A 72,089-nucleotide genomic window follows, 5' to 3' on the forward strand; every position below is an offset into this window, starting at 1 on the left:
AGGGGGGCTGGAGAAGTTAGAGCTTGCGGAGGTGCCTCCCCTTTGAACACGAGGCACCGACGCCAGCTCCAACAAGATAACCCCGCCGGGCGGGGGAGAGGTGTGAGCGGGCCTCGGCGGCAGGGCCGGCACTCAGTCGGAGCTCGGGGAGTCATACTCCGGCCTGACCCGCCGAGATCTTGACCTGCCAAGAGCGCCACTGCCGCTGTCCTCCTCGTCGCTATCGCTCGAGGAGGGACTTTCCTCGCCGCTCGAGCTCTCTTCGCAGCAGCCGAGACACACACCTGAGCGCCCATAAAACTTGCAGATAGCATATTATCCTCCGCTATCTTGAAGCGGAGGATATGCCTATCCTCGAGGATGTGGGCGCGGGCGAAGGCTTTCTAGTCCCGCTCGAGCAACATGGAGCGGTGTTCCGGGTACTCCACGTGAACTTGCATAGCGCCGTGGGAGCAACCGTACGCCCGCAACCACAAGACAGGGGGCTTGGCGGCCTCCATCACCCTAGCAAAAGGGCATGGGAGATGCAAATGGCCCCGAGGGACGCCATGCAGCTCCACGACGAACTCCAGCGCCGCCCCGTCCGAGTGCCCGTCCAGTGGAGGAGAAGACGGAGGAGATGGAGTAGCACTCCGCCTCTCCGGGCCATGGCCTCCGCGATGACCGCGGCACCTTGCCCCTCCGCCACCACGCGCGCTCGTGCCGCCCTCCGCAGGTGCGCCCCCTGAAGCTATGGCATGATCCGAGTTGGATCCCCTTGTGGCCCTGGCGGCCGACGGTGGCCTCCCTCGTCCCCTAGCCATGGTTAGGGGCGAGCGCCACCTAGAGCTAGAAAATATTCTGCAGATGCAAGCTGGGGGTGGTGAATGTTTTAGGAGTTGATGAATGAGAAAAACCCCCTCGCAAACTTCCTAATTTATAGGGCGAGGCGCGGGGGTCTAGCTCCCCTCACTCCAGAAACCGCCGCCCCTCTTGCCCAATCACCCATGATCACGGGCGAACAGGGAACCGCCCTGCTGAACCAATGCATACGGGGGTGGGTCCTGCCACGACTGCGACCTTTATGGCCAAGAACACCACTTGCCTGACCATTACTGCGCATGCTTCACACATGGCAGTAACGCGTCGGGAGGTGGGGAGGCTACTGTTCGCGCACTTGTCCACCTCGCGCGCTTGATGCGTGACGTGGGGAAGGGCCATCCACAACGACTCCAAAGCTAGAAACTCCCCTGCTAAGGAAGCCCGTGCACTACTTTGGGCATGGCCCAACAAGGCCCCGCGCACGTGCGTGGCCCAGGCCCGGAGGATCGTGTTGGTGCACTAGAGACCAGGGTCCCTTGTGCCCCAGACTTGAGCACGGGCATCGATGACGCCCCCGACAACAATGTACCGGGAAGAACAACAAGAAGGCAGTCCAAGACCCACCAAGGCCACGCCCTTCCCCCTCTCCAGGGGTGTGGAGTACAAAGGTTCCAGACGCAAGGCCCCGGTAAGCCCTCCTTGCCAGGAAGATTGCCAAGGCCCTGGCAAGCCCGCTTCCCCGGAAAGACTACCCAAAGAATAGCAAGACCCCGACAAGTTTTCCTTGCGGGGAAGGCTCGCACAGGCTGACGAGGCCCCCGACAAGCCCTCCTTGCCGGGAAAGTGTTCAAGCCCCCAACAAGCCCTCCTTACTGGGAAGGTGACCAAGTCACCCAACAGGGACCCCAGGCTAGCAAGTCCCTTTCGCTCGCCAGGTGTCTACCCTAATTTCTACCACAATGCAACCGCTCCAGCACATCCCTCGTGTGCCAGCACAAGGCCTAGGTGTCGATTCACCTGGGTACGTGTCGCAACCATCTTGCGACACGTCAGAGGTCAGACATGGCATTTACTGCCCCTGACACCACCGAAGAAGTAGAGCGGTGAACAATGTTCACTGTACACCCCGTGAGCACACTGTTGGTGACCCCTTTGCCTATAAAAGGAGGCCCAAGACTCATTCTTAAGGGTTGGACTTTTTGGGGATCAGAGACTCCCTAATCACCTACTAAGTTACTGTAGAAAAACCACCCTACAGTAAGCACACAATACAAACGAAGCAGGAGTAGGGTTTTACGCGCCAAGCGGCCCAAACCTGGGTAAAAAGGACCTTGCCGGTGTTGATCGCTAGTTCCGCTCTCGATGCCATACCTCTCTCTCCCCGCCAATGGATCAAGGGACTCCTCGAGTTTACCATAGGTGTCGGTTTCCCCGACATCTTGGTACTTGGCGTCCTCTTGATGTTCACAGCGAAGTGCTTCTTGTTCTTCGCGTGCTTGGCGATTGCATTCTTGCATAGTGTTGGTTGCTTCACGGAGAGCACGTTTCTTCATTTGCTTATTCTTCAGGACGACGTTCATCTTCGCGTGGTTTATATTCTCGGTCTTGCTCCAAAGCTTCTTGTTCTTGTTGGTGATGTCTATCACGCTCATGAAGTCGATCTTGCGATCCATTTCCATGGAAAGGATTGTCGGATTCTTTGTGATGGCGGCGGTCGTCACATTGGTGATGTTGAGCTGGGGGAGGACTTGTGCCGGAAGAGTACTTGGAGGGGTGGGGATCTGAATGGCGCCGCCTTTACAAAGTAGAGTTTGAGCATGCACAGTTCACCATCAAGGTGTGGATCTCGTCCATTTGGCTTGATAGCTTGTCATCGATGCAGTGCCTCGTGCGCACCTTGGATTCGCGCATGTCGGTGGCGAGTTGCTTGATCCGGTTATTCAAGGTATCTTGTGCTTGGCGCATACCTCTCTGGGCGCCGAAGAGTTGTAGCATTGTGACGTAGTTGTTCTCGTCGTCTTCGTGCTCCTCAATGGCCATGTTCAATATTGTGGTCCTATCCATAGCACTCAAGTAGATATAAGTGGAAGAATGACAAGACAATACCAATTACCATTCCAAAAGCTGAAAATGGATCAAGATCACCCAATGTGGAAATATGGAAATAATAGATTGGTATCAAAGATTGTCCTTCTCACACCTACACAAATAAGGCTTTTGGAGGAGTTTGGTTAGGATAGTGCCACAAAATTCAAGCAAATGTGAGTCAAGATATTGATAATGTTGAAGTGAGACACAAATTCACAAGTAAGACAAAATAGATCAATAGCAATGTGGATACATGTAAACAAACAAAGGATAGAAAATTGGGGTTGTGCAACCAAGAAATGAACACAAAATGTGGAATCCATGTAAAGCTCGTATCACACAACACTAGAGAGACGCTAACATGATTTCTCAAAATGGATGTGATACGAACTTGTGCACAACCTATATGAAACAAAACATGTCGTCTTTCTGTTCCCGACTTTTGCTATGTATGTACGAGGCACGATGTCTCTTGCTCAAGTGATCCAAGATGGTCAAGTATCATATGCAATTCGGCGATGCTATTGGTTTTGCTCTTTACACTTGCTTAAAAGCTGTGCTTCTCACCAAGATATCAATAATGTATGCGGGTACTTTGTAACTCAAAAGATGATACTATGATAGATGCATACAAATGAAGCTATGCGGAGTATGTATCACTAAAGTGCACAAGTAGCATAGCCCGACAATACTCAATGGCTAGTCTCGATAGGTAAGTGACGCAAATAGGCTCAGGGCAACAATGTAATGGCAAGGGTATAAACGAGAGTGTCGTCGCGATTACCACACTTGCTGACAGTGAGGTGTCAACGAACAGTTGGTCGGCGATGATTGAGGGCGATGATGAGCGGCTATGTTAGTGTAGAACCACTCCTATATAGCCAAAACACCTTAAGAAGTGGCAAGCTCGCGACTAAAAATCTCAAATACAAAAGGGTTGCAGAAGAAATGGTAGTGCGAAAAATTTCGGAAGAAAAAGGTGGCGGTAAATGGGAAAAACACAAGACAAAAAGTCTTTGACCAGCTCATGTGCACGGGGTCAAATGGTCCCGTGGGCGTGGGCTCTTTTGAGCCCGTGGGCACGGGGTCGCCCGACAGTGTGAATTTGGGGAGATTTTTGGATGGGAATATTTTTTTCTGTCAAAATTGGGGAGGTTGGTTGGATGGAAATGAAGGTAGTTGTCACATCAACTTGCCGAACAATAAATTTATGAATCAAATCAACAAAATCGCACAAGATCTAACAAATTGCAAACAAAATTGGTATGGCTATTTTTGTGGGGATTTTTGAAATTAGGTCAAAGCAAACAAAATTAAGGCTAGAAACAAAGAGGGAGTCTCCAATTTCGTGAGAAACCTTGTCTCTTGATTCCAATATGATACATGGCAAACCCGCGGGTGTCGATCTTCACGAATTGGAGGGGGATTCTACGAAGAACACAAAGAACACGAGAAAGAACAAGGGGAAAAGATACACAAACAATTGTAGGACAATCTCCAATTACACATCTACTAGATCCAAAATAACACAAGAGATTCAATGAAGCAAATTCAAGAACGGATACAAGTAACGATAGTCTTCTCACTCTGTAGGAGGAGGCCTTGATATCCCTTGGGATCTTCCGTTGATAGGGGCCTTGGCATCCACTAGGATCTTCTCACATAGAGGTGTTCCACTCCACGGGAGAAGGAAGTAGATGGAGATATGATCAACAATCTCAACTTGCTAACACATAAGATAACCCTAACAAATGACCCAATGTCCATATATATAGGTAGAAGAAGGTGGGGGCCAAAATGGGGCGAAATGACAATATTCCCGTCGGGTCTGCCTCTGAGGCCCGTGCACACGACCTAAGTCACCATCGTGCGCATGGTACACGCCCGTGCCCATGGGGTTCCCATCATCATCGGCTGAGGGCCCGTGCGCACGGGGTATTTTGGACCCGTGCACACGGGGTACTTAGGAAGTTTTGGGCACCCTCGTGCGCACGGGGTCATGTGGAGCTTGGCTTCTGGGCTGCATCTTGAGCTCCGTATTTCGTGCTTCCTTGTTGCTCCTTCTCTTGGCCTTGTGTCTCCTTGCTGGTTCCTTGGTGGATGTCATCCTCGTACCTAATGATGCATAGGGTCTTGTTTTGAGGTAGCACCCAAGTTTCACAGGTATTCATGTCTAACTTAAAGAGGAGGGAGTTCACGTTAGTTCCGGTGGCATGTGTCGTGATTTTGTCACGGCATATGTCCTCGTGTAAGGACTTAGGTGTGAGCCCATCGCAACCTAAGTAAACTCACGTCTCTCAATTCCGACCAACCCCTCTCAAGCCGCCACATGGTTGCGATGGCCTCACATCTAAATCCTTGCACGAGGACATATGCCATGACAAAACCACGATATTTGACGTCCATAGGACCATGTACGGGAGTATTGTGTTTTTGAATGGATCTCTTCAAGGATCAAGAAGGTCGCGATTGACAGGGCAAACAAGAGCTGGCTCAGCAAGATTTACATCGTTTCCTTGTTCATCAGTCTAGATATAAGAAGTTTGAAGAAAACGCCGGTCCAACAGCCTGCAGTTTTGCGATTTGCCAGGTCGGAGATTGTTTGGTTGGCAGTCGTAATCTGCCGAGGGAAAAGAAAGAGATTGGAGGCATATGCCGTTTAACAGATCGCCAGGTCGCCAATGACACTAACGCGCACGCGTAATCAGAGGGAAGTACGAGTCACAGAAGAAGTCATCCCCAAATCAGGGCACCACGACCCAGGATCGGACGCGGCCTCACACCAGCTCCCCGACTGAGCCGCCTCTGCTCTCCTCGGCCATCACGGAGTTTCCCTGAGTCGGGTCCCTGCTCGGGCCGCCCGCCGGCTCACCGCCCACGCCATAGCTAGCTGATGTGCGCCTCCGGGCCGCTCCACCGCTGGCCATTTCCACCGCGCTCCGCTTCCGAGCCGAGGTCCTCCATGAAGCAGCTGTTTCTGCTCGCCCTGCCCGCCGTGATCGTATGAGCTGCGTTCACCAGATGCTCGCCGCGTGAGCCGCCTCTCCTCCATCTCGCTCCGCCGGCTGCTTCACCGCGCTCCGCCGCACCGTTCGCTTCACCGTGCCGGCCCCAGCGCGAACCTCGCGTGCGTTGCTTTGAGCAAACACCCGCCTTCACCGACCCGTCGCAGAGAGTTTTCGACTCGGCACGCTCAGCTCACAATACCGTGAGCGACGGCTGCCCAGCAAGATCCTAAGTCAGACAGAATACAGGATGGAACCAACTTGAGAGGCTGAACACAGCGAAGAATGAGACAGATCTTGCTGGAACCATCCATCTGCAAATACGAACCATCCATCTGCAAATACAAGTATACGACCGGGATGGTGAGGTGGGCATCAGCCGACCCGTCGTTGCATCAAATACTCCATCCCTCTCAAATTTCTTTTTTTAGATTTGTTTAGATATGAATGTATCTAGTCAAGTTTTAATATTTAGATACATTCATTTCTCAAAATTCTTTTCTTAGATTTGTTTAGATATGAATGTATCTAGTCAAGTTTTAATATTTAGATACATTCATTTCTAGACAAAGTTAAGATAAGAATTTTAAAACGGAGGGAGACAGATACCCGAAAATACCAAGACAAGTTAGGAATTATAAAAAATGGTGTTATATTACATGCCGGAGCCCGGTCAAATATTAAAACGCGACGGCAACCTCGCGCGGCGACGCCGGTTTTTCAACGCGGCCGACTCGTCGTATGAGCCGGTTTACAACCCTGCGGTCGGTCTACATCGTCATGGCGGTGTCGCGTCTGCGTGCTCAAGTCGCCCAATGGGTGCGCGCGGGCCACCGCCGCGTGGTTCATATAAAATATGTTAGAAGATTTTTTGACGTTCATCCGTGAAAACATATCAAGTGTTATTCATCTTATCTGCTTTTTAGTACTTGTTATTTGGTCAAAAACAATTACTTTGGGCTGTAATATTTTTATGCAAGGAAATTCTTCATCACAAAAAGTGGTTTTATATCTTGGAGAGGTAGCGGGTACCAGCATCTTTTTCCACTGGCTTATGTCACAATCAAGTATGGAGATTCTCAAGCTGCCTCTGTGAGTCGACTTAAGACTCGGGGCTACATGGACATGGCTCGGCAGACTCAACTCTGATGAATAATTCAAGAACCCCGGGTCATTACAACAATAAAGACGGCACCCACGAAATTCGGGGTCTCTGTCGTTTGAGCTTCTTGAGAGCATGAGTCTTTATTGTTTCACAAGCCGTTCAAGCATGGACGCTACCAGTATCAAAGAGCATAAGTCGCCACGCTGCACTTATTTTAAAACTGGATACTGGTAAGCCAAAGAGGACCAAAGTTGCCACATTGCACGGTTCAAACATGGGCGCCTTATATGGTTCTGAGAATTAAGCCGGCTTACTTGGGGGCTACTAGTTCCCAAGTCTTTTTGCAGTAAGAGCGTAAACGCTTCTGCAATCCTATGTCCGACTTTTTCCTAATCGTAGGTCACTTGGGGGCTTCTACTCACCGAGTTCAGCCTGAATACCCTCTTGGCTAGCGAAAAATTAACGGATTACAATGGTTATACTGGACTGTGTGTTTGGCGATTCGCCCTATGGTCCCATGTACTCTTGGCGAGTTAATCCAGTTTGGACCCTGAACTAGCCTTGCCTAAAACATGAAGGGTGCTTGCGGGAGTCGGCATATGGAAAATAGACAAACCATGGGTTCACTGAACCTGCTTCACTGAATCTTGACTCACGCCTGATCAGCCGGTCTAAAAACCTAAGGCTGTTGCAAAAGCCTCTTTAGGGTAGCAGTAGAGCCTTGTAAGCTCGTCCTACCTTGCCGTGACTCACTGAGCTGGCCGCCGTGACTCACTGAGCCGGCCGCCGTGACTCACTGAGCCGGCTTAACCTTTTTGGGTACCACTAGAGCCTTGAGAGCTCGTCCTACCCGCCGTGACTCACTGAGCCGGTTGCCATGACTCAGTGAGTCGGCTTATTTAAAATAACTTGATGCCATAACATGGTGTTGCCAGCATTATTATATCATATGCATGCATCATATTCCATTGCATCATGCATCATACATACATATCATGCCGGTCTTCAAACCGGGTCAAAGCATAAATTTTTGCAGGAGCAAATAAATCTTTGATAGCCAATATGGCTGGATTTTCATCATGGCTTATCATAACGAGTGTTAAATGATTGGGGTTTTTAAGCCAACTCGGAAGAATTGACTATTGTTGAAGAGCTGCCCTATCACATATAATGCCGGGTCATCTAATTAACCGGCTCTTGGAATTATTCAACTTGTGCTCTGTAGTAAAACTACAACACTTATGGATTTATCAACCATATATTTGTCTGGTTACATTGCAACCACAACCAGGATTTCTTTCATCACAAAGGAATCATGAGAGTGGATATGATTTTATTCTACAATGGAAGAAATAGTCCCGAGTCGCTGCAACATACAACCCAACACTTGGGGGCTACATTATTCAAATCAAGATTACATCAAAGTATGAAAGTCCCATGTTGCTGCAAGCATGCACCATGACACTTGGGGGCTAATGCAATCCTATTTTTAAATCATCACATTATCAACAAACCCGGCTACCTCAAGGAGATAAGCCGGCCCTGGATGGCTACATGTCACTTTTTATTCAAGTATGGATTCAAGGAAGAACCGGTTCATCATTTTTATAATGACCCGGTCCTTGAGGGATACACATTGCTGCTCAAGGATACATCATCAGATTTACAAAGTCCCTCCTCATTATTGCATAATGACCCGACCCTTGGGGGCTACATCATATGATGTTTTATTTTCAAAGGAGAAGAACGTGGAAGTTCTGAGTTGCTGCACGCAAGACAACCCGACACTTGGGGGCTACACCACTCAGTTGTTTCATAGATCATGAGGGTCCAAATTGAAGACCCGGCCCATCACAAACTGATGAGCCGACCCTTGGGGCTACACCGGCTAAAGCTTTATAAGTATAAGATGATTACAAGTTCCGGGCTGCTACAGGCAAGACAACCCGACACTTGGGGGCTACATGGTCAAAGATATTATTGCAAATGTCCAAGTCATCACAAACTACTAAACTTGGAGGTTGGGGGCTATAGGTAATATGGATATATCAAAAAATTGAAGAGCACTTTCAAGATGTCAATTATGAGCGAGACCGGATCAACATATTTTTATCTAGTTGAACCATTGAAAGACCGGTTCAGCATGACATGGATTTCTTTATCCCCAATAATTTGATCAACTCAATTGGAGTTCAGTTGTTTTACGGGGTATTACAACCAATCATGACCCACCATTATCAATCATAACCCGCCGAAGCAAGAGAAGTCGGCTCATCATTGTGTGGATTTCTTATTCCCAAAGTTTTTATCAAGCCAAAGCATTGAAGGCCAACTCAATGGCATATGTATTTTTATTACAAAGGACACGTACGTGCAAGATGATTGTGAAAACGTCTCAAGTAAACCTGGATTTTTCGAGGAGCCACTTCGGTAAATCAAGCCGGCCTGTGGAGGAAGCTGGTCCCTTAAAATATTTATTATTCTTACTTCAGGAGCTTACCATGAATAAATTCAAGCTAACCCTGGGGGCTAATGTCGGGGATATACCCCGCGGTGTAACCCGACTTGAAGCATGACCCGGCCGGGACTTGGCGACTCACTAGGCAACTCATTAGTGACCTGGCGGGCGGCTCATACATGACCCGGCAGGCGACTCACACAAACGACAAAGGCCCAAGGCTCGGCGTGCACCCTGGCATAAGGCGGCTCATAGAGAGGCCAAGTGGGCCGGCTCACAAGAGAAGACCCAAGAAGAGGAAAGACTCCCACAAGAAGGAAACAAGACCCGGATTAGGATTCAAGAGAGACTAGTACTATTCCTACTCCTAGTAGGACTCTACATGTAAACCTACCCCTTCCACCTATGTGAGGAGGGGAAAGGCGCCCCAAGAGGGACAAGATTCACAACTTAGATCTAGACAAGACAAATCATGAGAGAGGCAGATTAGACACCCACAAGATTAGAGGTGGCGTGTCTGCACCCTGGTAATCAAGATCATCTTCATAAATGAAACACAAGCAGGACGTAGGCTTTTACCTCCATCGGAGGGGCCGAACCTGGGTAAACTCGCGCCTCTCGATTCCGACCAACCCCTCTCAAGCCGCCACATGGTTGCGATGGCCTCACACCTAAGTCCTTGCACGAGGACATATGCCGTGACAAAACCACGACACAGGACCACTTGGGACTCGATGTGATGGTGTAGAGTCCATGGGGATGATGTTGGGATGCTTCGCATCACAAGCCAAAAGAACGAGATACACGCCTTGATGGTGAACCTCACATCCTCAACCTCTACCTCGTCAAGAAGGTGCCACTAAAGACTCCAATCCTCCCAGTACTCTTCAGACGCAAGTCCATCTCGAGCTCGACATCACCAACGTGACGACCGTCTCCATCACCAAGAATCAGACAATCATTTCCATGGAAATGGATTGCAAGATCGACTCCACGAGCGTGACCAATGTCACGAACAAGAACAAGAAGCTTTGGAGAACGAACGCCTACAACAACTACCTGAAGAAGAAAGTCCCCGTGAAGAACAAACAAATGAAGCACTACATGCTCTACGGGATGCAACACATGCTTTGCAAGAACGCAACTGCCAAGCACGCGACGAACAAGAAGCACTACGGTGTGAATGTAAAGATGAAGCCGAGCGCCAAGAGTAGCACCAAGAACAATGAAACCGGGTGCGAGCACGTCGCCGATGCCCTCAAGCACATCATGTCAAGCTCAATGATGACAAAGCCCCAAGAAAACAACAACAACAACGTCAACTCAACAACAACAATGATGCGCATCCTCTAAGACAAGGGCATCACCAAAACAATCACAATGAAGAACACCGCTTTCGCAAGCTCAAGTTCACCGTGCCTAAGTTTTCTGGAAATAATGATCTCGGAGACTATCTTTCATGGTCACTCAAGGTTGACAAGATCTTCCATCACTTGAATTCCAAGATTACATTCTCATTTGGTGGGAACAAGTGTTGAGCGAAAAAGAGTGATACGGGGCTAACCCGAGGGTGTCAATCTTTTCACACTTGGAGGGGGAAAAGGGAGAAAACAAAGAAAAAACACAACTCTCAAGAATGATTCTCGATCACACATCCATTTGATCCACATAAACACATGAGATACATAGATCTACATAGATCCACATAAACACATGTAACCAACAGTCTTCCCTAAAGAGGGGCCTTCATATCCCGTGGAATGTTCCCTTAAAAGGGGCCTTGACATCCATAGGGATCTTTGATTGAGGCGAGGGTCCCGATCTTTCGATGAGATGATAACTATCGATATGGTGGATACGACTTTGATGATCCGACTACAAACGTGCATGATGTTGCACCTTAGCAATCGCTAGACCAACTCCAAGAGGTTATTGAGCACGCGAGAGCACGATCAACCTAACCACGAAGGTCTATTCCTGCAAGCAATGGAAGAACAAGCAAGAAAATTATAAAAAATCTGAATATTGTGAATATGGATGAATTATTGATACAGGCGGGGATCCCAAAGCGGCATTGGTCTGGTCGTTGGGCACAAAATAAATAAACAGAGTTGCAATGGCTCACTTTTAACTAAACAAATCCAAGCCAAAATGCTACCAGGCTAATCTACTTATATAGAAGCAAAGGGGGCGGCCAAGGAGGTGGGAGGACGTCCAAAGGCAGCCTAAACCTAACCCTAGGTTGTACAAGGCCTATGGGCCCTAGTGGAGGTGATGCAACACCTTTGGGACTTATAGTTTGACTCTGATTCTAGTGTAACATCAGATTGTTTCGTCAATGTATTCATGCTTGAGATGGATTTGAAGGTGATTCCAATTGGTTTGGAACATACATGAAATCAACTTTCCATCAAAAAACGAATCACCAAATTTGGAGCCCAGATGCAAAAATTATTGGCGTTTTGAGACATGTATATCTATGTAATACGAATCTGAGTCTAGGACGTGAGAGACTTGGACTCTATCTTCTCTTGGGCTAAAAGTGACATGAGGGAACTTATTGAACAACACCTAAATGTCTCTTTTTTCCTTACCTTTACTAGTAAATATGCCCGTGCGTTGCTATGGGTTGATTTAATTTATTTATTTCAACCATGAAGAATTTAGTTAAAGCCCGATCTTTATTTTGTTTCAACTATCCCATTTAGAATTTTCAATCTCAGAACCATGGGGCAAAAATGTGAAGAACCATACTCATTTGATCCGGCGGTACTCTATGTTCGAAGATGAGTTGTGCATATAAGATGTTTTAAGTGGAAGAAACAAATGGTAGAGGAGTTATGGTTGGAGAGGAAGGGGCACATGGAGGTCTTCAGTAGGATGGCTATTTTCTTGACTTTGAAGCATATTATTCAAGATTTTAATTACTAACTCAAAGGATTTTCATATATTATTTAAACTCTGGTAACTGGCATATACATGTTGTCTTTTGTTTGACTTAATAAGTACGATGATGTAGATTGGATCGTCGAAGCCTATTGACAAATCATATCATATCGGGAAATTAACCATCATATATACTCATAATAAAATTGTAGTGCACGTAGCATGTATATTGAGTTACAGATATTAGACAATAAAAATGTTGCATAATTTGCTAGGTGTCCATGCATATATGCTCATGGTGTGTGTGTGCGCTAACCGTGAAGTCGTCGTCGTATAGATGCACTAACTTCTTCTTGTGTTGGGATATATGTAGGGTTAACCATCACAATTGAATCTTTGCGTTGTGTGTTGCGCTTCAACTCACGATTAGTTGCAATTTGTTTTATTCTAGTTTTTTTGTTCTGGCTGCATATTTGCATATTTTCGCCTTTCATGTTCACATTGTTTTGCCTTTTGTGTTGGCTCCATATTTGCATATTTCTTCCTCCCTTGTGTGCATTTTTTCGCAACTGGGTTGGATCTATATTTTTTTGCTTTGCTGATAGGCTTCACGACGCTTTTGTAGTTTTTTTTTTATGTTTTTCTTCATTTGTCATCCGTGCATACCTCTCTCTGTCCTTTCTTCTGCTTTGTTCATTGGTATCCATGACTGGATATTGCGACCACAATTGCTTGTGTGCATGAGACATTTTGTATTTTATGAATATACCGTTCATCAAAAAAGTAAATTAGAATTTGCATTATAAATAGAACATATGAGCTATCTATAAGTTACATTAAGTACGCTGGATTTAGCATAAAAATAAATGTGCTTATATAGTGTCGTGTTATCCCTAGATCGAGTTTAAAAAATAGGGAATGAGATTGAAGTGAGAGCACTAATATACACATGATACTTTTTGTCTAACTTCAGTATGGCAATGTAGACCATACGTCTATAAATATTGACAAAAATATCACACTGGCATTAACCATCCTAATGAGTTATTAGCATTGGACAATAAAAATATGACGATGTAGAACAAATGTCTATAAATAAAAAATCATATCACATAACCTTCCAAATGAGTTACTAACACCGGACAATAACAACATCGCACACGCAACACTTTTGCTGAAGTTATTTTACGTGGACGCAGTTGTTCCTCCATACAACCTTCAACATGTCCAGCTTAAGAGAATTTAAGCATGTCAACTTCTTTCTTGTCCTATCGTCGTTTTCTCACGACATATGCCATAGGTAGGCTTATCGAGGGTGGTTAGGACCGAAAGGACACCGGCGGGCACCGGGAACGGGATTGGTAACAAGCGAGCAAGACGCACGATGTACCCAGGTTTGTGGCTCTCCGTGGGAGATAATACCCCTAGTCCTGCCGGAGTGGTTGATGAACTAGTGTGTTTACATGATGCTCCTTGAGCTGTTTGATGGAGGAGGAAGAAGGAGCAGCCGGCTCGAGGTCTACCTCTCTTGTGTGGTGTGTGTGGGGTGCAAGAATGGCCGACCCTCTGCATGGAGGGGAGCCGGGGGGTTTTATATTCGAATCCACCGACTTACAGAATGGATATAAGGTACTTTATGGGGGACCCGACTGGCAGCCTCTCAGGCCGGCCAAGGGGCCCGCTGAGGTTTGGTCTCGTCGCTGGAGGGGCCCGCCGGCTGCAAGGTCCCATCTGGCCATGTGACCCGCCGGCTAGCCTATGGGATTGGTGCGTGCTCCCCACGCAGGACGCGTGCGGTACGACGGACGTCATCTAGCGGGATCCATCGCCGGTCAGCGGTACGGCACGCCGGGCCAGGTAATGGAGTGGTTTGTGGCGCACGAGTAGTGTGCATGGTTGACGGATCTGAGTCGGCATCGGCCAGTGGTACGGCCACCACCACTATAGCCATGCGTGCGCTTCTCCATCGTACCCGTGCTGAGGTACCTTCACCTTTAATCGAGGACCGCCGTCACATCCTAGGGATTGATGCGACAAGAGCTCTTCAGCCGGCTTGCGGCTTGGCCAGCCGACCACAGAGTAGACGGCTACGCTCTTAGCCAGCAAGTACTTTGTAGCTGGCCAGGAGGAGCCGGCGGTTGAGGAGGCTGTAGCTCCTTTCTATACCAAAGTATAGAGGAGTAGTCTTGATGAGCCTATCCCGGGGTTATCCCCATGTCAGTAGTCTCTGAAGCAGGGGAGGTCCGCCGTCTCGAGGCGCAGGGCCTCACCGGCTTGAGTATACGGCTCGCAGGCCTTGAGAGCCGTTGTATGGGAGGCGATAGGGCTAGGAGCCTGCTGGCTTCCGGTGGACGCCTCGGCTTCTTCACTCGCAACACTAGTGCGCCAAGTGTCGGGCTTTGGGCACCACACCATGGCAAGCCACGTGCGTGACGGGACTGGGACTGCATCACGGGGCCCCCATGCCGCGCCCTCGGCTCGCACACAAGGATGCTCTATGGATGCGCCGCGACGGTTGATATTTCGGAGCGCATTAAAGCTCCCGCACAATCCGTAGGGGTTGGGATTGTGCGCACCGGATCCCATCCCTACGATATCCTTTGTGGTTTAAATGAGCAAGCGGGGGCGCCGAAGAGGACATTTGCCCCCGTTCTACTTCACTCCCGTGCCCCCTCCCTCCCAGATCAAGAGAGAGAGAGAGAGAGAGACTGTTCGTGTCTTCGCCTCCGTTCGCTGTCGGGGCTTCGCACATTCCTTGAAGCTTCTCGCGGCCGTTCTGCCATGTCCCAAGCTGCCGCCAAGAAGGCGAAATCCTGGGGCGCCTGGGAAGGCATCTACGGCACCGATCGGCATATTGAGGTGCTCCGCCACCACCGTATGCTGCCCTCGGAGAAAATAGTCCCCTTGCGCCTCCCCGACTCCGAAGGATTTCCAACCCCTCATGCAGGCGAAGTGGTGGTCTTCAAAGAGCACTTCTTCCGCGGGTTCGGGCTCCCCGCCAGCGACTTCTTCTCGCGCTTCTTGGTGCATTTCGCCTGCAGCCGCACCACCTTGCGCTGAATGTCATCCTCCAGTTGGCGGCCTTCGTTACCCTGCGCGAGTGGTTCATGGGGATTGAGCCACGATTGGACCTGTGGCGCTAGCTGTTTTTCTTCAAGAAACAATCGACGCGAACCGATGTTCCTGGCGCCATGAAGACGACCCCTTGCGGCGCCGCCCTCGTTCATGATCAGTACGCCTCCGGCTTCCCGAAGCTTCCTCTCCAGGATTCGGTGAAGAAGTGGTAGGGGGGATTCTTCTATGTGAAGAATGTGAATCCTCTGCTCGACTACATCAACCTGCCCCATTTTGCCATCGCTCTGCGAATGTGAAGCTGAACTGGAAGAGTACGCTTCCGAAGCCCGTCCCAGAGGTAAAGCAGATATGCGCCCACCTCAAGGTTTTGAAGGCTCGATGCCTTCTGGCCGAAGATTTGCTTGCTACCATGGTGGAACGCCGGATCCTTCCTCTGCAGCGCCGACCACACTTGATCTGTCAAATGGGCGGCCGACATGACCCATACCGGCTCTCGACGAAAAACCATCCTGCTTGTGATGCCGGACGCTGGCTACGTCCTCAGCTATCCCAGCGTCTCCAAGTCTACCAGACGCCGGCTACAGACATGGAGGTGTCGGACCCCGTCGAGATTGAGGATAAGGACGAGGTGGAGCTTCACCATCCGCCTCCGAATAGGTGGAGGAGGTGGCAGATTCGGAAAGGCACCGAGCCGGCTGGGGATTTTTTCGTGTATGGGTTGCTTGACTGGACAGACGATGACGACGTGTTGCCTTCATTGCGCGATGCAGTCGACGTGGAAGACCTCGAAGAGCTAGAGGAATTCTCCAGCCCTCCCATGACGTGGCAACATCGAGCCGCCCGCGGCCGTGGAGGGCGAAGGAGCACGACGGAAAGGCAACCAGGCCTCTATCGCCAAGCCGCCCCCAAACGAACCGCAACAGGGCCTCTAGTTGGAGGTCGCGGGGGTGGCTAGAAGAAGCAGCGATTCGTCCTTGGTAGACGACCAGTTCCTGTCGTCGTTGGGTAAGTAATTGCATTCCTTTTTTGTTCAGAAGCCGATCCCCTTTCTCGATTTCTTGGTTGGGAATCCACCCTTACCAATTTATGGTAAGTAGGGACGCCCAAACAACGGAGGAGGATGACGCTGCTGATATAAGAAGGCCGCCTGGGCCGAGGTTGATGCCGCCCAGAAGGCGCTGATTGAGCAGGAGCGCCGTCCCTGGGAGGAGGCGGCCTGAAAGGCGGCTGCAGGTCGGGACCACCCCGGCAAGTGCGCAACCGGCCCTGCTCAGAAGCCAGCCAACAAGGAGTGGTGAACCAAAACGAAGCATGATCCCGCTTCGCGGGTGAGTGTCGAGGCCCAAACCAGTGAGCCGGCTCGTGCTGGAGCAAGCACGACCAAGACCGCCAAGACCACCAGGCCAAGGTGTGGGGACCCTGACTTACGAGTCGAGATCGCCGAATGAACGTGTTGAGTGATCCCAGAGATCAATGCTCACCAAACACATAGATGTTGAATAGTAAGTCTTACATCCAACGTACCGAATTAATACAACACATGACCAATGAGGTCAAGTTCACAAGGTAGGGCCTATAAGGCCGAATCACACTGATACAACTAGTAGAGGAAATCTCGGGGCTAAGCGGGTGCCCATGCCATCAGCCTACACCAACAGGCATTCTGACTAGGAAGCGTCCTAGTTCGCAGGGCTATCTCCGATGACGTAGTCTTCTCCAAACTCCGGTCCTTCCATGTTTGGTCAAATAATATAAAAAGTGGCAAGCCAATGAGTACTTTGAATGTACTCGCAAATATCCCATGATATGAATAATGCAATTGGTAGGATACCAAGTAATATGTAGTATTGGTGGATAGCAGCTTAACTGTAAATAAACATGATCATGGACGTACAACATAAGCTAGATGGTATTTAGAAGAACAGGTTACAAATATCAACATATCTGTCAAGGGATGAACACTCCGGGTTCACCCGATATGCGAAGTCACCAAACTTGGTCATATCAACTCTTTCTCAAGTAACTACTTGGACACACACACACACACACACACACACACACACACTTGGTTTATGCGGAAATGACTCAACGTAGTTTAAAAAGGATTACCCAACTGTTCTTGACCGTGGACACGACTATTCGAATAGTTTTACACTCTATAGAGGTTGCACGCTGTACCTACGAGATACGGAAACTTCCACGTCATCCACGAGTAGCGGTATATAACATACCCGAGGTAAGTACCCAATCAATGCCTTTCCCCTGACGATACTAGACAAAGAGGTCCACTCGATTGGTACCCAACCCACATGATGTACGTCTTACGAGCACAGACTCTGGATAGTATCATCCATGCATGGACCAACGGTGTGCCCGAAACATGTAAACACGACATAGTCATCCTACCTGGCACAACCCCGTCACGAGAGTGAACACACATCACTCCCGCCACTAGTAATGTGGATCTTTGCTAGCACCGACCACAGTAATCAATAAAGCCCCGTCCCATAAAGGGGTAACGTGGTCGCAGATGTAAGGTTGGGACGATCGACACATCATAAATCTATTCCCATTTCCGAAACCACTCACACCAAAATATGAGGTGCACCACTTCACCAAAAGTGGCCACCTATCTCATCACCACCCTCGGGCATTAGTGGCACCCGACGGGGTTTTCATAAACCTTTGATTTTTACCATCATCATGCTCATGCTTCTACTATGCTTAGCTCTACTTGTCAACATGATATTAGCGTGACCCTCATAGGTGGTAGGATCATGCTCAAAATGCAAGTGCCTCGGATGAGCCATCGGTAACGTCATTTCAATGATTTACCGAATATTTGTGCTCACATGCAACAGGAATATTTGCTTTACTAGCATGCAATATAACATATGCTCAGACTGTTGGTGAAGGATCGATACCTTTGGGGCCTCAACGGTCCCCTTTTTCTAGTTTGGCGGGAAGGGGGGTCACAACAAGAGTAGAACCAACAGTCAGGGTCCTGCAAGATCTTTTTACCCAGGTTCACGTCGCGTGGTGTGTAAAACTCTACTCCTGCATGCGTTTAGTTATTCGTTTTGGGTTACTGTAGATTTGTCCCTTTTTACAGCCTTTCGATTTGCCAAAAAGCCCATACTACTGAGCCTCGGGCCTCTTTTTATAGGCAAAGGGGTCACCACAATGGCTGAGTGGGTGAACGGTGGGTTCACGGGTGAAACAGTGCCGACCGACAGTTACATTGTTACTACCTTGTCAGAGGTGCAATAAATGCTTCGACGGACTTCCCTGACCTCGTCAGGGATGGTTGGACACGTACCCACACATGGCAACTCCGGGGCGTTGCGCTGGCGTGCCGGCGGACGCGTGGCGCATGCATCGTCGGTGGCGTGCTCGTCGGTGGAGGCGTTCGCAGGTCGCGAGGGCGCCCTGTGCCCGCGCCTCTCCTCGGGCCTTTCTCTTTCTTCCTGACAGGGTTACCTTGCCGGGCTCTTCCTGTTCCTCTCGGCAGGGAGGTGATGGCCTCCCGAGGCATCGTCAGCCCTCCCGGCAAGGGTGGCTTGCCGGGGCTCAGTTTTTCTTCCTCGGCGGGAGGGTCTTGCAGTGGCATTGTCTATCACCCCGACAGGGAACTCCTGCCGGGGTCTCTTCATCCTTCCCAACAAGGAGCGCTTGCCGGGGCGCCGTTGCATTGTCTATCTCCCTGGTAGGGAACTCCTGCCGGGGTCTCTTTATCCTTCCCAACAAGCGACCGCTTGCCGGGGCTTGCAATCTGCACTTGGTGGTTTCCGAGTCTTGCTTTCGCCCTAAGCCCCAGCGACGCGCTTTGCCGCTGCGGAGGGGCTGCCGATGTCCGCGCACAAGTCTGGGCACTGGAGACCCCAGTCTTTAGTGCACCGAGAGGAACCCCCGGTCCTGGGCCACACACGCATGTGAGGTGTTGTTGGGCCAGGCCCAAAGTGGTGCGCGGACTCGCAGGCACCACGCTTATCGGAATCGAGCCGTTATAGGCTTTCTTTCCCCAGAACGCGCATTGAACACGCGAAGTGGGAGGGTGTGCGGCATGCACGCGGTGGCCTCTTTACCCCTTGAGAATGCCTCTGCCACGTGTAGGACATGCGCAGCGGCGGTCGGGCAAGTGGCGATCGTGGCCTTAAAAGCCACGGGCGTGGATGGGTCCGCCCCTGTAAGTAGTGGTGCGGCTCAGCGGTTCCCTGTTCCGTTCGTGACTTGAGGGCGATTGGGCGACAGGGGCAGTGGCTTCCGGAGCAAGGAGGGTGGGCCTCCGAGCTTTGCCCTATAAATTAGGGTGTTTGTGCGGAGGTTTTGCCCATCCATCGCACTCTTGAAGCCTTCACCGCCTATCGCCTTGCCTTCTCTTGTTTCTTTTCAGCTTTGCGAGTGGCGCCCGCCCCTAACCATGGTTAGGGGACGGGGCCGGCCTCCGTTGGCCGCCAGGGTGGCAAGGGGATCCCGGTCGGATCATGCCACAACTTCAGGGGCCACAACTAGTGGCAGCCCCGTCGACCGTGGAGGGAGAGGCTCGAGGGGCCGAGGACACTGGGGTCGTGGCCGAGGGTGGCGGAGTGCTACCCTAGCGTCTCTGCCTTCTCCTGGGCTTGGCGAGTACTCAGACGGGACGGTGTTGGAGTTCGTCATGGAGCTGCACGACGTTCTGCCGGGCTATCTTCATCTCCCCCGCCCTCTCGCTAGGGCGATGGAGGCCGCCAGGCCCCCTGTCTTGTGGTTGTGGGTGCACGACTGCTCCCACGGTGCTATGTAGGCGCGCGTGGAGTACCCGAAGCGTCTCTCCATGCTGCTCGGGGGGGGGGGGGGGGGGGGCTGGAAAGCTTTCCCTGCGCCCATAGCGTCGAGGATGGGCATACCTTCCGTTTCAAGTTAATGGAGGACGATATGCTATCTGTCAAGTTTTACGGGTGCTCAGGTGTGCGTCTCGGCTGCTGCGAAGAGAGCTCGAGTGGCGCCGAGTGTCCTTCCTCGAGCAAAAGTGACGAGGAGGACAACGGCGGCAGTGGTGCCCTTGATAGGTCAGGATCCCGGGGGGTCAGGTCGGAGTACGATTCCCCGGGTTCTGACTGATCGCTGGCCCTATCGCCGAGGCCCGCTCACGTCTCTCCCCCGCCCGTCGGGGTTATCTTGGTGGAGCTGGTGCCGGTGCCCCGTGTTCGAGGAGGAGGCACCTCCACAAGCTCTAACTTCTCGATCCCTCCTGCTTGGGCCACCTCACCGGGGCGGGGGCTGACTCTGTAGCCCGGGAGGAGACGCGCTCGCTGGCTCCGGATCCTTCGCCCCTTCCTGTGCCCTACTTTCTGGTATCAAGCTAGGAAGGGGCAGACAATGCTTGTTGGGGCTGGTCTCATTCTCGTCGGCATGGTGCGGGTGCCGGGGGGGGGGGGCAACCCTGATCGTGCCACAGGCTCCGCCTCTTTGTATTTCTGAACTTCACTCCCTTCGCATAGGTCGTTCCTCGTTAAAAGACATAGTTTTAGGTTAGGAAAACAATTCTTTGTAAGTGGTATCAAATGTATCCAGACAAGTGAATGAATAGTTGCATCCTTTATTCGACCCTCATTTTGTATGATTATTTCTTTGCACTTTCCGGAAGCTTGCCGGCTTAACTTATCCTACCGCGAGCCCTTAGAGTTGTGGATCCTTAGAAAACTCAACAGAGGAGGTCATCACCGGCAAGACTCCTTGTCGTAATCAGTGCAACCATTTAAATCGTCGAGCGCGGCTCGAGGCGAAATAAGGTGCTACGTAGCCGTCCGAAATGTTGAGCGAGTCCGAAACGAGATAAGGGTGCTCTGTGGCCGCTGAAGTCATTGAACAGGCTCGAAATGGAGTCGGAGTACACTGATCCTAGCAAGGTCCATCTGCGCGCGGGGTTCTAATACAAAAGTCGATAATTCAAAAGGATACATCTAGTTTACCAAGAGTCTGGTAAGGAGTTTGATTCTGTACTTATATCGCGCGTCGCGACATTCCTAGCCGTAGTGTGTGAAGGTGCTGCCGGGGGGGGGGGGGAGTATCCATACCCCCGACAACCTGACGTTGCCTCCAGCGGCCTTCTTACCGACGAGGTTTTTGCCGGTGGCCTTTGGCACTCTGGAGGAAAGAGGCACGCTGGGGCGTAACACTTATCTCTTTTGCAAGAGTTTTGCTGGCGGAGCCCCCGAGCGTAACTTTCTGGAGTCACAACGCTCCAAATAGGAATGCGAGCCGGAGGGCGCGTGAAGGGGTGGTTCGGGGCCTCGGACGCGTCCTGTACGACCTTGTAGCACTCCGGAGAGGTGTGTCGGTTGGAGTAAGCATCGGAGGCCTGGCCGAAGCGCCCTGTCATGCCCTCGACAGCGGCGTGACGTTCCAAGGAGGTGTGTCCATCGAGCGATGTGGAGCTCGGGGCTTCCGCTCCTTCCACCTGCGCTCGCATAGCACCTATGGAGGCGCTACGAGCTCTTGCGCGAGCAGAGCAGCCACTGCTTCCTCCCACTCAGGGAAGATGCAGCGGCGAACTGTGATCTGTGGAGCCGACGAGCGGCTCGTCGGATCTGGGTGGTGCTGACGCCGACCTGCTTCTGGCGATCCCCCTACCTGGTGCGCCAAAGATATCGGTGAAGGATTGATTCCTTTGGGGGCCTCAACGGTCCCATTTTTGCTGGTTTGGCGGGGAGAGGGGTCGCGGCAAGAGCAGAACCAACAGTCAGGGCCCGACAAGATCTTTTTACCCAGGTTCAGGCCGCATGGTGCGTAAAACCCTACTCCTGCATGTGTTTAGTTATCCGTTTTGGGTTACTGTAGATCTGTCCCTTTTTGAAGCCTTTTGATTTGCCAAAAAGCCCCTACTATTGAACCGTGAGCCTCCTTTTATAGGCAAAGGGGTCACCACAGTGGCTCAGTGGGTGAATGGTGGGTTCATAGGTGAAATAGTGCCGACCGTCATTTACGGTGTTACTGCCTTGTTAGAGGTGCAAAAAATGCTTTGACAGACTTCCCTGACCTCGTTAGAGGGGCTTGGACATGTACCCACACGTGGCAACTCCAAGACATTGCGCCGGCATGCAGGCGGATGCGTGGCGCATGCATCGTCGGTGGCGTGCTCATCAGTGGAGGCGTCGCTCCCTAGGCCCATGCCTCTCCTCGGGCCTTTCTCTTTCTTCCCGACAGGGTTACCTTGCCGGGGCTCTTCCTGTTCCTCTCGAGAGCGAGGTGATGGCCTTCTGCGGCCTCGTCAGCCTTCCTGACAAGGGTAGCTTGCCGGGGCTCAGTCTTTCTTCCTCGGCGGGAGGGTCTCGCCGTGGAATTGTCTATCTCCCTGGCAGGGAACTCCTTTCGGGGTCTCTTCATCCTTCCCAACAAGCGAGCGCTTGCCGAGGCGCCGTGGCATTGTCTATCTCCCCGACAAGGAACTCCTGTGGGGTGTGTTCATCCTTCCCAACAAGCGAGCGCTTGTCAGGGCTTGCAATCTGCACTTGGTGGTTTCTGAGTCTCGCTTTCGCCCTAAGCCCCAGCGACGCGCCTTGCCGCTGTAGAGGGGCTGCCGATGTCCACACACAAGTCTGGGGCACTGGAGACCCCAGTTTTTAGTGCACCGACACAGACATGGTCAAAGGGCTGCTTGCCTTGATCAGCTAAGTATCCGGGGTCTTCAGGGTCTTCAAGTCCAACTCCTTCGTCAAACGTGGTTTCTATCATCGTAATAAATAAAAAGCAATAAGTAGCTCACTCAAAAACAGATCACAAACTTACTTTAAAAATGTTGCTTAATTCTTATAAATCCATATAGTTATTTTAAAAATATTTGTCTCTGGTTTCGGTGAAAGGATTATTTTTGAAATCACTTTAACAGAGGCAAAACTATTCCAAATAGCCTTTTTAATTATTATAAGACATGAAGGTTGTCTTCAAAATTTGTACAAAGGCTTTGTTAAATACTACTCATTTTTAGAGGAATTATGGTGGAAGAATAATACAATTATATTGAATAATTATTTTTATAAAAATATTTTAAAACCAGAATAAAAAGAAAGAGAAAAGGGCTCGGGCTCAGGCTTGGCTCGACCTGCGGCTTGGGCCGGCCGAGCTAGCTAGCCAGCCAGCTAGCTAGCCGAGGCGCATGCGCGGCTAGGTTCAAACCTAACACGGGGCCCTTGCGGTCAGTGGCAGAGACGAGAGAGGGGGCAAGAGAAGAGCCACCGACAGGTGAGCCCCACCTGTAAGGGTCATCTTCCACCTCGAGACAGAGAGGAGGGGAGGCACGCCGGCGACACTATTGACGTCCTCGAGCCCAACCAAAGGCAGAAATGGAACCAACTCACCATCGCCTACGTGCTGGTGGTCGAGGGGTCGATGGGGAGGGCCTGGTTCACCGGTGACGAGGTGGCTATGACGGAGCTGTTTCGGGGGGCTGATGAACTAGGTGCTACGGGCATGGATTAGCTCGGGGAGGTGATGGGGAAGCTCCCTGAGGTTGCTAGGATCACGGGAGAGGTGAAAGGAGCGTCAGAGCTGGCTCGTAGCCCAAGATCAGCGGAGCTCCAAAGCGGCGGGGCCTCGGTCGATCTCGAGCACAGGAGCTCGCTGTGCTCAAATGGAGGGGCTAGGTGTGGAATTTAGGCTCTCGAGAGGTGGGATGGATGTGCTGGAGCGAGGGGGAGGGCCTATTTATAGGCTCCTGATGGTGGACCGATCCGGTGGCGTTGGTGGTTTCACCGTTGCTCACAGGAGTGGCAGTGAGTGCTCGGGGTCGAAACCACGGTATGCGGACGTGGTTTAGGACCTGCGATACCCACTGGGAGGGAGAGAGAGAGAGAGAGTGAGGAGGAGCGTGTATGCATGGCCATGGTCTTTTGGTTGGATCTGGAGCGCATGGGCACGCGTCGCTTCGATCGACAGAGCGAGGGAGGAGGGCCCCTGCGCTCCCCTGATACACAGAGACGGTCGGGGACTCGAATGTTCATCACGGGGAGGCTTGAGCCGACCGGGGCTGGCCACCTTGTTGGAATTATGCCGTAGAGGCAATGATAAATATAGTTATTATTATAATTCCTGTATCAAGATAATCGTTTATTATCCATGCTATAACTGTATTGAATTAAGACTCATTTACATGTGTGGATACATAGACAAAACACCGTCCCTAGCAAGCCTCTAGTTAGCTAGCCAGTTGATCAAAGATAGTCAGTGTCTTCTGATTATGAACAAGGTGTTGTTGCTTGATAACTGGATCACGTCATTAGGATAATCACGTGATGGACTAGACCCAAACTAATAGACGTAGCATGTTGATCGTGTCATTTTATTGCTACTGTTTTCTGCGTGTCAAGTATTTATTCCTATGACCATGAGATCATATAACTCACAGACACCGGAGGAATACTTTGTGTGTATCAAACGTCGCAACGTAACTCGGTGACTATAAAGATGCTCTACAGGTATCTCTGAAGGTGTTAGTTGAGTTAGTATGGATCAAGACTGGGATTTGTCACTCCGTGTGACGGAGAGGTATCTCGGGGCCCACTCGGTAATACAACATCACACACAAGCCTTGCAAGAAATGTGACTTAGTGTAAGTTGCGGGATCTTGTATTACGGAACGAGTAAAGAGACTTGCCGGTAAACGAGATTGAAATAGGTATGCGGATACTGACGATCGAATCTCGGGCAAGTAACATACCGAAGGACAAAGGGAATGATATACGGGATTATATGAATCCTTGGCACTGAGGTTCAAACGATAAGATCTTCGTAGAACATGTAGGATCCAATATGGGCATCCAGGTCCCGCTATTGGATATTGACCGAGGAGTCTCTCGGGTCATGTCTACATGGTTCTCGAACCCGCAGGGTCTGCACACTTAAGGTTTGACGTTGTTTTATGCGTATTTGAGTTATATGGTTGGTTACCGAATGTTGTTCAGAGTCCCGGATGAGATGACGGACGTCACGAGGGTTTCCGGAATGGTCCGGAAACAAAGATTGATATATAGGATGACCTCATTTGATTACCGGAAGGTTTTCGGAGTTACCGGGAATGTACCGGGAATGACGAATGGGTTCCGGGAGTTTACCGGGGGGGGGGGGGGCAACCCACCCCGGGGAAGCCCATAGGCCATAAGGGTGGCGCACTAGCCCTTAGTGGGCTGGTGGGACAGCCCAAAAGGGCCCTATGCGCCATACAAAGGAAAATCAAAGAAAAAGAAAAAAAAGGGAGGTGGGAAGGAAGGGAAGGACTCCCACCCACCAAACCAAGTCCAACTCGGTTTGGGGGGGGGGGGGAGCCTTCCCCCCTTGGACTCGGCCGACCCCCTTGGGGCTCCTTGAGCCCAAAGGCAAGGTCCCCTCCCTCCCACGTATATATACAAAGGTATTGGGGCTGATTTGAGACGACTTTTCCACGGCAGCCCGACCACATACCTCCACGGTTTTTCCTCTAGATCGCGTTTCTGCGGAGCTCGGGCGGAGCCCTGCTGAGACAAGGTCATCACCAACCTCCGGAGTGCTGTCACGCTGCCGGAGAACTCTTCTACCTCTCCGTCTCTCTTGCTGGATCAAGAAGGCCGAGATCATCGTCGAGCTGTACGTGTATTGAACGCGGAGGTGCCGTCCGTTCGGTACTAGATCGTGGGACTGATCGCGGGATTGCTCGCGGGGCAGATCGAGGGACGTGAGGACGTTCCACTACATCAACCGCGTTCACTAACGCTTCTGCTGTACGATCTACAAGGGTACGTAGATCACTCATCCCCTCTCGTAGATGGACATCACCATGATAGGTCTTCGTGCGCGTAGGAAATTTTTTGTTTCCCATGCGACGTTCCCCAACAGTGGCATCATGAGCTAGGTTCATGCGTAGATGTCTTCTCGAGTAGAACACAAAAGTTTTTGTGGGCGGTGATGTATGTTTTGCTGCCCTCCTTAGTCTTTTCTTGATTCCGCGGTATTGTTGGATTGAAGCGGCTTGGACCGACATTACTCGTACGCTTACGGGAGACTGGTTTCATCGCTACGAGTAACCCCGTTGCTCAAAGATGACTGGCAAGTGTCGGTTTCTCCAACTTTAGTTGAATCGGATTTGACCGAGGAGGTCCTTGGATGAGGTTAAATAGCAACTCATATATCTCCGTTGTGGTGTTTGCGTAAGTAAGATGCGATCCTACTAGATAGCCATGGTCACCACGTAAAACTTGCAACAAAAAAATTAGAGGACGTCTAACTTGTTTTTGCAGGGTATGCTTGTGATGTGATATGGCCAACAATGTGATGTGATATATTGGATGTATGAGATGATCATGTTGTAATAGAAAATATCGACTTGCACGTCGATGGTACGGCAACCGGCAGGAGCCATAGGGTTGTCTTTATACTAACGTTTGTGCTTGCAGATGCGTTTACTATTTTGCTAGGATGTAGTTTTAGTAGTAATAGCATCAGTAGCACGACAACCCCGATGGCAACACGTTGATGGAGATCATGGTGTGGCGCCGGTGACAAGAAGATCGTGCCGGTGCTTTGGTGATGGAGATCAAGAAGCACGTGATGATGGCCATATCATGTCACTTATGAATTGCATGTGATGTTAATCCTTTTATGCACCTTATTTTTCTTAGAACGACGGTAGCATTATGAGGTGATCTCTCACTAAAATTTCAAGACGAAATTGTGTTCTCCCCGACTGTGCACCGTTGCTACAGTTCGTCGTTTCGAGACACCACGTGATGATCGGGTGTGATAGACTCAACGTTCACATACAACGGGTGCAAAATAGTTGCGCACGCGGAACACTCGGGTTAAGCTTGACGAGCCTAGCATGTGCAGACATGGCCTCGGAACACATGAGACCGAAAGGTCGATCATGAATCATATAGATGATATGATTAGCATAGGGATGCTTACCACTGAAACTATACTCAACTCACGTGATGATCGGACTTGAGCTAGTGTAAGTGGATCATGAACCACTCAAATGACTAGAGATATGTACTTTTTGAGTGGGAGTTTAGCAAATAATTTGATTAAGTTAAACTCTAATTATCTTGAACATAGTCTCAGTCCACTTTGAATATATTTGTGTTGTAGATCATGGCTCACGCGACAGTCATCTGAATTTTAATACGTTCCTAGAGAAAGCTAAGTTGAAAGATGATGGAAGCAACTTTGTAGACTCGGCTCGTAATCTTAAGCTAATCTTACAAGCTGGGAAGAAGGATTATGTCCTTAATGCTGCGCTAGGAGATGAACCACCCACTACGGCTGATCAGGATGTTAAGAACGCTTGGTTAGCACGTAAGGAGGACTACTCAATAGTTCAATGTGCAGTCTTGTATGGCTTAGAACCGGGGCTTCAACGTCGCTTTGAGCGTCATGGAGCATTTGAGATGTTCCAGGAGTTGAAGTTTATCTTTCAGAAGAACGCTCGGATCGAGAGGTATGAGACCTCCGATAAATTCTATGCTTGCAAGATGGAGGAAAACTCGTCTGTCAGTGAACATGTGCTCAAAATGTCTGGGTACTCAAACCGTCTAGCTGAGCTGGGGATTGAACTCCCGCAAGAGGCTATCACTGACAGAATCCTTCAATCACTGCCGCCAAGCTATAAAAGCTTTGTGTTGAACTACAACATGCAAGGGATGAACAAGTCTCCCGGCGAGTTGTTTGCGATGCTGAAAGTCGCAGAGTCGGAACTCCGTAAAGAGCATCAAGTGTTGATGGTGAATAAGACCACTAGTTTCAAGAGAAATGGCAAAGGCAAAAAGGGTAATTCGAAGAAGAGTGGCAAGCCTGTTGCCAATCCGCTGAAGAAACCCAAAGCTGGACCTAAGCCAGAAACGGAGTGTTACTATTGCAAGTGTATGGGTCACTGGAAGCGCAATTGCCCCAAGTATCTGGCAGATAAGAAGGCGGCCAAAGAAAAATCAGGTATATTTGATATACTTGTTATTGATGTGTACTTAACCGGCTCTCATAGTGGTGCCTGGGTATTCGATACCGGTTCTGTTGCTCATATTTGCAACTTGAAACAGGAACTACGGAATAGACGAAGGCTGGCGAAAGATGAATTGACGATGCGCGTAGGAAATGGTTCCAAGGTTGATGCAATCGCCGTCGGCACAGTTTCACTTCAGTTACCATCAGGATTAGTGATTAACTTAAATCATTGTTATTTAGTGCCTGCGTTGAGCATGAACATTATATCTGGATCTTGTTTATTGCGAGACGGTTACTCTTTTAGGTCAGAGAATAATGGTTGTTCTATTTCTATGAGTAACATCTTTTATGGTCATGCACCTAATGTGAGAGGATTGTTCATATTGAATCTTGATAGCGATACGCATATACATAACATTGAGACCAAAAGAGTTAGAGTTAACAATGATAGCGCCATATTTTTGTGGCACTGCTGCTTAGGTCATATTGGTGTAAAGCGCATGAAGAAACTCCATGCTGATGGACTTTTGGAGTCACTTGACTTTGATTCACTTGACACGTGCGAACCATGCCTCATGGGCAAGATGACTAAGACTCCATTCTCCGGAACAATGGAGCGTGCAAGTGACTTGTTGGAAATCATACATACCGATGTGTGTGGTCCGATGAGCGTGGAGGCACGCGGCGGATATCGTTATTTTCTCACCTTCACTGACGATTTGAGTAGATATGGTTATGTCTATTTGATGAAGCACAAGTCTAAAACATTTGAAAAGTTCAAGCAATTTCAGAGTGAAGTGGAAAATCATCGTAACAAGAAGATCAAGTTCCTACGGTCTGATCGTGGGGGTGAATATCTGAGTTTCGAGTTTGGTACTCACTTAAGACAATGTGGAATTGTTTCACAGTTAACACCGCCTGGAACACCACAGCGTAATGGTGTGTCCGAACGCCGTAATCGTACTCTACTAGAAATGGTGCGATCTATGATGTGTCTTACCGATTTGCCGTTATCATTTTGGGGTTATGCATTAGAAACAGCTGCATTCACTTTAAATAGGGCACCATCAAAATCCGTTGAGACAACACCATACGAACTGTGGTATGGCAAAAGGACAAAGTTGTCGTTTCTTAAAGTTTGGGGATGTGATGCTTATGTCAAAAAGCTTCAGCCTGAAAAGCTGGAACCCAAAGCGGAAAGGTGCGTCTTCATAGGTTACCCAAAAGAGAAAGTTGGGTACACCTTCTATCTCAAATCCGAGGGCAAAGTGTTTGTTGCTAAAAACGGAGCTTTTCTCAAGAAGGAGTTTCTCTCGAGAGAATTGAGTGGGAGGAAGATAGAACTTGACGAGGTTGTCAAACCTCTCATCCCTCTGGATGGTGGCGCAGGGCAAGGGGAAACCTCTGTCGTTGCGACGCCGGTTGAGGAGGAAGTTAATGATGATGATCATGAAACTCCGGTTCAAGTTTCTATCGAACCACGCAGGTCGACGAGACCACGTGCTGCTCCAGAGTGGTACGGTAATCCCGTCTTATCAATCATGTTGTTAGACAACAATGAACCTGCAAATTATGAAGAAGCAATGGTGGGCCCAGATTCCAACAAATGGCTAGAAGCCATGAAGTCCGAGATAGGATCCATGTATGAGAACAAAGTGTGGACTTTGGAGGTACTACCTGAGGGCCGCAAGGCTATTCAAAACAAATGGATCTTTAAGAGGAAGACGGACGCTGACGACAATGTGACCGTTTATAAAGCTCGACTTGTGGCAAAGGGTTTTTCACAAGTTCAAGGAGTTGACTAGGATGAGACATTCTCACCCGTAGAGATGCTTAAGTCCGTCAGAATCATGTTAGCAATAGCTGCATTTTTCGATTATGAAATCTGGCAGATGGATGCCAAAACGGCGTTCCTTAACGGTTTCCTTAAGGAAGAGTTGTATATGATACAACCCAAAGGTTTTGTCGATCCTAAGAATGCTAACAAGGTGTGCAAGCTCCAGCGATCCATTTATGGACTGGTGCAAGCATCTCGGAGTTGGAACAAACGTTTTGATGAGGTGATCAAAGCATTTGGGTTTATACAAGTGGTTGGAGAATCTTGTATTTACAAGAAAGTGAGTGGGAGCTCTGTGGCGTTTCTAATATTATGTGTGGATGACATATTCCTGATTGGAAACAACGTGGAGTTTTTGGAGAGCATAAAGGATTACTTGAATAAGAGTTTCTCTATGAAGGACTAGGAGAAGCTGCTTACATTCTAGGCATTAAGATCTATAGGGATAGATCAAAACGCCTGATAGGACTTTCACAAAGCACATACCTTGATAAAGTTTTGAAGAGGTTCAAAATGGAACAGTCCAAGAAAGGGTTCTTGCCAGTTTTACAAGGTACAAGATTGAGTAAGACTCAGTGCCCAGCAACTGATGAAGATAGAGAGCATATGCGCTCCGTCCCCTATGCTTCAGCCATAGGTTCTATCATGTATGCAATGCTGTGCACTAGACCGGATGTTAGCCTGGCCATAAGTATGGCAGGTAGGTTCCAGAGTAATCCAGGAGTGGATCACTGGACAGCGGTCAAGAATATCCTGAAGTACCTGAAAAGGACTAAGGAGATGTTTCTCGTGTATGGAGGTGACGAAGAGCTCGCCGTAAAAGGTTACGTCGATGCAAGCTTTGACACAGATCCGGACGACTCTAAGTCGCAAACCGGATACATATTTATTCTTAATGGGGGTGCGGTAAGCTGGTACAGTTCCAAGCAAAGCGTCGTAGCCGATTCTACATGTGAAGCGGAGTACATGGCTGCCTCGGAGGCGGCTAAGGAGGGTGTATGGATGAAGCAATTCATGACGGATCTTGGAGTGGTGCCAAGCGCACTGAATCCAATAACCTTGTTCTGTGACAACACGGGTGCCATTGCCTTAGCAAAGGAACCGCGGTTTCACAAGAAGACCAGACAAATCAAACGACGCTTCAACCTTATCTGCGACTACGTCGAGGGAGAGGACGTAAATATATGCAAAGTGCACACGGATCTGAATGTAGCAGACCCGCTGACTAAACCTCTTCCACGGCCAAAACATGATCAACACCAGAACTGTATGGGTGTTAGATTTATTACAATGTAATTCACATGATGATACGAGGGCTGGATTATTGACTCTAGTGCAAGTGGGAGACTGTTGGAATTATGCCCTAGAGGCAATGATAAATATAGTTATTATTATAATTCCTGTATCAAGATAATCGTTTATTATCCATGTTATAACTGTATTGAATTAAGACTCATTTACATGTGTGGATACATAGACAAAACACCGTCCCTAGCAAGCCTCTAGTTAGCTAGCCAGTTGATCAAAGATAGTCAGTGTCTTCTGATTATGAACAAGGTGTTGTTGCTTGATAACTGGATCACGTCATTAGGAGAATCACGTGATGGACTAGACCCGAACTAATAGACGTAGCATGTTGATCGTGTCATTTTATTGCTACTGTTTTCTGCGTGTCAAGTATTTATTCCTATGACCATGAGATCATATAACTCACAGACACCGGAGGAATACTTTATGTGTATCAAACGTCGCAACGTAACTGGGTGACTATAAAGATGCTCTACAGGTATCTCCGAAGGTGTTAGTTGAGTTAGTATGGATCAAGACTGGGATTTATCACTCCGTGTGACGGAGAGGTATCTCGGGGCCCACTCGGTAATACAACATCACACACAAGCCTTGCAAGCAATGTGACTTAGAGTAAGTTGCGGGATCTTGTATTACGGAACGAGTAAAGAGACTTGCCGGTAAACGAGATTGAAATAGGTATGCGGATACTGACGATCGAATCTCGGGCAAGTAACATACCGAAGGACAAAGGGAATGATATACGGGATTATATGAATCCTTGACACTGAGGTTCAAACGATAAGATCTTCGTAGAATATGTAGGATCCAATATGGGCATCCAGGTCCCGCTATTGGATATTGACCGAGGAGTCTCTCGGTCATGTCTACATGGTTCTCGAACCCGCAGGGTCTGCACACTTAAGGTTCGACGTTGTTTTATGCGTATTTGAGTTATATGGTTGGTTACCGAATGTTGTTCGGAGTCCCGGATGAGATCACGGACGTCACGAGGGTTTCCGGAATGGTCCGGAAACGAAGATTGATATATAGGATGACCTCATTTGATTACTGGAAGGTTTTCGGAGTTACCGGGAATGTACCGGGAATCACGAATGGGTTCCGGGAGTTCACCGGGGGGGGGGGGGGCAACCCACCCCGGGAAGCCCATAGGCCATAAGGGTGGTGCACCAGCCCTTAGTGGGCTGGTGGGACAGCCCAAACGGGCCCTATGCGCCATACAAAGGAAAATCAAAGAGAAAGAAAGAAAAAGGGAGGTGGGAAGGAAGGGAAGGACTCCCACCCACCAAACCAAGTCCAACTCGGTTTGGGGGGGGGGAGCCTTCCCCCCTTGGACACGGCCGACCCCCTTCGGGCTCCTTGAGCCCCAAGGCAAGGTCCCCTCTCTCCCACCTATATATACGGAGGTATTGGGGCTGATTCCAGACGACTTTTCCACGGCAGCCCGACCACATACCTCCACGGTTTTTCCTCTAGATCGCGTTCCTGCGGAGCTCGGGCGGAGCCCTGCTGTGACAAGGTCATCACCAACCTCCGGAGCGCCGTCACGCTGCCGGAGAACTCTTCTACCTCTCCGTCTCTCTTGCTGGATCAAGAAGGCCGAGATCATCGTCGAGTTGTACGTGTGCTGAACGCGGAGGTGCCGTCCATTCGGTACTAGATCGTGGGACTGATCGCGGGATTGTTCGCGGGGCGGATCGAGGGACGTGAGGACGTTCCACTACATCAACCGCGTTCACTAACGCTTTTGCTGTACGATCTACAAGGGTACGTAGATCACTCATCCCCTCTCGTAGATGGACATCACCATGATAGGTCTTCGTGCGCGTAGGAAATTTTTTGTTTCCCATGCGACGTTCCCCAACACACCTTTGCTTCGGGTGTGCCCAACAGCGTGCTAGAGCACAGTTTTGGCATGCCAAGACATGCTGGCGCGCTCTTGGGTGATTTGGCCTTTACTGGGGTGCCCTGGGGCTTGGACTGAAGATGCCTAGTTGCTTGGGAGTCGAGGGTCTCACTGCTGGTCATGAGAGGAGAGGAAAGAGGAGATGCCAACACTGGATCAGAACTTAGAATGATGATTTTGGGGCCTTCTGCTTGGATTCAAAGAGGGGCCACTTTCCTGCAGTTGGGGAGTGGTTTTGACTGCTTGGTCAAAGAGTTTGGATGGAAGAGCTTAAGTGTGGAGTGGGGTAGGGGACAAGGTGTTCAACAGGTGTTTGGGACAACAACACCTCACCACTTGTGGTGAGAGTTAACAGGATTAACTTTGAGATTCATTGGATAAGTTTGGCAATGCAAACTTGAAATCACCCTCAAATGGCAGATCCGTCCCTTCCAAAGGGAATGTGGGTAGATTACCTCCTGCAAATCCCATTTTTGGCAGCGACTCCTCATTTGGTGTGCTGAACACTCCTGCAAAGTTTCAACTCATTTGGATAAACTTTGCAATGTGGAGATGCTTCAACTTGGTTCTGGACACAGAGGGGTTTTGGATTATTTATTGAACCAAATCACCTTGGAATGTGGTGAAACTTGATGTGGCCACTAAATATAGCTTGGGAAGGTTGCTGGAATTTTCTAGGATTTTATTGGAAATATTTCCTTTGGAAATATTCCAAAAGATCAAAATAGATAGAATTTGTTTTCATGGCTTTGCTCAAATATTTTGAATATAAATAGGGGTTGAAAATCTTATGTATGGAAAATATATGCCCTCTAAGTATCTCCAAATTTTCTCACATTTTTCTAAGGCAAAAAAGTAATTTTCCATATAGAATATCATTTCTGGCCTCAGAAAAGGACATGCAAATAAAACAGGAAAATAATTTATAAAATAATTGTTTTATGCTTTTGGAGAGTAAAAATAGTTTTATAACCAGATCACCGTCTTTGGGTGAAAGCACTCCCTTGCTATCATGGACTTGCAGTGCAACCCAATGCAGGGTTTTGAAATAGCCAAAATAAGAAAAAGAGTTTTGGGAATATTTATGTTATGAATAATATGGTTTTGGCACTACTCAATCAAGCATACAAGCATACAATGACAACCATGGCACTCACAACGTTGGTTTTTGAAAAGTTCTAATAAATTCAGATTGTGAAATTACACAGAAAGTGAGGTGAAAACAGGGTGTGACAGACCTATCCCCCTTACAAGAATCTCGTCCCCAAGATTCCTAAGCTAGGTGCTAAAAAGGTACGGAAATTCGGATCGAAGATAGTCTTCACGCTCCCATATTGCTTCTTCTTCGGTGTGGTTGCTCCATTGAACCTTGAAGTACTTGATGGTGCGGTTTGTGGTGCAACGCTCTGCTTCATCCAAAATGCGGACCGGCCTCTCACGGTAAGTGAGGTCTGGCTGGAGGTCGATCGCCTGATGGTCAATGTCCTTATAAAGATCTGGACGGTTCGGCGCTTTCATACACTTCCGGAGTTGTGACACGTCGAAGACGTTGTGCAGACCCGAAAGTTCCGGAGGTAGCTCCAACTGGTAAGCAACTTCTCCATGCCTTGCCGTGATCTTAAAAGGTCCAATGAACGTTGGAGCAAGTTTCCCCTTGGCGTGGAAACGCTTGGTTCCCTTGAGAGGTGTGACACAGAGGTACACCTGGTCTTCGAGGTTGAACTCCAATTCTCTGTGGTGAGAGTCCGCATATCTCTTTTGTTGCGACTTGGCTGCCTTCAAGTTTTCTCGGACAAGTTGCACCTTGTCTTCTGCCTCCTGCAGAACTTCCGGCCCGAAAATCAATCCTTCTCCGGTTTCGGACCAGTTGAGCGGGGTGTAACACTTTCGTTCGGCACTTTGAATGGGCCCATCTGGAGACTGGACTGGTAGTTGTTGTTGTATGAGAACTCAGCGAACTACAGACAGTCTTCGCATTTGGCACCATGTGCTAAGACACAAGAGCAGAGCATATCTTCAAGTATCTGGTTTACTCTCTCCGTTTGTTCGCCCGTCTACGGGTGGAAGGCGGTTCGGAAAGGGAGCTTGGTTCCGAGAGCTTCTTGGAACTTCTTCCAGAATCTTCAGGTGAACTGCGTGCCTCGGTCAGATATGATCTCCTTGGGAACTCCAAGAAGGCTGACAATACGCTCAATGTAGAGGTTAGCCAGCTTGTCGCCCCCATAGGTCTAGCATTTGGGAAGCGTTTGGGAACTGACCGGGATGAAGTGAGACACCTTGATCAGATGGTCGACGATAACCCATATAGAGTCATGGCCTGTGCTAGACCTAGGTAAGCCGGTGACGAAGTCCATGCCGACTCGGTCCCACTTCCATTTGGGCACCTCGAGAGGTTGTAAAAATCCAGCAGGTCGTTGGTGTTCAGCCCTGACCCTTTGGGATATATCGCACTTGGTGATGTAAGATGTTATTTCCCTCTTAATGATGTGCCACTAGAATCTTTCTCGGCGGTCTTGATACATCTTGGTGCCACCGGGGTGAATAGAGTAGGGTGTGTCATGGGCTTCCTGTAGGATCAAGTCCTTGAGTTCTACGTTGTTGGGTACACATAAACCCTTCCCAAACCACACTACTCCTTGTTCATCCACCGAGAATTCCGGGGCCTTGCCTTCCTGGATCTTCTTCTTGATGCCTTTGATGCTCTTGTTCCCCTTCTGGGCCTCCTTGATGTCGTCTGCCAGCGTGGGTTTGACTTCGAGGTTAGATAGGAATCCTGGTTCAACTAGCTCCATCCCGAAGCTTTCCATCTCTTCATACAAGGCGGGTAGCTATTCCTTGAGCATAACATTCAAGGTGCTGGCCTTCCGGCTTAAGGCATCGACCACCACATTGGCCTTACCGGGGTGGTATTGAATGCTGAGGTCGTAGTATTTGATTAACTATAACCATCTTCGCTGCCTCATATTCTATTCCCTTTGAGTAAAGTTATACTTCAGACTTTTGTGGTCAGTGTATATTTCACATAGCTTCCCCAGAAGGTAATGTCGCCATGTCTTGAGGGCATGCACTACTGCTGCCAACTCGAGATCATGAGTGGCATAGTTTTCCTCATGCATTAGCACAATTGCCGTGACAGATATGCCACGACACTACCTTCTTGCATTAGGACTCCACCGAGCCCGGTCCTGGAGGCATCACAATATATCACAAACTCCTTGCTGATATCTGGAGTAGCTAATACCAGGGTGCTAGTCAATCTCTTCTTCAACTCCTGGAAGCTTGCTTCACACTTCGGTGTCCATTCGAACTTCTTTCCTTTCTTCAAGAGCTGAGTCATTGGTCGACCGATACGGGAGAATCCTTCTATGAACTTGCGGTAGTATCCCGCGAGTCTGAGGAAACTCTTGACTTCCTTCACATCGATTGGCGACTCCCAATTGGTAACCGTGGTAATCTTGGAAGGATCTACGCCAACCCGTTTGCCATCATGGTACGACCCAAGAATCCAACTTCGTGCAACCAGAATTGGCATTTGCTGAATTTGGCATAAAGTTGGTTCTCTCGAAGCTTCTCCAACACTAACCACAAGTGTTGCTCATGCTCTTCTTCGGATTTGGAGAAGATTAATATGTCATCGATGAATATGACGACAAACTTGTCCAGGTATTCCATGAAGACCTTGTTCATGAGGTACATGAAGTATGCTGGGGCATTTGTCAACCCAAATGACATGACTCTGCACTCGTATAGACCGTACCGGGTCACGAATGCAGTATTGGGTATGTCTTCGTGTTGGATCTTCAGTTGGTAATATCCAGATCGGAGATCGATCTTGGAAAATACCTTGGCTCTATTTAACTGGTCAAACAAGTCTTCAATCTTGGGGAGTGGGTACTTGTTCTTGATCGTGACTTCATTGAGAGAACGGCAATCGATGCAGAGTCTCATAGTCCCATCCTTCTTGAACACGAACAGAAAAGGTGATCCCCAAGGTGATGCACTCGGACGAATGAACCCTTTCCTGAGTTGCTCATCCAGCTGCTTCTTCAGCTCTACTAGCTCTTCAGATCCCATCCTATAAGGCTTCTTATAGATAGGCCTTGACCCTGGCATGATCTCAATGATGAACTCGATGTCTCGGTCGGGAGGCATCCCTGGTAGCTCATTAGGAAAGACGTTCGGGTATTCACAGATTATCGGCACTCGGTCCAGCTCTTCTCCCGATAGGCAATTTATCTGCAGGACTTGAGCAGATGAAGGCTCAAGGACATACTTGACTTTGACCCCTTGGTAGCTTGTCATGGTAATAGCCCTATTGGCACAGCCTAAGATGCTTTGGTGCTTGGCCAAGCAATCCATCCCAAGGATCACTTCTAAGCCTTGCGACTTAATGATGATGAGATCTGGTGAGAAGCTTATCCCATTAATATTGATCCCGACTACTCTACATTCTAGGTTGGTCCTTAGCACTGCTCCCGGGGTATGTACTGCCATTTGCCCGTTAAGTAGGGTAGGCTTCAAACCACATTTTCCGCAAACTTCTGAATACTAAAAGAATGCGAAGCACCACAATCAAACAATAGTGTTGTTGGGGTGGAGTTGACGAGGAACATACCCACAATGCAGTCGGGGCCTTCCTGTGCTTCTTCTATGGAGATGTGATTAATACATCCCCTACTATTGTACTGCTGATTGCGGGGAGCTTAGTTCCTGCCTCGCGCTCCTTGACCTTGTCCCTGATTTGGCGCATTGGGGCGCGAGGCATCGGGCTTCTTGTTGGGGCACTGCGTGGAATAGTGCCCAGCTTGTCCACATCCAAAACAGGTAACCTATCCCGGGATGTTGGTCTTGACTCCACTATTATTCAGCGGGTTGATTGCTGGCTTGTTGTTGACTTGCTGCTAAGGCTGTTAGTTCTGGCAGAATGTTGGTGCCCTGTACTGCTGTTGCTGATAACTTGGTCTTGGTGGGGCTCACTGCCATGGGCGTGGTTTCGGGTTACTGGGTCCTCCACTACCCATCAGCTTGCGCTTACGGGTATCGTCCATTGCGTTTCTCTTATCCTCCAACATGATGGCCTTGTTAACCAGATCGGAGAAGGTCGGGCATTCACAAACAACGAGTTGATACTGGACTAACTGCTGCAGTCCTTCCATAAAGCGTTCCACTTTTGCGGCCTCAGTGTTGACGTCCTCTGGTGCATATCTCGACAGGAGGTTAAACTTATGCAGATACTCCTTGACAGTTCCACTGCCTTGCCTTAAAGCTCGGAATTCCCGCTTCTTAATGGTCATCATTCCAGGAGGAATGTGAGCAGCGCGGAATACTTCCTTGAATACTGTCCAAGTGATAGCTTGCCCTTCTCGCATGATCTGGGAACTGTCCCACCAAGCTCTGGCCGTGACACCGAGACAGTGAGAAGCATAAAGGACTTTCTCGCGATCATCGGTGCACTTGACCAGCGCGAGGAGGTCTTCGATAGTGCGGATACAGTCATCGGCATCCAATGGTTCAGTTGTCTCTGTGAATATAGGAGGCGTAGTCCGCATAAACTCAGATAGAGTAGAGCGACTGTTGCCATTTCCGTTTTGCGACGGATTGTTCTGCAAGACTTGAGCTAGCTATTGGATGGTGGCATTGTTGGCTTGACGTTTCTCTCGGAGAGCTTGGAGGAACTGAGCCACAGTCAGGCTCTCCGGAGGAGGCGGTGGCGGAGGAATATCGCCTTGCTGTTGCTCGTGGTGATCTCCAGCTTGAGCGTTCCCGCCGGTTCCCTGCTGCTGGCCAGAGGAGGCAAAGCCGGGGTTGCTGAAGGTGCTGGTGCGGGTTGAAATCACCATCCTGTCAGTGGAGTAGACAGATCAACATGCCGGATTGGATGGGAATCATAAGAGATGATGTTCGAAATAAGGGGGTTTGGTATTGTGCTAGTGCGAGATTTTTAAACAAAGGTTTTTGGGAAAGCTAATGCATTGAATTAAAACAAGTGATGTAGTCTCTTACAAGCTGCGTGAGGCAGAAATGCGTCTTGCATCATACATGTTCACACAACACTCATGGTTCACATGAACCGATACATGGCCTCTACTACGCTTGGGAAAGACTCCTAATTGCCTAAGTCGTACTCCTAAGCGTCGGACTGCTCGGTCTTGTAGGCAGGCTCTGTAGGGTCTTTGTCTTCATCCTTATTGGTACTTTCCCTCTTCAGAGGCGTGGGAGACGGAAGTGGTACATCACATCGTCTCTTAGTTGGTGAAGCGGTGAGTCCGCGGTTAGACAACGACTCTGAATAGAAGTGGCCTGGAGCGGTGGTATCCCTCCTCGGAGGGCAATGGCCGACTGCCCTCCGGGTGCTCCTTCCTTATTGGCCTTGCGGGTCTTCATCTTTTCCATGCGAACTAGGTCCTTGACTTGGTGTAGCTCTCGGCGAAGCGTCATCGACTCCTTGATTAGAAGGTGAGTCAAGGTGTCGGCGGAGAGGCTGAAGTAGGTCTGGAACCTGAGTAGCGTCCCGTCCTCTGAAGATGGGTTGAGTGTCGAACTCCCGTCAATCCTGTCCTTAATAAAAGGCAGGTGATGAGTAGCTGGCTCGTTAGCCATCTCCGGAAGGCTGTCGCAGAGACGCACGAGCGCGCCCCGTGCGGCTGTCTCCGCTGCCAACACATATTCTCCATCTGTGGTCCTTCAAAGAACCAACTAGTTGGGGACTCGTTAGCCTTCACTATCACGTCCATGTGATATTACTTGGTGTCGGCATTGACCCAATGCTCGTGGTAGAGGAAAATGGGCGTGCGGCGTAGTTGACACTTCTCGAGGCTATCTTCCAAAAGTAGGGGAAAGACCGTCTCTAGAAGCATCTGAGGTACGGCGGCCATCTACAAGGTTGTAGGAGAGGGTTAGAAATTTTTGGTGGGTGCAGAAAATTTCAAGTGTAAGGTGTAACACCTTGGATTTTGCCCATTTTTCTTCCTTGCTTTTCCGTGGCTTGATAGTCTACCTAAAGGGATCATCCTTGATTCCTCTTCCCTAGTGGCTTGCCAACCTCCAAACCATCCCAAGACCTTGCCAATTTCATCTTGAGCCAATCCCAATAATCTTTTCCGTGGGGATATTCCTTTTTCTTTTAAAGGAATAATCCAGTTTGCTCTGGGTTGTGAAGCAACCCACATTTCTATCATTCCAAAAATTCCCAAATAATTCTCATAAATCTCTTGGGCCATATCTTCCTCAGATATGACAAAATCTTTCCTTGTCATGTTCAAAAATATTCCTCAAATATTCCTTTTCTGATTCTGCCCTATCTGTCAAGTTGTGAAGCAAGTACCCTTTTTATGTGCTTTCTTGCTCTCAAAATTTGTGGGAACTCTTTCCTATCCATATCATTGACTAATGCCAAAATGCAACTTCATTTGACTATTAAATATTTCTTGACAAATTTCCAAAGTTTCTGATCCAGAGGAAGCTTTGTGAAGCAAGTGCTAGCTAGGAGTGTTCAAATGAGTTGAAACTTTGCCATCATATCAATATTCTCAAATCATGCATCTCCACCAAATTTGAGCATCACCTCATTAACCATGTGACCACATCATCAAATCTTTGTCTCTGGTCATTATTTTGGATTGTGAAGCACCTATGCTTTATGTTGCTCCATAATTTCTAAAATTTTACCAGGACGTTCTCCTAATAATAAAACATCCCTCCACCAAATTTGAGCTCATTTTATCTAGCCATTTCCCCTCAGTAATTTTCCTAAGATTATGTCCAGTGGGATACTTTGTGAAGGAAGTACCACTTTGGTTTATCTAGATGGTATGAAATTTATACAACATCTTAATAATCCTAAATAACTCATCTACTCCAAATTTCAGCTCCATTCAAGCCAGTATGTGAGTGCCACATCAAAATCTTTGTTGTGGACCAGATTGGCTAGTTGCAAAGCAACTATATTAAATTTTGGTCCTCTTCTTCTCCAACTTCACAGGATTGTAGTCCTTCCTACCCTAAACCTCCCAGACATCTTATTTACCCATTATCTCCTCTCTGTTGATCACAGTAATAGGGCCAAGTTTGCTACAACCAACTTCCAGTGAAGTCTAATGGTGATCTATCACCTTAGTAGGACTATTCCTTGGAAGGACTATCTGCTAGACAAGGTGTGCGAGCCTCTCTTGTCCTCTCAGAGACAGTGCATGTGGTGACCATGTCTTTGGCATGCCAAACGCGTGCTCTGTGTAGTGGAGCCCTCGGCCTCGTCAGTTTCTTCTCTCCCTCAACCTCTAGTCATGTCCAGCAGTTCCCCCTAGTCGTCCTCTTCTCCCTGGAGCCCTCTTGTAATGACTAAGATGCGGTCCTTTCCGATCTGGGGATCGAGGCCCCGAATTGGAAAGGAGCGCATCTAAGCGTTTCTCAAACATGGTAACATGGCACATACATAATATCAACAGAATGACAATAAGGGATTCAATTGCCATCTCATAAATATATCAGAGTACATCACACATACAATCCAGGTAGTTCCGCTACGGACTACAAAACATGGGAAATGACTATGCTACCCTGCCTGCTGGCCCACGATCAGGACCACACCTCAATCTTCTGGATAGTTCACGTACAGGCGGTCGTTCTCCTCATCGTACTGCCACACCAGCTGCGTGCCGTCGAGATCACTGTCTTGGGGGTACCTAAACCTGTTGGTGTTGTGAAGGAATCTGTGAGCCACGGGGACTCAGCAATCTATGACCTCGGTGCCAGAACTAGTCATGTTATTAGGTTGGTAAGGTGGAGTATTTAGGTTGCAGCTTCGTAAGCTTGATATGGCGGCTAACCTACGTAGAACATATATGAAGGTGGTCTATACTATCGGTCGATAATAGATGATCACTAAGTGATCATGAACACCTACCTACGTCACTCATAACCCCACCGTGTTCCCGATCGAAGAGATATCTTCGAGGGGGACAGTCACGGTTACGCACAGAGTTGGCAATTTTATTAGCTTATGTTTAAGCTATCTATTACCGGATGTTATGTTGGCAATTCTATTAGCTTATGTTTAAGCTTATGTTTAAGCTTATGTCCAAGTTGCCACATAACCGCGGGCACGACTTTCTGAAAGATTAAACCATTCAGGGGTGCTCCAACTAGTCCATCACAAACGTACACGGGCCGCAAAGTAATCCTCTATCACGAATCTTGTGATCTCGTCGGATTCCTTAGAGGAAAAACCTCAACTCAGGGGCGAACCAAAGCTTCACCGGGATTCCTATACGCAAGATATATCGCTAAGGTAAGACAAGACTAGCAGGACCTCCCGGTGTGTCGACGACCCTGATAAGAGCCGCGTATCTGAGCCTCAGGACAACACCGTCTATGAAAAGTGGACAAGGACCAAACCTCAAGTTTCATTGGGGTGGTCTTGCCGACTGCTAGGTGGGTGGACCAACACTCACGAGGAGCACTGGCCCGGGTTGTTGATTAAATTCTCGGGGTAGCTATTCCCTATGCAGATTATTATTAAGTGCTTAGAAAATTAAAACCAACGTTGGGTCCTGCCGGACAAGTCTTAACACTATGCGATTTATTGAGGGGGTCCCCATAACAACGCCGAACATGTTAGGAGCGATCAATATGGAATCAAACACTGGTAGCCGGTAACTATGGCGGCAATAATGGAACAAAGCACCCGGCAAAAGGCTAGGCCTTCCGTTATTTACCCAGTATATAGGTGCGTTAGTTAAATAACATAATTAAGATAATGATATCAATATCATGTTATCACATGAGGCAAAGCACCTGCATCTAGCAACGCAAAAATTAGTAGTTGTGCAAAGCCTACTTAGCCATACAAGTTTTGCTAGGAAGGGATAAGTGTTTGGGTTTCATGGCATAATAGAAGGCAAATATATCAGTGGTAGGCAGAGAGCATATGATGGAAGAAACGTAATCTAGCATAACAAGTCGAGAGATGGAATCAAGGTCATATCATCTTGCTTGTGATGTCCTCAGCTTGGAATGGTTCTTGTTCGTCCTGCACGTACTCTCCTGAATCCACGTACTCGTTCTCCGATCCCGGTTCTACCCAAAACAAGAATAACATCCAATGAACAACATCACCACAATATGCAACAAGAACATGATGCATGAGATGAATATGAGCATGCATCACTATTTCTATCACTAGCACAAGCATGAGAAGTAAATACATGTTCCTATACAGAACTGCATCCTAATCTATCTTGACATGCATTATAATGACATGATCATATGTGTCTCGTGAAAACGATGCAAAACCATATAAAGAACATTACAATCGGAGCTACGGATCAACGGGAATCAATGAAACAAGATATGAAGCCCTACGTGTCAAATTCATCACAACACACACCAATGGCTCAACTCTGGTATTTCTAGGTAGCCAAGACATTAAACAAACCAACATGGATGGGGTGGAGTAAAGAATAACACCACATCATCAACTAAGCACTCACAATCATCAAAATGACAAAACTACACAATCTGCCATAAACTGCATCATAACACTTTGTGAGCTACATGCAAAGCACCTACATCCACCTAAACATGCCAAATAAGATATGTGGCTGTAGCTATCCAAGATTACTACAAGCACAAGCAAGAATCACACACAAAGGAATTAAACACAGAAAGTTACAAGGCTGCAAACTTGCCCAAAAATATCAGATTTCAGGGACTTAGTGAAAATTCCAGATTCTCACTATGTGTCTATGCTCTGAAGCATTTTTACAGCAGCCAAAACAATATCTACAGGACTCCAAATGGAATGAAATTTTATAGCGAGCTAGAAAAACATATAAGCTTCAATTTCCAGTTGAAACCTAAGGCCAAACCACAACACATTGACCTGCACAACCTCATCAACAGTAGAAGAAAATATAAACAGATTCTCACACTTGGTGAAAATTCAGATTTTCACTAATCTGGAATTTCAGCCACATGCCTACTTTGATTGGGCACAACTTGCACAAATGGATTCCTAAACATCAACTAAAACCAACATGTGGTAGAGGGGGTCACCCTCTACTACCACAACCAAGAACCAAACACATGGGCACACCACAACTCATGGAACCAAGCTCTAAACATAGAAGAAAATGAAACATGTCATCTCCAGAAAATGTTCCTATGGCAAAAATGATTTCACCAATGGATTCCTAGGATCTTTTTACCCCAAATACATATAAAATACATATGCAGTTGCTTGGAGCGAGTGAGCACAAACTAGGGAGGAAAATCTACAAAGAATCATATCTAGTGAATAGTGCATCGTCACATGTGCTATTCACTATATCAAACCTACATAAGCATATGCACATGAACACAATATCAATGGGGGTACATGATAGGTAGACCTCATGACTATGTGCATTCGCACATCACCACATCACCACATGAGACAAGCACAACATAGATATAACACCTACACTAACAAAGAGAGTATGCACACCCTCACATATGGGCATGTGATGGTGCACACTCACACATGCACCACAAGCACCACTAGAATGAGTGCCCTCAGACACACACACCATCTACACATGCTCTCTTATCCACTAGAACACATAAACATGATGAATCTACCAAGATATAGATACAACACCACCTACACATGCTAATCATAGCATCCATCACTTAGCAACCACAAACACACCATAACTCTCATAAGATGCACTTACACATGAAACTCTAGTGAATCACACACAACAAAATACCATGCTAGCATTCCTACACGTATAAAAACAACCTACACAAGACTACTACCAAGTAAATATGCACACACACACAAGTGTATCACCAAGGGTTCACATAACTAGCAAAACTACCACACTTACTTGCTGGTCTGAGAAGGAAAAACAATATAAGATCTCATGTACGAGCACACCACAAATACTACAATGAACAGGGCTACAAGAAATAAAACTAGCAAAGGAAAAAATAAAAGAAACAAGGGAAAAGAAAAAGGGGAGGTGCTGGAGTCGAACCCCAGACCTACTCGTTCTGCCCTGTGGTGCAAACCACCCTGCTAGTGCCTTTGTGCTTGACAGAACAGAGCATCTAGCAGGTTAAGTCACATAGCTGCGCTAAAATATTGACGAACACAGAAACAAATAACAAAAGGGGGGGGGGGGCGAAGGGGAATCAAACCCACGACCTAGTGCAACACACCCACGCTACTGACCACTACACTACTGCATCGACGTCTGATAGAGGAAGGGTCTAAACCAAAGAATACTAATGCGAGCACATGGTGCTCTGCACAGTGCGCTGGGTCGCCGGTGACAGAGAAGCCGACGTGGTGCACTGTTGTGCTGCAGATCCTACGAGGGGTATGCCAACTACCTACTGCATTCTACTACAAGGGGAAGCAAGCCTTGCTCTGCCCTAGCGCTACCCTGGAACCACCACAACCACGGCAACCCTGCAACAATCGATCTACACCTGGAACAGAGACTCTCAGGCGTCGATCTACGCGAAACTACCGAGGAGGAAGGAAGGAGGGGACGTTCCTTACCTAGGGAAGGAAGAGGGGAGGCCGAATCTTCTTGGAGGAGAAGCCGGAGGGGGGAGTAGACGATCGGAGGAATCCCGTGCTGCAGGTCGACGTGGTAGAAGGAGGGCACCATGGCCGAGGCGATGGCGAGCTCCTGGCCGTCGTTGAGGTTGCTCCTCGACCTCAGCAATGGCGGGAATCGGGCGCGGCGAGCCTCCCCGAGCTCCTGGACATGGGGGCCTCGCCGGTCGATGGCGGACACACGGAGGACGACGACAAAGACCTCCTCTGATCCTATCTACAGAGTCTTACCGGCGTGGAAGAAGGAGAGATGGGGATGGAGAGAGGTGGCGGCGGCGGATGGGGAGAGAGGGAAATCCTAGGGGAGATGGGCACGGACGACCATGCTTTATGGGGCTACCTCGACGTCTGAGCCTGACGGCGGCACGCCCTCCCTCTCTGCTATCTGACGGAAAGGTGGCCGAGGGGGGGACGACGTTAGGTTGGAGGAGGGACGAGCGCGTGGGCTGGTGCGCAGGGAGGAATGGAAGGATGGGCCGGCATGTGGGAGAGAGCCCACATGTGGCGCAACATAGATAAAACAACTCCCTCGAACCTTTCTTTTAACAAAAAAGGCACAGAATAAAGGAATGCACGGAGAAAACTACTGGGGATAAAAACAAAGCAAAATTACCCCTGGTCATGGAAAAATATGACCAATTTGAATAAAATAGAAAAGAAATATTAGGGGCAATTAAATATTTACAAAACAACAACATATGGTCTGTTTTTTAATTATTTTGCACCTTTCAAACTTAACTCAATTCAGAAACTTGACATCTCCACACTCATCTCAAATCAACCTAATTCGTGGGCATTTCTAAAACAGGAAAGGAAGAAGAGTATCTTGAGCTTGGAATAATAAGAGAGAGGGAAGGGTTTTAAAACCTAAGCAACCCAAGGTTGATCCTACTAGCACAAAGCATAATCCACACAAGATTCATACCTCACATCACCACATAAGATCACAAGCACCACATGAAATCATAAGACCACAAGACAACACATTGAATGATATGGAATGCATGCATGCAAGGGAAGAAATAATAAGGAGACAACAGATGAAATCATACGCATGAACTCTCTCATAGCATTGACAAGGTGGTCCCACATGGGAAGGTTCCAAATAGGGAAGGCTTTACTCTTGGGGCATTACAAACTCTCTCACACTACAAAAAGATCTCGTCCCGAGAACTACGCCTGAAAGAACTTCGGAAATTCAGAACGGAGGTGATCCTCGCGTTCCCAAGTGGCCTCTTTATCGGAATGGTGTGACCATTGCACTTTGAGAAATTTGACGGTCTTGTTGCAGGTCTTGCGCTCAGTCGCCTCAAGAACCGCAACTGGATGCTCACGATAAGAAAGGTCAGGCTGAAGGTCGATGTCTTGAAGATGAACAGTGTGCTCGGGGGTCTTGAAGCACCTCCGTAGCTGAGAAACATGGAACACATCATGCACATTTGCAAAGTTTGACAGGAGCTCAAGCTGGTACGCAAGGTTGCCTCTCTTGCCAACCACTCTGAACGGACCAACGAAACGAGGCGCAATCTTGCCTTTGATGCCAAAGCATTGCATACCCTTCATAGGCGACACCTTGAGATAGACGAAGTCATCAAGCTCATAAGACATGTCACGGTGCTTGCTATCGTAATAGCTCTTCTAACGGGACTGAGCTGCTCTGAGGTTGTCGTGAATGACCCAACACATCTCCTCAGCATCTTCTATCAAATCATTCCCAAGGATCTGACGCTCGCCGGTCTCGGACCAGTTGAGCGGGGTACGACACTTCCTGCCATAGAGAATTTCAAACGGAGCCTTGCCAGAACTAGCTTGATAACTATTGTTATACGAGAACTCCGCAGAAGGCAGACAATCTTCCCACTTCATGCCAAAAGAGATAACACATGCTCTCAGCATATCCTCAAGAACTTGATTGACTCGCTTCACTTGACCACTAGTCTGAGGATGGAACGCTGTGCTGAAGCAGATCTTTGTGCCCATAGCAGACTGAAAAGAGTCCCAGAACTTGGAAGTGAAGATACTTCCGCGATCCGAAGAGATCATCATAGGCACACCGTGCAAGGACACAATCCTGGAGGTGTACAACTCTACAAGCTGAGCTGCTGAAATGGATTCCTTGACTGGCAGAAATTGAGCCACTTTACTCAACTTGTCGATGACGACGAAGATGGCATCGTTACCCTTCTTGGACTTCGGAAACCCGATAACGAAATCCATCTCAATGTGATCGAACTTCCACTCGGGAATGGGCAATGGATGCAAAAGACCTATTGGATGTTGATGCTCTGCTTTCACCCTTCGACATACATCACATTCATTTACGAACTAAGCAATCTCATGCTTCATACGAGTCCACCAGAAGGTCTGTTTCAAGTCGTGGTACATCTTGGAGCTTCCAGGATGAATAGAGAACAGAGAGTTATGAGCTTCCTCCATGATTACCTTTGTGAGATCACCTTTTGGGATGACAAGGCGATCCTCGAAGAACAACGTGTCTCTGGCATCAACAGTGAAGCACTTATACTTGGGAAGACTCTTTGCCACGCCAATCTTGACTTTCTTCACCATAGCGTCAAGAAGCTGTGCTGCTCGGACCTGATCTTCCAAGGTAGGAGAGATCTGAAGGTTTGAATAAAATCCCTGAGGTACTAAGTGAAGGTTGAGCTTCCTGAAAGACTCACAAAGACCAGGCTGGAGAGGTTGCAGAATCAGACTGTTGCAGTATGCCTTCTTGCTCGATGCATCTGCCACGACATTAGCTTTGCCTGGCATGTACTCAACACTGGAATTAAAATCCTGGAGCATTTCCACCCAATGTGTTTGCTGAAGATTCAGGTTAGGCTGAGTGAAGATGTACTTGAGACTCTTGTGATCGGTGAAAACTTCAACCTTACGTTCCAACAAGAGGTGTCTCCAAGTCATCAGAGCGTGTACCACAGCTGCTAGCTCAAGATCATGCACATGATAGTTCTTCTCCGCTGGCTTCAACTGCCTGGAGGTATAAGCAACCACTTTCTTGTCTTGCATCAGGACTGCACCAAGACCCTTGAGAGAAGCGTCGCAGAAGAGCTGGTAAGGCTTGGAATCATCAGGAGGAACCAAGACTGGAGTGGAGGTAAGCTTCTCTTTGAGTGTGTCGAAGGCCAACTGACACTCTGGAGACCAAGCATATTTCACACCTTTCTGAAGAAGACTTGAGAGCGGCTTGGCGATCTTGGAGAAGTTCTCAACGAACCTTCTGCAATAGCCAGCAAGCCCGAGAAAGCTTCGAAGTTGCTTCACATTCTGCGGAGGCTCCCATTCAACAATGGCCTGAAGCTTGGATGGATCAACTTTAATGCCCTCGGCAGAGATAATGTGCCCAAGATAGACAACTTCTTTCAGCCAGAACACACACTTGGAAAACTTGGCATATAGCTTGTACTCTCTCAGCTTATCAAGCACCAATCTGATATGTTCTTCATGTTCTTCCTCAGTTTCAGAAAAGATCAGAATGTCGTCGAGATAGAGCAAGACAAAGTCATTCTTGAACAGAGAGAATATGTAGTTCATCAATCGACAGAATGTCGGAGGAGCATTAGCCAGACCAAAAGACATGACCGTATACTCATACGAGCCAAAACTAGTCCTGAAGGCAGTCTTCGGAACATCTTCCTCGCGAATGCGAATTTGATGATAGCCAATTCTGAGATCAAGCTTGGAGAAGACCTTAGCACCTTTCAACTGTTCGAACAACTCAGTTATGTTGGGAAGTGGATATTTGTTCCTGATTGTCTTCTTGTTCAATGGACGGTAAGGGACACACAGCCGGTCCGTGCCATCCTTCTTCTTGACAAACAGAACTCCACAGCCCCACGGAGACGAGCTCGGTCTGATCAAACCCAAACGCTCCTGCTCATCGAGTTGCCTCTTAAGTTCCTTCAATTCTTCTGGACCCAATTTGTACGGCCGTTTGCACACGGGCTCGGTGCTTGGCTCAAGCTCAATCACAAACTCAACTTCTCTGTGCGGAGGCATGCCTGGCAGCTCTTCAGGAAACACATCTTCATACTCGCAGACCACTGGGACTTGCGAAATCGGATTGATCTCACCCTTTTCATTCAAAGAGAACAGACGGATTGTATCATCGCGTGCCGCGAATATAATCACGTCCGCCGAAGAGTGGGTAAGCTTCACTTCTTTAGGTTCACAATCAATTGACGCTTTGTTCATGGCCAACTAGTCCATACCAAGAATCAAGTCAATGTCGGAATTGCCCAAGACAATAGGAGATGCCAGAAAAGCATAAGCACCCATCTTGACACAAACATCCGGAACCATCATGTGGGAATTCATGATCATGCGAGGAGACATAATTGAAAGAGGCTTAGGCAAATCACGAGTAGGGAATCCATGCTTAAATGAGAATGGGCTTGAGATAAATGAATGCGATGCACCAGAATCAAATAACACTTTAGCAGGAATATCAGTGACGGGGAGGTTACCCATGATCACATCTGACGAGTTTTCTGCCTCAGCTGCATTCACCATGTTGACTCGAGCTGATCTGGGGTTGAACTTGACAAGAGCATTGCTTGGAGGTTTGCCTGGAGGAGGAGGCGGCAGTCGGAGCTGAGAAGTACACTTGTTGGCATAATGACCCTTCTGACCACACTTGTGACAAGTCACCTCTGCTGGCTGCCGGTACTGAGTCTAAGGAGGCCCTTGCTTCTGATGCTGGAATCTTTGCTGGAAGACAGGGTTGGGTGGGTGGGAAGAACCACGACCACCAGAGTGCTTAAGCTGCTGCGAGTGCCGAGGAGGAGGAGGATACACCCAAAACATCTGTTGCTTCTAAATCACCTGAGTCGAGGAAGAGCTAGAATCTCTGAAGCGCTTCTTAGAATTCTCCACCCTGAGCAAGGCTGCCTCTGCCGTGAGAGCTAAGTTGTAGAACTTGTCGAACTCCTCAGGATCGTGCAAAGCAAGAGCTAACTGCAAATCTTCTTTCAAGCCACCTCTGAACTGATAAATCTTGCTCTTCTGATCAGGGATATCCTACAAGGCGTAACGGGCTAGCTCGTGGAACTCAACGTTGTACTTGTACACGGAACTGCCACCCTGCTTCAAGCGCCTGAACTTCTCACGCATCTCCTCCAAAAAGCTGGAAGGAATGTAGTGGGACCTGAAGTCACGACAGAACTCATCCCAAGTGATCACTCTAGCGCCTCTGGAGTCCTTCAACTATTGCCACCAGATAGAAGCCTGCCCCTTCAACTGGAATGTTGCAAATTTGACAAAATCCTCAAGACGAACATTGCTACACTCGAAATGCTTGTTCATATCATGGATCCAATGCTCTGCATCAAATGGCTGGTCACAGGAAGTGAAAGTCTTTGGCTGATTCGACAGGAACTGACTCAGACTAGCAAACTGATTGCCACCATGCTGGACATTGCCTTGCTGCTGATTAGCTCTCTCTTGCAACAACTATAGCAGCATCTTGATGTTTGCATTAGTAGCAGCCATCACCGCTTGCCAGGCCTCTGCAGGAGGAGGCGGCGGCAGAGGATTCTCCGGAGGAGGAGGTGGCGGCGGCATATCCTCACGCCCTGGGTTCTGACGAGTTGGTGGAGCCATCCTGAAGACGGACAACACATTAGCCCACAGAATAAATTGAAGATTTTGCTGAATCAAAAGACAGGAATATCTGAACAGGAATATAGCCATTGCACTCGAACAAAATAGTAAGAATGCTTCCTCAAAGTGACGGTCGACAGAATTCTGATTAAGACCACTTCAAACAAGTATGAGCGAGAACTGCTCGGGACAAACATATGATCGAGATTTCATTCGATATCTTCGTGGATAAGATCGCACGGGCTCGAATTTACAGTAGCCATCCCGTGCAAGGTAGTTCACACCACATACGAAATATCTCCGAGTCGTAGCGAGCTACAAGGACTCTTTAAGACACAACGAGAACCGTTGTAAGACGACCGTGAACAAACACACACCCACTGAACATCGAATCCCAACCTCCATTATGCATCTGTAGGAAGATAGTCCTATAAGATACTACTTGATATCCCACCTATGAATTCCCGAAATAATTGGTCATGCAATCTGGTACACGGATACAAGGAGTAATATCACACAACTCCTATACTAACCCGTCACCTGTATCACATCCGTCAACACACAACCACCATCTCGGACCTTCATCTACAACAGACCCTCATGATCACAACGATACCAAGTATGGCAGTACCCCCGAACAATCTGCACCAGTACTGGGGACATCGGGGTTATCTCGCCACTACTAGTATTGAAGCAATTACGAACATCCTTCGTTCTTAGATACTCAGAAATCTGAATGATGGCGATGTGCGCAAGAATCCCCTGGAGCTCAACTCCCCGGAAGAAATCAAGGCAGACAGGAGGCACCAAGACAGAACACCGTCGCATCAAAATCATATAGATTTCACAAATACCCGTGCGATCCTAAATTTTCTTTTTGAGAGGGAACATGAGTAGAATTAAGGTTTCCTAAGACGGGAACCTCACCAGAGCATGGAAGAGGAGAAGAAAGAAGCCTACTCTCCGATATAACTAAGACTCAAAACATTTTACTAGACTCGACTCGGCCAAGTACGATCACACAAAGGCTCCTATGGTCGTAAGGCTCTGATTACCAACTTGTAACGACTAAGATGCGGTCCTTTCCGATCTGGGGATCGAGGCCCCGAATTGGAAAGGAGCGCATCTAAGCGTTTCACAAACATGGTAACATAGCACATACATAATATCAACAGAATGACAATAAGGGATTCAATTGCCATCTCATAAATATATCAGAGTACATCACGCATAAAATCAAGGTAGTTCCGCTATGGACTGCAAAACATGGGAAATGACTATGTTACCCTGCCTGCTGGCCCACGATCATGACCACGCCTCAATCTTCTGGATAGTTCACGTAGAGGCGGTCGTTCTCCTCATCGTACTGCCACGCCAGCTGCGTGCCGTTGGGATGACCTATCTTGGGGGTACCTGAACCTGTTGGTGTTGTGAAGGAATCTGTGAGCCACGGGGACTCATCAATCTATGACCTCGGTGCCAGAACTAGTCAAGTTATTAGGTTGGTAGGGTGGAGTATTTAGGTTGCAGCTTCCTAAGCTTGATATGGTGGCTAACGTACATAGAAGATATATGAAGGTGGTCTATACTATCGGTCGATAATAGATGATCACTAAGTGATCCTGAACACCTACCTACATCACTCATAACCCCACCATGTTCCCGTTCGAAGAGAGATCTTCGAGGGGGACAGTCACGGTTACGCACACAGTTGGCAATTTTATTAGCTTATGTTTAAGTTATCTATTACCGGATGTTAACAAAATATTCCAAGTTGCCACATAACCGTGGGCACGGCTTTCCGAAAGATTAAACCCTGCACGGGTGCTCCAACTAGTCTATCACAAACGTACACGGGCCGCAAAGTAATCCTCTATCACGAATCTCGTGATCTCGTCGGATTCCTTAGAGAAGAAACCTCAACTCTCGGGAGAACCAAAGCTTCACCAGGATTCCTATACGCAAGATATATCCCTAAGGTAAGACAAGACTAGCAGGACCTCCCGGTGTGTCGACGACCCTGATAAGAGCCGCGTATCTCAGTCTTAGGACAACACCATCTATGCAAATTGGACAAGGACCAAACCTCAAGTTTCCTTGAGGTGGTCTTGCCGACTGCTAGGTGGGTGGACCAACACTCACGAGGAGCACTGGCCCGGATTGTTCATTAAATTCCTCGGGGTAGCTATTCCCTATGCAGATTATTATTAAGTGCTTAGCAAATTAAAACCAATGTTGCATCCTGCCGGACAAGTCGTAACACTACGCGATTTATGGTGGGGGTCCCCATAACAACCCTGAACGTGTTAGGAGCGATCAAATGGAATCAAACACCCGTAGCCGGTAACTATGGCGGCAATAACGGAACAAAGCACCCGGCAAAAGGCTAGGCCTTCCGCTATTTACCCAGTATATAGGTGCATTAGTTAAATAACATAATTAAGATAATGATATCAATCTCATGTTATCACATGAGGCAAAGCACCTGCATCTAGCAACGCTAACATTAGTAGCTCAGCAAAGCCTACTTAGCCACACAAGTTTTGCTAGGAAGCGATAAGTGTTTGCGTTTCATGGCATAACAGGAGGCAAATATATCAATGATAGGCAGCGATCATATGATGGAAGAAACGCAATCTAGCATAACAAGTCTAGAGATGGAATCAAGGTCATATCATCTTGCCTGTGACGTCCTCAGCTTGGAATGGTTCTTGTTCGTCCTGCACGTACTCTCCCAAATCAACGTACTCGTTCTCCGATCCCGGTGCTACCCAAAACAAGAATAACATCCAATGAACAACAACACCTCGAGATGCAACTAGCACATGATGCATGAGATGAATATGAGCATGCATCACTATTTCTATCACTAGCACAAGCATGAGAAGTAAATACATGTTCCGGCACAGAACTGCATCCAAATCTATCTTCACATGCATGATAAATACATGATCATATGCGTCTCATGAAAACGATGCAAAACCATATAAATAACATTACAATCGGAGCTACGGATCAACGAGAATCAACGAAACAAGATATGAAGCCCTACGTGTCAAATTCATCACAACACACTCGAATGGCTCAACTCTGGTATTTCCAGGTAGCCAAGACATAAAACAAACCAACATGGATGGATTGGAGCAAAGAAGAACACCACATCATCAACTAAGCACTCACAATCATCAAAATGACAAAACTACACAATCTGCCATAAACTGCATCATAGCACTTTGTGAGCGACATGCAAAGCACCTACAACCACCTAAACATGCCAAATAAGATATGTGGCTGTAGCTATCCAAGAGTACTACAAGCACAAGCAAGAATCACACACAAAGGAAATAAACACAGAAAGTTACAAGGCTGCAAACTTGCCCAAAAATATCAGATTTCAGGGACTTAGTGAAAATTCTAGATTCTCACTATCTGTCTATGCTCTGAAGCATTTTTACAGCAGCCAAAACAATATCTACAAGACTCCAAATGGAATAAACTTTTATAGGGAGCTGGACAAAGATATAAGCTTCAACTTTCCATTTGAAAGCTAAGGCCAGATCACAACACATTGACCTGCACAACCTCATCAATAGTAGAAGAAAATATGAACAAATTCTCAAACTTAGTGAAAATATCAGATTTTCACTAATCTGGAATTTCAGCCACATGCTTACTTTGATTGGGCACAACTTGCACAAATGGATTCCTAAACATGAAATGAAACCAACATGTGGTAGAGGGGGTCACCCTCTACTACCACAACCAAGAACAGAACACATAGGCACACAACAACCCATGGAACCAAGCTCTAAACATAGAAGAAAATGAAATATGTCATCTCCAGAAAATGTTCCCCTACTGGTTCTGCCCTGTGGTGCAAACCACCCTGCTAGTGCCTTTGTGCTCGACAAAAAAGAGCAACTAGCAGGTTAAGTCACACAGCTGCGCTAAACTACTGACGAACAGAGAAACAAATAACAAAAGGGGGGCCGAAGGGGAATCGAACCCACGACCTGGTGCAACACACTCACGATACTGACCACTAAACTACTATATCAACGTCTGATAGAGGAAGGGTCTGAACCAAAGAATACTAACGCGAGCACATGGTGCTCTACATAGCGCGTTGGGTCGCCGACGATAGAGAAGCCGACGTGGTGCACTGCTCTGCTGCAGATCCTACGAGGGGTATGCCAACTACGTACTGCATGCTACTACAAGGGGAAGCAAGCCTTGCTCTGCCCTAGCGCTACCCTGCAACCATCACAACCACGGCAACCCTGCAGCAATCGATCTACACCTGGAACAGAGACTCTCCGGCATCGATCTACGCGAATCTACCAAGGAGGAAGGAAGGAGGGGACGTTCCTTACCTAAGGAAGGAAGAGGGGAGGCCGAATCTGCTTGGAGGAGAAGCCGGAGGGGGAAGTAGACTATCGGAGGAATCCCGTGCTGCAGGTCGACGTGGTGGAAGGAGGGCACCGTGGCCGAGGCGATGGCGAGCTCCTGGCCGTCGTTGAGGTCGCTCCTCGACCTCAGCGATGGCGGGAATGGGGCGCGGGGAGCCTCCCCGAGCTCCTGGACATGGCGGCCTCGCCGGTCGACGACGGACACGTGAAGGACAATGGCGAAGACCTCCTCTGCTCTCGCTGATCCTATCTACAGAGTCTTACCAGCGTGGAAGAAGGAGCGATGGGGATGGAGAGAGGTGGCGGCGGCGGATGGGGAGAGAGGGAAACCCTAGGGGAGATGGGCACGGACGCCCATGCTTTATGGGGCTGCCTCGACGTCTGAGCTTGACGACGGCACGCCCTCTCTCTCTCTGCTGCGTGACGGAAAGGTGGTCGAGGGGGGACGGCGTTAGGTTGGTGAAGGAGGGACGCGTGCGTGGGCTGGTGCGCGGGGAGGAATGGAAGGATGGGCCGGCCTGTGGGAGAGAGCCCACAGGTGGCACAACATAGAGAAAACAACTCCTTGGAACCTTTCTTTTAACAGAAAAAGCCAGAGAATAAAGGAATGCACAGAGAAAACTACTAGGGATAAAAACAAAGCAAAATTACCCCTGGTCATGGAAAAATATGACCAATTTGAATAGAATAGAAAAGAAATATTAGGGGCAATTAAATATTTACACAACAGCAACATATGGTCTGTTTTGTAATTATTTTGCACCTTTCAAACTTAAGTCAATTCAGAAACTTGACATCTCCACACTCATCTCAAATCAACCTAATTCGTGGGCATTTCTAAAACAGGTAAAGAAGAAGAGTATCTTGAGCTTGGAATAATAAGAGAGAGGGAAGGGTTTTAAAACCTAAGCAACCCAAGGTTGATCCTACTAGCACAAAGCATAATCCACACAAGATTCATACCTCACATCACCACATAATATCACAAGAACCACATGAAATCATAAGACCACAAGACAACAGATAGAATGATATGGAATGCATGCACGCAAGGGAAGAAATAATAAGGAGACAACACATGAAATCATAAGCATGAACTCTCTCATAGCATTGACAAGGTGGTCCCACATGGGAAGGTTCCAAATAGGGAAGGCTTTACACTTGGGGCATTACACCTCTCCCCCTCTGGATTCTTCCTTGCCGTGCCACGACAAGCTTTGCCCTGTTCCACCAGTGACTGCCTTGTTGTCTTCTTCCCTTGACCTCTCCCGAAGCCCATCTGGCCTCCCGTGCTCCTTCGTGATGCTTCTAGACTCCGGAAATGGCCAGCAACGCCATCCCCATAGCTCCAGTAAGCCGATAAGGTCGCCACGGTGGCCGAGCCAATCTGCTCGCCGTCGAGCACCTATATAAGGCCCCCAGCCCCTCTCATCTTGGCCTTCGCCCTCACCGCATCCCTCTGGTCCTCCCCGACCCATCCATCCATCGCTGAAGGTCCCCCTTTCCTTCCGTTGTCCGCCATGGCCACCTCAGTCTCCTCCTAAATTCGCCTAATGCCAAGCCCCTCCCTTCGACATTCCTTTCCCGGGGGGACCCTCTCGAGCTGGAGGAGCATCCCCGCCCTTATCCTTGCCCTCCGGCGCCCTGTAGCGATGAGCCCCATCGCCGGCCGAACCCATCGTCACAAGCGCCCGAAGCCGCCTCTGTTCCAGTCCACCACGGTATCCACACCCGGGCAGGATGGACGCGGTGCTCCACTCCGATCCCGTCGGCGCTTTCCCCTCGGCCGGAGGTGGCCGGAGCCATTGTGGCCAATGCCGGCCACGCCCTGGCTCTCCTCTGTTCTGCCCGTCGAGAGGAGGAAGAAGACGACACCCAGGCCAGGAGGGCTCCGCCTCCCACGGACCCCACCTCGCAGCCGCACGGGTGTTGACCCAGCCCTGCTGACCTGGATAAGTGGAGGCGCCCTCCCGCAAACCGGTGTCTCTGCACCAAAGGCGTACTCTATAAAATGCGCTTTTGTCCTCTGCCCAGTCGCACTACTCAGGGACCCCGTTGTGAATATTTTTATTGCAGATAAGTCCCTGACACCAAAACTCTTATATCTTTTCATCCGTAACTCCGATTCCGGTGATTCCAAAGCCCATGTCTTCATCTCGTCGAGCCCGACATGATGGTATTATTTTCAGTATGTGTTCCCACAATGGAAATGACCATGTTGGCCTTGCCCGTAAACAACCCCTCCGAGAGAGAACTGTTTCCGGTGATTCCTTCCACGAGCTTCTCGCACTTCTTCCCGGTGGTTCCTGCACCCTCAGGCTAGCCACAACCCTCATTTGCATAATTACGATGCAATATCATATTTTAACCAATTACTCTAATCGCAATTATAATTATTCGTAATATGGATTAGGTTATGCAATGTTTGAGTAAACTCTCGAATAGGTGACTGTCCTAGTGAGTACGGGATTGCTAGTGACTAGTATCTTACCTGCTTGCGATGCCATGATGTTGAGATTACTGTCTATGATTATTCGGGGTTTCCTCCGACAATTTATGGATATGAATCAACATTAGTGGCTTGAGCTTACTGGTTATCGGATTACTACGACATCGGAGTGTCAGCTATGACAGAGATATTATTCGGGGATAAGATTCCTAGTTGGTTGATCGGGAGTCACATGGCCGGGCTCATCAGTGCAACCACATTTGCCGGTGTGGGATGACCTTGACTTGGTCTGATTGCGTGCTCTTTCATTGGTATATCCAAAGAGGGAGGGTTATGCACGCGTGCTACATTGGCCCGGTAGGCGGTGATAACCCTTTGAGCCAGTTGAGTATTGTGCCGGCGTCCCCGTTTGGGACAGTTTAGTTTGGCCACGACGGTGACAGGTGTAATGAGGACACAAGGGCCACCGAGGGCAGGACTCCGGGGGAGGATGAATGCCGGAGGTACGATGGGAGAGTCACACATGATGCAAGTTTCGTTGGAGCAACACTGGTCCACCCGAATGGGATCACGAGGTCAGTGCTCCAGGATGTGGGTAAAGTGTGCAACCTCTACAGAGTGTCAAATCTATTCGAATAGCCGAGTCCACGGTATTGGACAGCCCGTCCAGACCTCAGTAGGTGATCAACTGTATCAATGATATTAATGATGGAAGAACTCGTCTGAGTATGGTAAGAGTTGGGCATCATTCTGGTGACAAGTTTTCGTGTCCGTCTTGAGGATATTCGCTGAAGGTTTTGAGTAAGATCACAAGAGTTGGTATCACGAGAGTACGGTGAGAGTAGCTTGATATAGTTATCTTTCAACTACCGGTTTAGTAATAACAAATCTTTACCTAATCTTGACTGCTATGATGTTGTCTTGCCTTAATGCTAATGTTTGTTGTGAGGTTGCTTGTTATGCCAGTTTGCAGGTCCTGTCATGATTGCTTGCTTGTCGAGGATTCCGAGTTGCGAGCCACGATGCGTGTTCCAGCCAGAGTCCCTGCAGAGTGGAGTTCATCACATCCGTTGTTGTTCCGCTGCTAGCGTAGAAATTACCGTAGGCAGATGTAGTATCAACGTGGTGATGTAATCTAAGAACCCTTGTAATCATTTCCATAGTAATAAAGAGCTGATTGGTTCTGTGCCAACGGTGCCGTATTCCAGAAGACTTGTCCCTGGGCTGGAATACGGGGCATTCCGGTTTCCTCTGAGCCGGGGTGCCACATAAGGGCTGAGTGCACTACTCGTCTCGACTATCGTCCATGCTACCTAAGGCTTCCTATAGTCAGGATGGCTCTAATACTAACTCTGTGGGAACCCCGACTTACGAGTCGAGATCGCCGAATGAATGTGCTCAGTGATCCCAGAGATCAATGCTCATCGGACACACAAATGCTGAATAATAAGAGTGTTACATCCAATGTACCGAATTAATACAACACATGACCAGTAAGGTCAAGTTCACAAGGTAGGGCCTATAAGGCCAAATCACACTGATACAACTAGTAGCAGAAATATCGGGGCTAAGCGGGTGCCCATGCCATCAGCCTACACCAACAAACATTCTAACTGGGAAGCGTCCAACTTTGCATGGCCGTCTCCGATGACGTACTCTTCTCCAAACTCCGGTCCTTCCATGTGTGGTCAAATAATATAACCAGTGGAAAGCCAATGAGTACTTTGAATGTACTCGCAAACAAACCATGATATGAGTAATGCAATTGGTAGGATAAAAAGTAATATGCAGTATTGGTGGATAGTAACTTAACTATAAATATACATGATCATGGATGTACAACATAAGCTAGATGGTATTTAGAAGAATAGGTTACAGATATCAACATATCTGGGAAGGGCTGAACATTCTGGGTTCACTCGATATGCCAAGTCACTAAACTTGGTCATATCAGCTCTTTCTCAAATAACTCCTTGAACACACGCACACACACACACACACAAACACTTGGTTTTTGCCGAAACAACTCGATGTAGTTTAAGCAGTGTTACCCAACTGTCATTGATCGTGGACACGGCTATTCGAATAGTTTTACACTCTACAAAGGTTGTACGCTGTACCCACGAGATCCGGGAAACTTCCGTGTCATCCACGACTCGTGGTATATAACATACTCGAGGTAAGTACCCGATCAATGCCTTTCCCTGTTGATACTACACAAGGAGGTCCACTCGATTGGTACCCAGCCCACATCATGTACGTCTTACGAGCACCAACTCTGGACAGTGTCATCCATGCAGGGACCAACGGTGTACCCGGAACACTTAAAAACGACATAGTCGTCCTACCTGGCACGACCCCGTCACGAGAGTGACCACACATCACTCCCGCCACTAGTAATGTGGTTCTTTGCTAGCACCGACTAGAGTAATCAACAAAGCCCCATCCCATAAAGGGGTAACGTGGTCGTACATGTAAGGTTGGGACGGTCGACACATCATAAATCTATTCCCATTTCCGAAACCACTCGCACCAAAATACCTATCTCATCACCACCCTCGGGAATTAGTGGTACCCGACGGGGTTTTCCTAAACCTTTGATTTTTACCATCATTATGCTCATGCTTCTACAATGCTTCACTCTATTTGTCAACATGATATTAGCGTGACCATCATAGGTGGTAGGATCATGCTCAAAATGCAAGTGCTCCGGAGGAACCATCGGTAACACCACTTCAATGATATACTGGATATTTATGATCACATGGAACGCGAATATTTCCTTTACTAGCATGCAATATAACATATGCTCAGACATGGTCAAAGGGCGGTTTGCCTTGATCAGCTAAGTATCCGGGGTCTTCGGGGACTTCAAGTCCAACTCCTTCGCCAAACGTGGTTTCTATCGTCGTAATAAATAAAAAGCAATGAGTATCTCACTCAAAAATAGATCACGAACTTACTTTAAAAATGTTGCTTAATTCTGATAAATCCATATTGTTATTTTAAAAATATTTGTCTCTGGTTTTAGTGAAAGGACTATTTTTAAAATCACTTTAACAGAGGCAAAACTATTCCAAATAGCCTTTTGAATTATTATAAAACAGAAAGGTTGTCTTAAAAATTTGTACAAAGGCTTTGTTAAATGCTACTCATTTTTAGAGTAATTATGGTGGAAGAATAATGAAATTACATTGAATGGTTATTTTTATAAAAATATTTTAAAACCAGATTAAACAGAAAAAGAAAAGGGCTGGGGCTCATGCCTCGCTCGGCCTCCGGCTTGGGCCGGCCTAGCTAGCCAGCCAGCCCTGGCGCGCTCGTGGCCATGTTCAAACCTGGCGCACGGGCCCCTGCAGTCAGTGGCAGAGAGGAGAGAGGGGCGAGAGAAGAGCCACCATCAGGTGAGCCCCACCTGTCGTGGTCATCTTCCACCTTGGGACAGAGAGTAGGGGAGGCACGCCGATGACGCTACAAACATCCTCGAGCCCAACCGAAGGTAGAAATGGAACCAACTCACCGTCGCCTACCTGCTGGTGGTCGACGGGTCGATGGGGAGGCCCTGGTTCACCGGTGATGAGGTGGCTTCAGCGGAGATGTTTTGGGAGGCTGATGAACTAGGTGCTACGGGCGTGGATTAGCTCGGGGAGGTGATGAGTAAGCTCCCTGAGGTTGCTAGGATCACGTGAGAGGTGAAGGGAGCGTCGGAGCTGGCCCTTAGCCCGAGATCGAAGGAGCTCCAAAGCGGCAGGGCCTCGGTCGATCTTGAGCACAGGTGCTCAAATGGAGGGGCTAGGGGTGGAATTTAGGCTCTGGAGAGGTGGGATGGAGGTGTTGCAGCGAGGGGAGGGCCTATTTATAAGCTCCCAACGGTGCACCGAGCCGGTGGATTCACCGGTGCACACACGAGGGGTAATGAGTGCTCGGGGTGGAAACCACGGTATGCGGGCGTGGTTTAGGACCTGCGAGACCCACTTGGAGGGAGAGAGAGCGAGGAGGAGCGTGCACGTGTGGCCATGGTCTTCTGGTTGGATCCTGCGCACCTTGGCATGCGTCGTTCTGGTCGACAGAGCGAGGGAGGAGGGCCCCTGGAGCTGCCCTGATATACAGAGACGGTCGGGGACTCGAATGGGCATCAGGGGGAGGCTTGAACCGGCCGGGGCTATCCATCTTTGCTTCGGGTGCACCCAGCAGCGTGCCCAGAGCGCAGTTTTGGCATGCCACGACATGCTGGCGCACTCTGGGGCGCTTTGGCCGTTTTTGGGGTTTCCTGGGGCTTGGACTGAAGATGGCTAGCTACTTGGGAGTCAAGGGTCTCACTGCTGGTCATGAGAGGAGAGGAAAGAGGAGATGCCGACACCGGATCAGAACTTAGAATGACGATTTTGGGGCCTTCTACTTGGATTCAAAGAGGGGATACTCTCCTGCAGTTGGGGAGTGGTTCTGGCTGCTTGGTCAAAGAGTTGGGAGGGAAGAGCTTAAGTGTGGAGTGGGGAAGGGGCTGATTTGCTAACATGGTAGAAGGTGTTCGACGGGTGTTTGGGACAACAACACCTTACCACTGGCGGTGAGAGTTAACATGATTAACTTTGTTGAAGAAATAAGATACTCCACCAAGTTTGAGCTTCATTGGATAAGTTTGGCAATTCGAACTTGAAATCACCCCCAAATGGAAGATCTGTCCCTTCCAAAGGGAATGTGGGTAGATTACCTCCTGCAAATCCCATTTTTGGCAGAGACTCCTCATTTGGGGTGTTGAACAGTCCTGCAAAGTTTCAACCCATTTGGATAAACTTTGCAATGTAGAGATGCTTCAAGTTGGCTCTGGACAGAGAGTGGTTTTGGATTATTTAGTGAACCAAATCACCTTGGAATGAGGTGAAACCGGATGTGGCCACTAAATATAGCTTGGGAAGGTTGTTGGAATTTTCTAGGATTATATTTACTTTGGAAATATTCCAAAAGATCAAATAGATAGAATAGGTTTTGAAGGCTTTGCTCAAATATTTTTAATATAAGTATTGAAAATCTTATGTATGGAAAATATATGTCCTGTGAGTATCTCCAAATTTTCTCAGATTTTTCTAAGGCAGAAAAGTAATTTTCGATATAGGAATATCATTTCTAGCCTCAGAAATGGACATGCAAATAAAATAGGAAAATAATTTATAAAATAATTATTTTATGATTCTCGTGAGTAAAAATAGTTTTATAACCAGATCACCATCTTTGGGTGAAAGCACTCCCTTCCTATCAAGGACTTGGAGTGCAACCGAAAGCAGGGTTTTGAAATATCGAAAATAAGAAAAAGAATTTTTTTTATATTTATGTTATGAAAAATATGGTTTTGGCACTACTCAATCAAGCATACAAGCATACAATGACAACCATGTCACTCACAACATTGGGTTTTAAATTTTTTTAATAAACTCAGATTTTGAAATTATCGAGAAAGTGAGGTGAAAACAGGGTGTGACACACGGCCTGCCTCCGTGCAGGTGGCTCTTGATACGGCGCCCGACGCGCTTGACGCTGGAACAAACAGCGCACCGGAGGCGCCAATGGATGCGCCGGGAGCGGAGATCCCGGCACCCAACACGGAGATGACCCTGGTGGTGAAGGATAAGATCGTGTGGACCGAGGATAAGCAGGCGCCTCGCCGGGCCGATGCGTCGAGGGAGCCGGCCTGAAACGCGCCGCCAGGAGACGGCACCGTGGTTACATCCGGCCATGGCCCGTCCGCCTCCGGAGCCGGCCCCTTCTCTCGGAGCCGGCCCATAGAGTCCTGTAGCGCGGCCAGGGTAAGCCACGTCATATTGCCTCCTGGCGTCACGCTGAGTGGGGTCCCTGCGCTTGTGGCAGCGTATTCCCGCAACCGCGACAAGGTGGCACAAGCGGCCCTCGTGGCCCGGGAAGACCTGAACCACCTCGAGGAGTGGACCATGGTATGTTTTTAATTCCCGCACCTTCTGGTCGAGATTTTTCTTCTTCTTCTTTGCTTTAGTGGGGGCGCGCCAGCGCACCCACTGGGTGTAGCCCCCGAGAGTCGGGCTGGCTGAGAGTTAGCCGGGCCGAATCTTACTCATGGCGGCTCTGCTTCTTCTTTTCTCTTTCACTAGGGGCGCGCAAACGCACCCACTAGGTGTAGGCCCCAAGAATCGGGTCGGATGGGAATGCGCCGGGCCAAATCTTATTCTTGATTTGTTTTGCTTCTTTTTGCCGTAGGACCTCCATAACAGCCAAGTGCAAGCACACAACACGCTGCTGGCCCGACTACAAGAGGCCGAGATGCGGACCAGCGACCTTCTAGGCCGGTTAGACCAAGCCGTCTCAGAGCGCGACGCCTTGCATGGTGAAGACGGTCGGCTGCGTCAGGAGGTGGAACTTCTCTAGATGGAGAAGAAGGACTGTGAGGCGGCCCATCAGACGGAGATGGAGCAGCTGCGCGCTGCCCATAATGATGCCCTCACGCAGAAGGAAGCCTCCCACATCGCCGACCTAGAGCGCTTGGAGAAGTTGCACCTTGATGAGAAGGCGCAGCAGGATGCCGCCCTGAAGGACGTGCAGGCCCAATTGGCGAAGGAGACCAAGGCGGCCCCGGACCTTCGGGGCGAGATCACCCGCCTGGCTTAAGAGCGCGTGGTTTGGGACCGCGAGGCCCTAGAAGAGGCGGGCGAAGTCGACATCTTCCTCGACCGTGAGTCGTCCTTGCCTTGTGTTCTTTTTCAACGTTGTTAGCTTCTCTTTTCTCTTTTTCTCATGCCATGCCCCCACCCCCGTTCTCCAGAACTCTTCCCAGGGACACGAGGTTCGGCGGACGCAGCCGTGGAGGCCAATCGCGACGAGCGACGTGTTGCCGGCGTAGAGGTGGACACCACCACTGGTTGGACCCCGGAGGAGATAGCCCTAGGCACCAGGGCCCGTATGTGGGAGCTGGCGCAATCTCCGACCTGACTCCAGGATGTCGAGCTGGCAATGGTGAAGGCCCTTAGGCCCGACGCGGTGGAGCCGGCGTCGATGAGCCGGCTGTCCCGCTGGCTTGAAGCTGGAAGCTTTCGTCTGGACGCCTGGCGTGCATCAGCCGCGCGAGCTAGAGCGTATATGGCGCTTCGCTTGGCCAAGTCATGGTATAAAAACCTGAACTTGAGCCTATTCACAGCACAACACGTCGGCATAGAAGCAGAGCTGACACCGTCGATGACGAGCTACAGGTGCAGGCCAGCGACATAGCCTCCTTCTCCGCATGGAGCAGATACAACCTGGAGCGGGAGGCTGACGGCAGCGTGATCCCGGAGGATCAATTTCATCTGGCCCTTTATGACGCCGATGGCAGCTCTGACGAGACGACATTTGAGGACGCCGCTTGCAGCGACGAGGCCTATGCCGACTCCGTCGCGAGTGGCGGTGCCGAAGGCGCTCGGGCGGATGATGGCGCGTCCACCTCATGTGCAGCTCACAATGCCGCACCTCCGCCCCAGGTGCTGCTGGTGATGCCGGAGCCACGGGTGGAGCCGCTACCAACTGAAGCTTTTTCGATTTTCTGCACGTCTTTTGTTAGTCCAACAGTTCCACCCACTCGGGGTGTTTATGTAATGAACTCCGGCCGTGGGCCTCTTTATGCTTTTGAATGTAATATATGTTTGTCTATTTGATTGTGCCTGTGAAGGCTGTGCTTGCCGGATCACTTTTCTATCTTTTGTTTCCCTTTCGCTTCCGCCTGTCCAACAACTTGCCTCCTCCAGGATCCACCCTGCCGGTCCGACAGCCGGGAGCCGGTCTGTGACCGGACGGGGCTTCTGCCTTCAAAGACGTTATCCTCGGATTTTTTGAAGCCGCAGAAATACTTAGACTTGGAGCAAGCGAGAAGATGCCGGCTAGAAATGAAGATCGAAATTGATCAAATCAACCCGAGCCGGCGACCCTTTCGTACTCGGATTTTGCGTGCAGCCGGCGTTCCTTCCCACGACCCTGTTAGCCGGACAGCCGGGAGCCGGCCTTTAGCTTGTGCACGGTGGTAAGGGTGTCAGCTCGATGGGCATTATATATTCAACTACGACTAGGGAGTTAGCTTGGGCCTGCTAGCAAGCCCCCAATCCCGACGAGCCGGACCGGAGAGCCTATTTTTGTAATGACAACTCTTTTCATGAACTTGAAAAAGGTATGCCCCAAGTACTGGCTTGGAGCACCCATTGCATTCATTGAAATCCCGAAAAGGGTAAAGGATACATACGTACACGTTTTTCTCTCTTGTTCTAGCAGTAGAATGGTCGAAGTAATGCCTCGTTCCATGGACACTCCGTTTCTTCACCGGAGTCGTCTCTCTTGCACTTGTGCGGCTTCTGAGTGTCTATTAGATAGTACGCGTTGTTGTGCAACGCCCAACTGAGGATGAAGGGTCCCTCCCATGGGGAAGAGAGCTTGTGCTCTCCAGCTGTTCGTTGGATTCTTCTAAGTACCAGGTCCCGGTCACGAAAGGAGAGAGGCCTGATCTTCTTGCTGTGGTAGTGCGTCAACTTCTGCTAGTAGATGGCCGTCTGGCTCAGGGCCAGCTCCCGTGCCTCCTCGAGTAGATCGACGCCGTCTTTTCTTCCCTTCGTGTATAGGGTGACATGAGGCGAGTCGAACTCGACATCCGCATGGATGATTGCCTCGGACCCATATACAAGGAAGAATGGTGTGAAGCCGGTTGACCGGTTCGGCATGGTGCGAGGCTCCACAGTACAACCGGCAACTCTTCGATCCAGCAGCCGGCTGATCTGATGAGTGGCACCACGAGTCTTGGCTTGATGTCGGCAGGATTAGGCCGTTTGCCCTTTCCGCCTGGCCGTTTGACTGCGGGTGCGCCACCGACGCCAGATTGAGCCGGATGCCCTCTTTGGCACAAAAGAGTGCCATTGCACCCTTGGCGAAGTTGGTGCCGTTGTCGGTGATGACGCTGTGGGGGACGCCGTAGCGGACGGAGATGTCCGTGATGAACTTGATGGCCGTGGGACCGTCAAGCTTCTTGATTGGCCTGGCCTCAATCCATTCGGTGAATTTATCAAGGCTACCAGGAGATGCCTCATGCCGCCTCGAGTGGTCTTGAATGATCCCACCAAATCCAGCCCCCAGACGAATGGTTTTGAGACGCGAGGCCGGCTAATGGCTTTACACGCTGAAGAGCTAGCAACGTTCACACTTGTCGACCAGGGTTGTGGCCTGTTCCAGGGCCGTGGGCTAGTAGAATCAATTGCGGAACGCCTTGGCCACCAGGGTTCTCGAGGCAGCATGATGCCCTCACTCACCCTGGTGTATGTCCTTGAGAATTTCTCGCCCTTTCTTTGTTTCCACGTAGTGTTGGAATATGACGGTTACGCTACGCCGAACAAGCTCGCGGTTGATGATGGCATACGTGGGAGATGGACGCTTGATCTGCCGCGCTTCCGCCTCGTCTTGAGGGAGCTTGCCGCGAAGAAGGAAAGCCAGGAGGGAGTGTGCCCATGAGGGAGCCGACACAGGAGTCGACTCCGGCTCGGCCTGAAGGTCAGGGGCATCTGAAGCCCCGAGTTTGTTGATGTGGTCCTGGGTTCGAGACCTAGTGTCTCTGTGCCGTCATGGCAACCGACATGCCATCAACCTCCATGATAGCCACCCACTCGGTGTTGAGCCGACTGGGTTCAAAGTTTGGTGTAGCCGGCAGAGTTGCTGGAGTCGGCGAAGCAGCTCATGATTTTGGTAGTTTCTCCGGACCCAGAGTCACTTGGACAGACGGGTCCGCAGGCATGAAGATTGATGCCAATTCTGGAGACGACTTGATGGAGGGCTTGTGCAGCTGCTCTAGGGAGATGTCGGCCTGGATTGCTTGCCTTGTGGAGCCGAGTTTTGCCAATGTAATAGCCACCTCGTTGTCCGCTCGGGGGACATGATGGTACTCGCAACCCTCGAAGGGGCCACTGGGCTGCTGGATTAGGAAGCGGTAGCTGGCCATGTTGGCGTCCCTGGCGTCCCACTCGCCAGAGACTTGCTGCACCACAAGACCAGAGTCGCCGAAGCAAAGGATCCGCTGGATGCCAATTTCTCTGGCATGCCGGAGGCCGTGTGCGAGCGCCTTGTACTCGGCAACGTTGTTGGCGGCGCCGAAGTGTTTCTAGAGAGCATACTTGAGCTGGTCCCCTTTCAGAGACATCAAGATGATGCTGACTCCCAGACCGGTTCGCATCTTTGAGCCATCGAAGTGCATCCACCAATGTGTGGAGTCGGGAGGTGGCAATAACTGGGTCTGGCCCAATCGACGAGGAAGTCGGCCACCACCTGAGACTTGATGGCGGTGCACGGCTCGTAGCAGATGTCGTTGTCAGCCATGGCAATGGACCACTTGGTGATCCGGCCTGTCGCATCACGGGTGCCCATGATTACAGAAAGTGGAGCCGTGCTCACCACCATGATGGAATGCTCCTGGAAGTATTGCTTCAGCTTCTTGGGAGCAAAGTACATGCCATAGCACATATTTTGATTGTGGGGTTACTTTTGCATGGAGGCGGACAAGACCTCACTCGGCTAGTAGACAGGACTCTGAATCAGCAGCACCTTGCCCTCCTCCTTGCGCTCCACTACCAAGACCACGTTGACCACGCGCGTGGTTGTTGCGATGTAGATGACGATGGGCTCCCTCTCTGCCGGTGCGGCCAAGATTGGCGTTGTGGAGATTACGCAATTGAGGTCACAGAAAGCTTCATCCGCTTGATCATTCCACCCGAATTTGGTTGTCTTCTTCATCAGTTGATAGAGTGGTAGCGTCTTCTCGCCCAGCTAGCTGACGAACCGACAGAGGGATGCCAGTCAGCCGACAAATTTATGAACGTCTAGGAGTCGAGGCTTAGCCATGTGCTCGATGGTTCTGATTTTCTTGGGGTTAGCTTTGATGCTGCGAGCCGACATAAAGAAACCCAAGAGCTTGTCAGCTGGAACTCCAAAGACGCACTTCTCCGGATTGAGCCGGATCTTGTAATCGCGCAGGTTGGCGAAGGTCTCCTGCAAATCGTCAAGGAGACTGAAATGTTGCTTGGTCTTGAATACAATGTCATCGACGTAGACGTGAATGTTCCTGCCGAGTTGCGACAAGAGGCATTGTTGCATGTAGCGCTGGAAACTGGCGCCGGCGTTCTTCAGGCCGAACGTCATCGTCGTGTAGCAATAGACTCCAAAAGGTGTGATGAAGGAGGTCTTGAGCCGGTCGACCGGGTCCAGCTTGATCTGGTGGAAGCCGAAATAAGCGTCGAGAAAGGACAACAATTTGCAGCCGGCCATGCAGTCGATCACTTGATCTATCCGTGGCACGGCGAAGGGGTCTTTCGGACATGCCTTATTCAGGCTTGTGTAATTGATACACATGCGCCATGTCTTGTTCTTCTTCAGCAATAGGACTGGGTTGACCAGCCATTCCGGGTGGAAAACTTCCATGATGAAGTCGGCAGCGAGCAACCGGGCGATCTCTTCTCCAATTGTGCGCTGCTTCCCCTCAGCGAAGCGGCACAAAGGTTGTTTGACCGGCTTTGCGTCCGGCCGCACATGAAGCTTGTACTTTGCGTACTTCCTCTGGACTCCCGGCATGTCCTTTCGGGACCATGCGAAGATATATCGATTGTCATGGAGGAATTCGATGAGCTCGCCTTCCTATTTGGGGCTGAGGTTGGCGCCGATGGTGATGCACTGCTTGGGATTGGCTGCGTCGAGTGGCACTTGCTTGATCTCCTTGGACGGCTCGAACGAGGCCTCGTTGGCCGATTGGGACGGAGGAGTGGGTATTGTCGGCTGCTCGACGGCCTGAGCCACGAGCCGGTCAAGCTGCCTCTTCTCCTCGGCAATCACCGGTGCCTCGGCCAACCGGCTGCTGTCATACGCGCACTCGAGCAATTTCTTGTAGTCGCCAGCAACAGTAATGATGCCCTTTGGACTCAGCATCTTCATCTTGAGATAGGCGTAATGAGGAATCACCATGAATTTGGCCAATACCGGCCTGCCCAACATTGCATGGTAGGGGTTGTTGAGGTCCACCACCTTGAACCAGACCGTCTCGCAGCGGAAGTGCGCCTTGTTGCCGAAGAGGACGTCCAGCTGGATTTTGGCAATCGAAGAGCAAGAGTGTCCCGGCACAATGCCATGGAAGACATTCCTGGACGGCTGCAGGTCCTTCTCCTTCAACCCAAGCTTGAGAAAAGTGTCTCGGTAGAGGATGTTGATGCTGCTGCCGCCATCAACCGACACCCGTGAGAATAGGCAGGAGAGTCTCTTGGAGGCGAGGGTAGGGTCGAGGACGAGCGCATATGTGCCGAGGTTCGGCATCACCGCATGATGGTCTGCCCGGCTTCATGTAATTGGCTTTTCAGACCAATGCATGTCCTGGGGAACCGAGGGGATCATGGCATTCACCTCATGCCGGTGTTGACAGTGGCTGTCCTTGTCGTCGCCTTCGCTAGTGAAGACGACGTAGGCCCCGTCCTACTCGGGGAACTGATCATGGAGGCGTCCGTCATAGGGAGGCGGCTGAGCTGGAGCCGGACCTCGAGGATCCGCTCCCTGGGGGAGCCGGCAGACCCTCACCCTGGGCCAGGCGTTGTGAGAAGCTGCACCGCCGGAGTGTGTGGGTGGCCGGCTTTGCCCCGGTATGCATCTTGCAAGGCGCGTCAAGCATCTGCTCGAAGGTGAGCTTGGGCTGCCACGCGTTCTTGCTGGTCCGCTGTTGCTAAGCGCCGGCTTAGGCAGCCGGTTGCTCTTCCTCCAAGTTGGCCACCTGCTTACTTCCACGTCGTGGGTCGACTTGATCCGCCTTGCGCTTGTTGTTCTACCTGCCTCGGTAGTCGCCAACCAGCTTGGCTGTAGCCGGAGGTTGGACGGGTTTGTCCGTCGCACTGACCTTGATCCTCGTGGCGGAGTCATCAGTGGCGTACTTATCCTCCTTGGCCATGAGTACCGCCAAAGAGGTAGTCTCGAAGCACATGAGCATGTGCTTAAGAAGGGTGCCGTCTCGGCAGCCGTCGATAAAGTACTGAATAGGTTGTACTTCATGTACTCCTTCGCAAGAGTTACGCAACTCTGTACAGCGCGTGACGTAGTCGCGAAGGGGCTCTTTAGGCTTCTGAACGCACATGGCTAGCTCACAGGGGCGACCCGGGCGCTTGTAGGTGCCGGTGAAGTTGCGGACCAAGGCCTCTTCAAAGTCAACCCAAGAGTTGACGCTGCCAGCTGGCAGGCTGTTAATCCAAGTTCTTGCCGAGCCGGTCAACATGAGTGGCACGTAGCGGATAGCTACAAGCTTGTTGCCCCGGGTGATGTCGACTGAAGTTGTGTGGTCAATCAACCAATCCTCCGGCTTGGCGAAGTCGTTGTACTTTGGAGTGTCGCGGTGGAGGGTGAAGCCGGTAGGGAACGGCTCCCATCAGATCCGGGGGCCGAAGCATGCCGGACCAATGGGACCCTCCTCCTCCAAGAGGGCCGACTGCTTGAAGGTCGAGGCGGATGCAAGCGTCATTCTCGTTGCGAGGGACACGAGGGCCAATTTGAGCCGCGAGCTCGGGCCGGATCGGGGGCACGGGAGTGTTAGCCCTTTCCTGAC

The sequence above is a fragment of the Hordeum vulgare genome, chromosome 6H (assembly GCF_904849725.1).
Source record: "Hordeum vulgare subsp. vulgare chromosome 6H, MorexV3_pseudomolecules_assembly, whole genome shotgun sequence".
NCBI lineage: Eukaryota > Viridiplantae > Streptophyta > Magnoliopsida > Poales > Poaceae > Hordeum > Hordeum vulgare.